General features: G+C 44.9%; 1 long non-coding RNA gene across 2 annotated transcripts; it reads right to left on the bottom strand.

Moving 5' to 3' along the window:
- Positions 1-358: 358 nt before the first annotated feature.
- On the bottom strand, positions 359-28,491 carry LOC139031040 (uncharacterized). Of its 2 annotated transcripts, none has more exons than XR_011483457.1 (2): positions 27,790-28,491; positions 359-7,896 (listed from the first exon to the last, which is right to left on the bottom strand). It is a non-coding gene; the product is annotated as an uncharacterized lncRNA (long non-coding RNA). The 2 variants fall into 2 exon arrangements; XR_011483456.1 differs by lacking the exon at positions 27,790-28,491 and adding an exon at positions 10,255-10,489.
- Positions 28,492-60,948: the final 32,457 nt, after the last annotated feature.

Here is a 60,948-nt window from a genome sequence, read left to right as displayed (position 1 = left end):
AAGTTTCTAGAAGGCAGAGAACAACTCAGCATTTCTTATGTATCTTTTATAGTAGACAGGGTGTGTTGTGCACATAGTAAGAATTAAATATTTATCTCTTTACAAGAGACACCATGTTTCTTACTAGCCATAAGGCGAGAAATGAGGGAAGAGTTGACTCATTGGAAAAGACCCTGATGCTGGGAGGGATTGGGGGCAGGAGGAGAAGGGAACGATGAAGGATGAGATGGCTGGATGGCATCCCCCACTCAATGGACATGAGTTTGGGTAAACTCCGGGAGTTGGTGATGGACAGGGAGGCCTGGCGTGCTGCGATCCATGGGGTTGCAAAAAGTCAGACACGACTGAGTGATGGAACTGAACTGAACTTATGTAGTTTTATTTCAGAAATTCCCCAACCTATGGCCCACATATTAAACCAAGCCAGGAGACATGTTTTATTTGGTCTACAGACTGTCATTGTTTGTTTTTTAATTGAGCCAACATTTTAAAACATTGAGAGCTCTTACACACACACGCACATTCACCCCTAGAATTCCAAGCTCCTTTGGATTTTCAGCTTCCTTTGAAAAACTGGAAGACCTGCAACTCTTGGCCTCATACCCAATGAGCAAAAGTGCTGGCACAAGGTATGCAGGACCACTTTGGAGAGCACCATTCCCGGGAGGCTGTGATCCCTGTCGCTCTGGATTTCATCACACTTCATCTGCCTCCCTTACATAACAGCCCAATCCTGAGGTCTGTGACCTCTGTTTAACATGAAGCTGGTATACTGGGAAAGGAGAGGGGAAATGGGCCCCTTGGCCCACAGAAAGAGAACCACTCTGAGCCAACCCTGAGTTTTCTTGTGCTCCAGAGATGAGGGCGGGCTGGGAGCTGGGCCTCCACCTCGGCTGTGTCTTCCTCACCGTTAGTCTTCTCTGGAATGTGGGTACTCCCCGCTGGGGAGCCTACTGGGGCTCCAAATGTCCCGTCTCACGGAATCCAAGCTCTCTGCCTCCCAGACCCTTCTCGAGCGCAGCCTGGACCCCGTCGCAGCAGTGTGTTTGGCTCACGGCTTGAGGATGTGACTGCACTGTAATCCTGCCAAGGCAGTCTGCTGGGCTCACAGTCCCCTCCCTGATGCCTGTCTTTATCATTCTTTCCTCAGGCCTCATGGAGGGGCGGAGTGATGACCAGGAGAAAAACAAGAAAGGAAGGGAGAGGAAGACAGAAAAGGTTTAGACTGGGAGTTTTATATACTTCATCCTATTTGATCTCAAGGCCCTGTTCACAGAGATTTCAGTCGTGTGTGTGAATGTGTCTGTGTTCATCTGTGTTGCGTGTATGGTTGTTGTTTAGTCACTAGGCTGCGTCCAACTCCGTGGCAGCCCCTTTTGAGTGTAGCCTATCAGGCCCCTCTGTCCATGGGATTTCCCAGGGAAGAATACTGGAGTTGTGAAATGTGAAACCCAGACGACTCCATTTCAGGGTAGCACCGCCATTTTGAGTAAAACCCCCTCCCGAGGAGAGAAAACGAAATGTAAGGAGAAAGAAACTCGACTAGCCAATCAGGGGAGGACAGGAAACTCCCTCCCCCCTTACTCTAACCCACCAATCAGAAGCTAACAAGACACCCTTAGTTGAAGAATTAACCAATCCCCTTAAGCTTCCCTTCCCGCTTCCTCTGCTCCACAGTATAAAAACGATTCGCCGCTTTCACTGGGGGCGCCTTCGCTCTTTGTGTGAAGAGAGCCCCTGCTCCAGCTTGTAATCAAGTTCCTCACTGTGGTGTTTGGTGGGATTCCGCGATCCGGGTGCAACAGAGTGGGCCGCCATTTCCTTCTGTAGGAGTGTCTTCCTGACCTGGGGATCTAACTCACGTCTCCTGCTTGGCAGGCGATCTTTTCCTCTGAGCCAGCTGGGAAGTCCCTGCTTATATGGTGTGTGTGTGTGTGTGTGTGTGTGTGTGTGTGTGTGTGTGTGTGTGTGTGTGCGCGCGCTAAGTCGCTTCTGCTGTGGCCGACTCTCGGGACTCCATACACTGTGGCCTGCCTGGCTCCTCTGTCCGCGGGGATTCTCCAGTCAGCGGTACTGGACTGGGTTGCCGTGCCCTCCTCCAGGGCATATATTGCATATGCGTGCAAATCTGCCACTATTAGTCAAGCTAGAAAAGGAAAAGCAATAAGAATATGCGTTTGTAACACATGTGGCAACCATTCTGCAAGAGGAAGCTGCTTCCCTGTCAAGGTACCACGTGGATGTGTGCCCACACATGAGCGCGTAGGCATGTACATACATTTGTGCTCACATACACATACTCACTTCTTTTCTTTAGATTATAAATTAATTATTTGCTTATATGGAAACTTGGAATGTAAAATCTAAATATTGGAAAGGAGAAGAAATAAAACTTAAATGTAATCTTATCACTCAGATAATTTTTCATCTATTTCCTGTTTCTATGCATAATGCATATTTTATATAGCTAGAGTTTATATTGCATATTAAAGTTTACTAGCTTGCTTTTTCCCTCTTAAAATTATGTCATAGACATAGCCAATTGACATAAAACACTTTATAGCCATCATTTAAGTATTTCCATTACATTCATAGTGCAGATCTTCATAATTTATTTAACCAATTTCTAATTTTTAAACACTTAGACGGAAAGTTTTTTGACTTCTGTAAGATAATAAACATCTTCACCCAAGGATATTTGCATTAATTAAATCTCTTTTGGATGTTTCCAAAAATGGAATAACTGGACAGAGTAGAAGTACCTTTAAAATTTATAAGTTGCATATTGTTAGACTGCTTTCCTAAAGGTGATGCTGCTTTATCTTCCCAACACCCTGATTTGAAAGCGGGCTCTAGAAAGCTCACAGAACATTTCAATTAGATACACCTAGCCAAGATATCTAACAATACATGAAGGACTCATTTTATTGTATAATTTGTGTCAATAGAATATATCATTTGAGAATGTCAAAGCCACTGGATGAAAATGTGTGTGCCCAGGTGACACAATTCAGTCTTTCTAAAGAGAATTAAAAGAGTAAGTCTCTTGCTTGTCCCCTGATACAGTTCCAGGATCGTCATCCTGCTCTAACCCCCCTTTCATTCCAGAGCAGATCTGCAGCACGTCCCACAAGTGACAAAAGTGACGTGCCCTCCACTACTCCAAACACACTGCTGGCCAGCGGAAGACGCCCCTCAGCTCTCTGTCTCCGAAGCCCTCGCAGAGCCTGGGGCGCACTGTTTTCCTCCTCCACCCGCATCCTTACAAATTCTCTCTGGGTCCCCAATGCATCACTATCGCCTTTGATCCTTCTCATTCCAGACACCTCTTTTGAAGTGAAAGCGGGGGAAATAATCCCTCTAAGAGATACGTCCAGGTTTCATAATTGTGCTGTCTTGAGCTCTTAGACTTCTCATTTGTGTGCTTCCTTCTTATTACTATTTTTAAAAAAAATTTATTGGAGTATATAGTTGCTTTACAATGTTGAGTTAGTTTTTACCGCACAGCAGTGAATCAGCTATATGTATACGCATATCCTCTCTTTTTAGGATTTCCTGCCTATTTACGTCACCATAGAGCTTTGGGTAGAGTTCTCTGTGCTATACGGTCGGTTCTCACTAGTTATCTATTTATACACAGTACCACTAGTGTGCATACACGTTAATCCCAGTCTCCCAGTTTCTGCCAGCCAGCCCCCATTTCTCTTTGTGTTCGTATGTTTGTTCTCTATGGCTGTGTCTCTATTTCTGTTTTTGCAAATGAGATCATCTATACTATTTTTCTAGATTTCACATATGTGTGTTAATATACGTGTTTTACTCTTTCTGATTTCACTCTGCATGACAGTCTCCAGGTCCATCCACATCTCTACAAATGACCCAATTTTGTCCTCTTTATGGCTGAATAATGTTCTGTTGTCTATATGAACTGCATCTTCTTTATTCAATCCTCTGGTGATGGACTTTTAGGATTTTTCATGTCCTGGATATTATAAAGTTTTGCAATAAGCATTGGGGTGCATGTATCTTTTTGGATTATGGTTTTTCTCTCAGTATATGCCCAGAAGTGTTTCCTTCTTATTACTGATGTTATCATTTGTTCTTTGTTCCCTGTAATTTACATAACCGGTCTAGCTGGGGCTGGCATATCACCAGCCACAGGAAGTTCTAACAGCCACTCTCCTGCTTCTGCTTGGAAAGAGCTTTGCCCCATTTTGAAAACTGCTGGGGCTAAATGAGAGGAGTGTTCAAAAGGTAACCTTTGTTTTCCTCTGGCTTGGTGGTTTTAAGATCCAGAGTTCATCCTCAAAATTTCCAGTCAGTTTTCCATGACATGAGAAAACTGCTGGGGCTAAATGAGAGGAGTGTTCAAAAGGTAACCTTTGTTTTCCTCTGGCTTGGTGGTTTTAAGATCCAGAGTTCATCCTCAAAATTTCCAGTCAGTTTTCCATGACATGAAGTTCCTTGGTCCCCCATATCAACAACTGCTTAAAGTTAACCCACAGGCCCAGGAGGTATCCTGGAAGTTTCAGCTTGTGTAGGACTTGAACCCATGCTGGGGACCTAGATAAGGACCATTTACAGTGAGGTAAATGGAAGGGAAAGGGAAGTTTATTGCTGACTCAAGTCAGGTCTCCTGCCGCATCCAACGCAGTGGTGCGGGGTCAGAGAGCCCCGAGCCCAAGCTGTTATACAAATTTATAGGGTGAGCCTAAGCAGTTGGTAGCTGGCTTAAGCGGATTGGTTACATGTTTGCAAAGCAATTTTATTGGTCCAAACTTTCGCGGGCTTTTTTCAAACTTAGGCGTTCACGGGCTTTTCAGCTTTCCCCTGATAGGTTCCCTTTTTCTTACTGGGCGCATGTTGATTGGCTGGCTCCAGGTGGCCTGATGGGGGTAGGGAATCTTACCATTTCAGGGGAAACCGAAACTTAGGTCCGGGCCGCCTGTCATGGTGTTAGCCCTGGCAATCTCACATTCCCCCTTGTCTTTGTTTCTATGGAAGGCCCAATCATGGGTCTTCTATATCATCTGTGGGGACAGCTGAATATTGAGATCTTAGTAACATTAGCTGGACAGACAGGCAGTGTGTTTTCCCTAACAACTCCCCCTTGAGAGACTTCATACTCAAGATGCTTTTTGGGAATTGGGGTGGAGGTCTCTTTCTTCTGTAACTTCTTCCTGCTGTGCCTGGGCGTAGGCCTGCCTAGCAGAGCAGAAGTCTTTCTATACCTGACCTAAGTTGGGGTGTTTTATATCTGAAACCAGCTTTTACTCTTGTAATAACAGCAACTTAGTTTGAAATTGTTGGCGCCTCTCAGAGATAAAATAGACAGGGGCCAAGCAGGAGACCTAACAGGATGGTCATCAGTGGTCCCCAGAAACAGGAGGCAACATTTGGGGTGATTGGCTGGTGGTCAAGCAATAGAGCTGTGTTCTAGGAATCTTGTGTTTAGTCTGAAGTTACCATCCTCCACCTGGGTGGGGGCTCCAGTTCTGTAGAAGAACTCAAAAGACATTGTTATGTATATTTCTTTGAGTAGGAACCAGGACCCGTCTCAAGGCTGTACCACCATTTGATTGTTTCCCTTCTGTTTCTGTATTTCTTCCCTTCTCTGATTAGCAATTGTTTGAATCCACCCTTTGGAACTCAGGGAAGGTCAAGCAGGCTGAATAAAGCCTATATCCTACAGTACAGCAGATCTGTACTCCAGAGTCGCCACCCCGCAGAGTCCTGTTCAGTTTTAATTTAGGGAACAGGGCAGCTATGACTGAGGTAACTTTCTGTCAAAATGGGGCATAGGACCGCCTCAGCTTGGAGAAGAGACACTGAACTGGAAGCGTTCCTGAGTTCCAAGTCCCAGATCTGAGCCTTGCATGATTAAAATCTCAATCCCGTGGTCTGCCATTTTGTTGTAACATACCCAGTTAGTAGTAGCTGGAGGAGGGATAACTGGAGTTTTAATAGACAAAGTAAATCTCTTTCTTTTAGAAGAATAGGTCTGAAACCCAGTCTGGACCTGGCACTTCAGGAGACTTGTAGCCAGGTGGCCAGTTGCCTAGTTTTATAAAAAGTAAGGTAGAAGTTACTAGCTTCCAGCAGACATTGTTTTGAGAATGGTGGCATCTAAGCCTGACACGACTCAGAAAACTCAAGTGTTTAGCAATACAATGTCTAATCTGAAATTATACCCATAGTAACACCTGGTTATTTCCCAGGATGTCTGAACCATAGCTAAGTACTCTATTTTGACTTTTAATTGTAAAATTTTTCCTTAATAGCCACAGCAAATGGCACCATTAATGATGTCAGTGTTTCTCTAGGTATGAGAACATGCAAGAATTGGGACTCATAAACTCTCCTGAAAAGATCTAACTATCTGAAGCCTGTTCTGCCAGTTTTTCTCAGAGCACGGAACGCCTCATTCCTGATTTTCACCCTGAACTCCTTTCAGGGCCGTTGAAAGTCCGCAGTTGCAGTGACCATGATATAATCTCCGTAGATGTAGATGGCAAGTGTCAATCTTCAGTTGGCAGAGCCCCTTTCTGCTCACAAACTTGACCACGACTTTGAGGGGGGCATTTCAGGACCATTTTATCCCATGGTGCTGAAAATGTCCTTTCTCAGGTTTGGCAAAGATTTTGTTGACCGGCCACTCAATGTGCTGTTACTGGACTAGGCCTTAAAACAGTATCCAAAATTCTCTGGACCACCTGGCTTACTAGCCTCTTGGTCCAGGAAAACATTCTCTCTTGTTGCTTCTTCTCATATCTAGAGTTACACTGTCATCATCATCGATCTCATAGGGAACTATATATTATTTTATCAGAGGCCTCAGTCACACATTTGGCACTGTAAGAAATAGCAATTTTGTAAAACAGGTGAAATACAAAGAACATAGCCAGCAGTATTAGTAAAGTCACAAGTAAGACATAAGAGCTCCCATTAGATGTAGCCAGTATATCCCAGGTCATCTGACTTAGTCTACTCTGTATGAATCTTTATCTTTCAGGGAAATTATAAATTGGCACCACCATCTACAAGGCACACAGCCCAGTTTTCTAGTGTTACTAGACTGATTATCTTTAATATGATTTAATTGTTTTTAACACAGAGGAGACTTTAAACCTAAATTACCATAGCCTGGTGTTATCTATATAAATCCATCTTATAATTGTGGGAGATTTTTTTTTTTTTTTGCTGAAACTTTTTTTGCTGCTCTGATTGAGCTTAAGGAATAGAAAAAGGCTCAAATTTATGGCCAGAGTCAGAGTAGGCATATTAATTGGCCCAGTGAGGGGATCTCATCTGGTAGTATCACAGTGACCTGAATATGACTATAATTTTTTTAAGTAAATTTCCTCAGGGCCAACCAGTTAGAGTCTTGTAGTAGAGAAATTTACCAAGGTAACCCAGAACTAGATACAGGTAATTGGCCACAAACCCAACAATTGGATTGATTTCCTAAACTGGCATAGAATCAGGCCTATGATAGAAAAGCATTTGATTTATATGCAAAGGTCTAAGAAGTTAAGAAAACATTATAAATGACCATACGAAGCAGATCCAGCATCTTGGGCAAGCTGTCTACCTCTGATGTTGTTGTCTTCTCATCTTGGTGTAGTGTAGTTTTTCCTGTTTGAGCATCATTTTAAGGTGAGACCAGGTCAGCTGTCTTCTCTATAGACCAATCCAGTGTAGGGGCTTTTGGAAGTGGGAATTAATCTAAGAGTTAATTTTTCTTCAGTTTCATTGTGCATGAGCTAGTTAAGAGTACCTGATAAAAAGTCCTTCCATCCAGGTTGGAGACAGTCTCTTAAATTAGGTCTTTTTCCAGTCCTGGCTGCAGGTCATGAGGCATCTGATCTTCATCCAAAGATAGATTACTGAGATAAGCTTCAGAAACAAATGTTCACATTAATATCACATAACAGCAAAAAACTATCTGAGAAATGAGACTTACTACATGCAGACCTCTATTAACAAACTGGGATTTAACTTTTTTCTTGAAATATCTTTTTCTCCCTAAAGTTACCCTCATTTTTATCAAATACAACCAAATTAAGGCTAGTTTGCTTGCAATATTTTGGTCTGTTTTCACTAATTTTGGTCTGATGATTTATATAACCATAATTGATCATAGACTTTTTATTTTGCTGAAACACTTATAGGATCTCAGACTGAACTTTTAATATAAAACAGGGCTGGGAAACTCACACCAAGGGCTTATCACGGATTTTGCCTAACAAATCTAGGTGAACTCTTTTTTTTTAAGGTCTCAAAATTTCCTTGAGATTTTTGTACCTGTTAGTGAGATAACCTTTTTAGCTCATTTGATAAACTTACTGGAAACTTAAGAGTTTCAAATTTCTGGAGGAGCCAGATAGAAAATATAATTGTTTTGTTTATAATGTGTAATTTTACCAAATGATAATCTTTTTCATGTAATTTAACCAACCAAATAAATAGTTTAATATCTCTCTTTGGGATGTTTCAGGGGCCCTCTGAAACACCCCAAAGTTAGCTAGATGTCAAAGGAACTTCAAAAGAATTGGATTTAGGAAGTTTTATTGAAAAGATCAATTAAAAGCTTTAGAACATTTGGTCAGATTTAGTCAATGTTGATGGGTATCATTTAGCTTGTAGGTATGTCACAATGGGCGCAAATACCAAGGCTCAAGGTCGAGTGAAGGTCAGCTCCGCCATCTTGGACCTAGTTGGCTCTAGCCAGTTTTCTTATGACTGTGTCAGTCTTAACAAAATCCATTTATCTAACTAATTGTAATCCAATTTTAGAAAATCCTGATCATGCATAACTCTTTTTAGTATCTTTTTTTTTTACACTTTTTACTGAAAGCACACTTTTTGCTTTTCTTTAGCAACCAAGAGCTTTTATATTAGCATTTTATAGATTGGTGAGCATAAATACCAGTGATAATTTTTAAAACCCTTGCTTTCTTAAAACATTTTAGGGTGGCATCAAACATTATTCATTTATAGTCACAAATCTGTTTAGATTTTTCTGTGAATGGAAATCAGTGTTTAGTATTAAATGTTTCAAAATCTTATTTCATTTGGAAATGACCTAATTATTTAATAGACTTCTAATACTTAGTTCAGCACAACCCTTAGAAATTCAAGTTACACCAATCTGGAGAGACTATTTTAAACAGATATTCTTAAAGAATAATTATTTTTAATAGAGTTTATATACAAACTCATACCTCATTTACATTTTTTAGAAGTTTTTTTACTCGAGGTAATTTCCTTGTTGACAAACTTGTAACAGGTATAATATTTAACTTATATTAAACCTAGGTACAATGAAAACATTTCACTTGATGTTAATTACTCTAAGACATGTCTATATTAGATAGGTCAACAAACAAACATTAATATCAGGTATTTAATACTGAATATTTCCCAGTTCACCTAAGCCTGGAATTTATTGTTTAATTTAGAATTATTTGATTTGTAAGCGCTTACCCTTTTTTTAAAGTCAATTAAATAGAGCTCACTTACAAATTAACCTAAAAAATATTTCCCAGAGACAAAGACATACCAAAACATATTTAGACAGACACAGTGCAAGATCTAGCTTTATTCTCTAAGTTTGGTCATGAATTAGATATTACAATATAAAATTTAAATAAATAACATTTTTAAAGGCTTCTTTTTTTTCCCTTTTTTTCTCAGTCTCAGGAGTTAGAGATGGTCTAGATGAGTGTTCCTGAGAGCCCTGGTCTCAAGGCACAGGGAAAGAAAATCAAGTTCTAACAAAACGGCGGCAGGTCTAAATGGTGGCCAGACAAAGCAAAATAGCCGTCACAAATCACAACACAGAACAGAGTTAAAACACACATATAAACCTGGCAGTCCTCATCAGACACTCCCTTAAATACAAGAATACAGTCTCTCAGAAAACCTTCTATAGAGACACAAAACTTCAGATGTCTTCGAAGATTTCAAAAGGCGGAAAGGAAGCCAGGTTGAAAGAAGAAGGAGGAGGAGGCGGGAAATGGGGGCAAAAGGGGAGGGCTTACAGACGTCTCCTGCCCCCTGCAGACACCCAGGCGCTACGGGACTTTTCCCTGGGCTTCCAGAGAAGGGAGACCAGAGACAATGCCGGCACACACACAAACGCGGAGAGCCGGAGACAAACACACGGACAGACAAACGTCAGCCGACAACACAGCGCTGGGTTTCCGGCCCCCTGAGTTTTCTTGCCCCCCGCCCCTCCCAGGTTCACCTTACCGAACGGCGTCCACTGCACACCAGACTCGGGCTCAGGAGAGGAACTCTCCTTCCCGTGGAGCCGGCTGCCTTCCAGCGCACCCACTGGCCTCAGCCTTACGCCGGCTGGAGCGTTTAATCCGTTCCCCCCTTTATAGAAAGCCTTCCCGCGGAGCCGGCTGCCTTCCAGCGCACCCACTGGCCTCGGCCTTACGCCGGCTGGAACGTTTAATCCGTTCCCCCCTTTATAGAAAGCCTTCCCGCGGAGTCGGCTGCCTTCCAGCGCACCCACTGGCCTCGGCCTTACGCTGGCTGGAACGTTTAATCCGTTCCCCCCTTTATAGAAAGCCTTCCCGCGGAGCCGGCTGCCTTCCAGCGCGCTCGCTGGCCTCGGTCTTGCGCCGGCTGGAACGTCCAGTCCGTTCCCAACCCTCTATAGAAAGCTTTCTCCTGCGCCAGATACCTTCCTGCCTCACAGCAGGGCCTCGGATTTACACTGGACTTTCCTGTCCTGTCTGAGCACCAGTGCTATTATCTATCCTTCCCCTCTGACCTGGAAGTGTTCTCTTCCCCTGGTCAAGGGATCCCGGACGAGCCCCCAAATGTTCTGCCCGATGTCCGAATCCCCGAGCGGGAAGAGAGAAGGCCTCCAAGACAATGCAACTCGCAAAAAGGGAAGTTTATTGCTGACTCGAGTCAGGGCTCCTGCCGCATCCAACGCAGTGGTGCAGGGTCAGAGAGCCCCGAGCCCAAGCTGTTACACGAATTTATAGGGTGGGCATAAGCAGTTGGTAGCTGGCTTAAGCGGATTGGTTACATGTTTGCAAAGCAATTTTATTGGTCCAAACTTTCGCCGGCTTTTTTCAAACTTAGGCATTCGGGGGCTTTTCAGCTTTCCCCTGATAGGTTCCCTTTTTCTTACTGGGCGCATGTTGATTGGCTGCCTCCAGGTGGCCTGATGGGGGTAGGGAACCTTACCATTTCAGGGGAAACCGAAACTTAGGTCCGGGCCGCCTGTCATGGTGTTAGCCCTGGCAGCCTCACAATTACCTCAGTCCGTGGATTTTCTATGTTAATTAAAAAAAAATTCTCAGTCTCTCTGTCTCTGAGCTTCAACTCTCTCCAAATTCCCAATATATGAAAGATTTTGAAACTTCCTCCTTCACTGGCCAGCAAAGAGCAATTGGCAAGCCTAAACACAACTTGAATTTCCTTACTGTTCAAAAATTATAGATCTATGATAAATTCTGAGTCATCACATCAATTATTTCCCTGGCCTGAAGCTCTCTGAGGATTTTGCTGTTTCACTGAACTAATTCTCAGGGAGACATGCTCTGTGTCCCAGTCTTTGAAATTCTGGATTCAGATGAGACAACTTGATGGGATGTCTTTTTATTCATGGGGGGAAAAAAGTACTCATCACTGAAGGTGACTGGTGTAAATCTCTTTCTTGCCGACTTAAAAAGCCTGCCTGATAGACTTTAGAATTAAATGTATCTATTATAAATTTTTCTCATTATAAATTCAGATTTATTATAGAAAATTTAGATTTATAAAAATTAATTAAAAAATGAAAGTAAAAACTACCTGTAATCCACCACAGATATCTAATTTTTTGCATGTATCCTTCCAGACATTTAAAAGATCTGTTTAAATGGAAATGGGATTTTACAATTTGGTAATCTTTTTTTCTTTTGTAGCACAAGTTATGTCTGACTTGGATTTGAACATCAGAATGGAAATTCTTTAATTTTCTCCACAATAAATAGATTTTTCCTGAAGTCAGGTGAGAAGAAACCAGGAATAAATGCAACAGCTTACAGCTCAAGTTGTGTGTCTGTCACACTATTTCTTTTTCTTGTTTTTCTAGTTTAGATATAAGTAAAGATGAGAGGACAGAGAAGAAAGGGACTTATGTCTGATCATGTGATCATGCTGTCTCCCTCTACACTGCATCCTGAGCCACTTATTTTTATCAAGGAAGGCGCCTCTTCTGAGTAACATGACAAGTCTTACATAGCTTGGGATTCCTGGGCAGGAAACAGTTAGTGGTGACATAGTTCTGCCCTGAGAAGTGGCCCATTAAGTTGCCTCCTGCTGGAGCGTCCTACTTTGATTTGCAAACACTTAAGTGGGTGTGGTCACGACATGGGAAAGGATGACCAGAAGCCCCATCCAGGCTTGGGGGAGTGTCCCACCCACTCGGCCCACTGGTGATGGCTACTTCTCTTCTGTATGTATGCTCATGCTGTCTTTTCTGTGTGTTGGAATCCAAGACTGATAGACATTTTAAGTATTTCAGTTCTCTTAGTTAATGTTCTTCTCTGTGATCATCTTCAAACTGAACAGGATCCTATGGGGCTCCTGGGTGTGGAAATCTTTCTGTGCCCCCCATTTTTTGTTTATAGGAAATAGCCTTCAACACTCCAATGCCTTCTCTGAGTTCCAAAGTGCAGGTTCAAGCAGTTGCTCATCAGGGAAGGGAGGGGACCCAGAGAAAATGGAGGAGCAGTCAAGAAACAGTAGTGCAGCCTTGGGCCAGGGTCCTGGTTCTGCCTCAAGGGCTAAACATAATACCTTTGAGTTCTTCTGCAGAACTAAAGCTCCCCAACATATCAGTTCAGTTCAGTTCAGTTCAGTCACTCAGTCATGTCCCACTCTTTGCCACCCAGTGAACCGCAGCACACTAGCCCTCCCTGTCCATCACCAACTCCCGGAGTTTACTCAAACTCATGTCCATTTAGTCGGTGATGCTATCCAACCATCTCATCCTCTGTCGTCCCCTTCTCCTCCTGCCCTAGATCTTTCCCAGTGATTCAGTTTTCCCAGTGAGTCAGTCTTTTCCAGTGAGTCAGTTCTTCGCATCAGGTGGCCAAAGTTTCAATTACAGCATCAGTCCTTCCAAAGAATATTCAAGACTGATTTCCTTTAGGATGGACTGGTTGGACCTGCTTGTAGTCCAAGGGACTCTCAAGTGTCTTCTCCAACACCACAGTTCAAAAGCATCAATTCTTCAGTGCTCAGTTTTCTTTATAGTCCAACTCTCACATCCATACATGACTACTGGAAAAACCATAGCTTTGACTATGCAGATCTTTGTCAATAAAGTAATGTCTCTGCTCTTTAATATGCTGTCTAGGTTGGTCATAACTTTCCTTCCAAGGAGTAAGCGTCTTTTAATTTCATGGCTCCAGTCACCATCTGCAGTGATTTTGGAGCCCCCAAAAATAAAGTCTGTCACTGTTTCTATTATTTCCCCATCTATTTGCCATGAAGTGATGGGACCATGAACCAATTAAGATGCCATGATCTTTGTTTTCTGAATGTTGAGTTTTAAGCCAACTTTCTCACTCCCCTCCTTCACTTTCATCAAGAGGCTCTTAGGTTCTTCTTCCCTTTCTGCCATAAAGGTGGTGTCATCTGCGTATCTGAGGTTATTGATATTTCTCCCGGCAATCTTGATTCCAGCTTGTGCTTCATCCAGCCCAGCATTTCTCATGATGTACTCTGCATCTAAGTTAAACAAGCCGGATGACAGTATCCAGCCTTGACATACTCCTATCCCAATTTGGAACCAGTCTGTTTTTCCATGTCCAGTTCTAACTGTTGCTTCCTGACCTGCCTACAGATTTCGCTGGAGGCAGGTAAGGTGGTCTGGTATTCCCATCTCTTGAAGAATTTTCCAGTTTATTCTGATCCACACAGTCAAAGGCTTTGGTGGAGTCAATAAAGCAGAAGTAGATGTTTTTCTGGCACTGTCTTGTTTTCTCAATGATCCAACAGATGTTGGCATTTGATCTCTGGTTCCTCTGCCTTTTCTAAATCCAGCTTGAACATCTGGAAGTTCATGGTTCACATACATTGAAGCCTGGCTTGGAGAATTTTTAACATTACTTTACTAGTATGTAACATTACTTTACTAGTGTGAGTTCATTTGTGCAGTAGTTTGAGCATTGTTTGGCATTGCCTTTCTTTGGGATTGGAATGAACACTGACATTTCCCAGTCCTGTGGCTATTGCTGAGTTGTCCAAATTTGCTGGCATATTCAGTGGATCACTTTCACAGTATCATCATTCAGGATTTGAAATAGCTCAACTGGAATTCTGTCACCCCCACTTGCTTTGTTCATAGTGATACTTCCTAAGGCCCACTTGACTTCGCATCCAAAGATGTCTGGTTCTAAATCACATCATTGTAGTTATCTGGGTCATGAAGATCTTTTTTTTAATAGTTCTTCTGTGTATTCTTGCCACCTCTTCTTAATATCTTCTGCTTCTGTTAAGTCCATACCATTCCTGTCCTTTATTTAGCCCATCTTTGCATGAAATGTTCCCTTGGTATCTCTAATTTTCTTGAAGAGATCGCTAGTCTTTCCTGTTCTATTGTTTCCCTCTATTTCTTTGCATTGATCACTGAGGAAGGCTTTCTTATCTCTCCTTGCTATTCTTTGGAACTCTGCATTCAAATGGGTATATTTTTCCTTTTCTTTTTTGCCTTTAGCTTCTCTTCATTTTTCAGCTATTTATAAGGCCTGCTCAGACAACCATTTTTGCCTTTTAGCATTTCTTTTTCTTGGGGATAGTCTTGATCACTGCCTCCTATACAATGTCGTGAACCTCTGATCATAGTTTTTCAGGCACTGTATCAGATCTAATCCCTTGAATCTATCTGTCACTTCCACTGTATAATCTTAAGGGATTTGATTTAGGTCATACCTGAATGGTCCAGTGGTTTTCCCTACTTTCTTCAATTTAAGTCTGAATTTGGCAATAAGGAGTTCATGATCTGAGCCATAGTCATCTCCTGCTCTTGTTTTTGCTGACTGTATAGAGCTTCTCCAACTTTGACTGCAAAGAATATAATCAATCTGACTTCGGTGTTGACCATCTGGTGATGTCCATATGTAGAGTCGTCTCTTGTGTTGTTGGAAGAGGGTGTTTTCTATGACCAGTGCATTCTCTTGACAAAACTCTGTTAGCCTTTGCCCTGCTTCATTCTGTACTCCATGGCCAAATTTGCCTGTTACTCCTGGTATCTCTTGACTTCCTACTTTTGTATCCTAGTCTCTTATGATAAAAAGGACATCTTTTTTGATTGTTAGTTCAAGAAAGTTTTGAAGGTCAGCACTCAAGATGGCATCCTCTTCTGCAAAAACTCCAAAATTACAACTTGCTTCTGAACAACCATTGACAGGAGAATGTTGGATCCCACCAAAAAAAGATACCCCATGTCCAAGGAAAAGCCCCAGCAAGATGTTAGGAGGGGTGAAATTGTGTTTAGAATCAAACCCCATACACGCCAGAGATGCTCAGAGGGCTCAAACAAAACCTTGTGTGCACCAGGACCCAGGAGAAAGGAGCAGTGACCCCACAAGAGACTGACCCAGACTTGCCTGTGAGTGTCCAGGAGTCTCCAGTGGAGGCGTGGGTAGGCGGTGGCCGGCTGCAGGGTTGGGGGCACTGAGTGCAGCAGTGCCTGCTGGGACCTTTTGAAGGAGGTGACATTATCTTCATTATCTCCCACTATAGTTTCCTCTCAAGTGAAACAACAGGGAGGGAACACAGCCCCACCCATCAACAGAAAATTGGATTAAAGATTTACTGAGCATGGCCCCGCCCATCAGAATAAGACCCAGTTTCCCCCACAGTCAGTCTCTCCCATCAGGAAGCTTCTGTAAGACTCTTATCCTTATCTGTCAGAGGGCAGACAGAATGAAAACCACAATCAGAGAAATCAAACTGATTACATGGACCACAGCCTTGTCTAACTCAATGAAACTATGAGCCATGCTATGTAGGGCCGCCCAAGACAGATGGGCCATGGTGGAGAGTTCTGACAAAACGTGGTCCACTGGAGAAGGGAATGGCAAACCACTTCAGTGTTGTTGCCTTGAGAGCGCACGAACAGTATGAAAAGGCAAAAAGATGTGACACTGAAAGATGAACCCCCAACAAATGGAAGATGTTAACTAACTGACGAAGCAGTCTTCATTCCAGAGAGAAGGTCACAGTGTTATAACCTCAAGAACCACAAAAGCTCATCAGGCCGTACTAAAGGGATTCAGGCCCTACACACTACCTGATCATTATCAGCAACCCTGCCTCTGAACCACGGCTATAAACTCCTTACCAAACCTCTCCCTTTCAGGACACTCAGGTTTTGAGGTCATGAGCCCCTGTGTCCCCATTTGCCTGGCGAAGCAATACAGTATGTCCCCTACATATGAACAGGTTATATTCTGAGTGTGTGTTCATAAGTCCAGTTTGTTTGTAATCCAACAAATTTAGCTAGGTACCCAAATAACACAATTGGGTAAATAATACTGTACTGTAATAAGTTAATAATACTTTTCACACAAACAGTACATTAAAAAAAAAACAAAAAATAAAGAAAACATTTTGAATTTTGCAGTACATTACCTTGGAAAGTACAGTAGTTAAGTGTAACAGCTGGCCTAATGGGCTGACATCGAGTGAGCAGCAGGAAGAGTTCTGACTTGCAGAGGGAGATGGTAGAGCATTAAGAGATGGAGGGCGAGCTGCAGTTTCACTCATGCCTGACACTGATGGCCCAGGCTCGGCTCCTGGCTGGGCTCAGCTCTATCTACCCTCTGGAAGAAATGACCCAGTGATGTCTGGGTTGTTGCTATTGCTCAGTTGCTAAGTTGTATCCTACTCTTGAGACCCCATGGGCTGCTGAGTTGTAACTCGTTTTCTATCATCATAGATAACATGGTAGCACTGGATTGCATTCTGAATGGCTGCTGCAAATTTTGTGTACCATTCTGTTTGGGTCCTTGAACATCTGGAAGTTCTCGGTTCATGTATTACTGAAGCCTGGCTTGGAGAATATTGAGCATTACTTTACTAGCGTGTGAGATGAGTGCAATTGTGTGTAGTTTGAGTATTCTTTGGCATTGCTTTTCTTAGGGATTGGAATGAAAACAGACCTTTTCCAGTCCTGTGGCCACTGCTGAGTTTTCCAAATTTGCTGGCATATTGAGTGCAGCACTTTCATAGCATCATTTTTTAGGATTTGAAATAGCTCAACTGGAATTCCATCACCTCCACTAGCTTTGTTCGTAGTGATGCTTTCTAAGGCCCACTTGACTTCACATTCCAGGATGTCTGGCCCTAGGTGAGTGATCACACCATAGTGATTATCTGGGTCATGAAGATCTTTTTTATACAATTCTTCTGTGTATTCTTGCCACCTCTTCTTAATATCTTCTGCTTCTGTTATGTCTGCACCATTTCTGTCCTTATTGAGCCCATTTTTGCATGAAATGTTCCCTTGGTATCTCTAATTTTCTTGAAGAGATCTCTAGTCTTTCCCATTCTGTTGTTTTCCTCTATTTCTTTGCATTGATCACTGAGGAAGGCTTTCTTATCTCTCCTGGCTATTCTTTGGAACTCTGCACTCAAATGGGTATATCTTTCCTTTTCTCCTTTGCTTTTTGCTTCTCTTCTTTTCACAGCTATTTGTAAGGCCTCCTGAGAAAACCATTTTGTCTTTTTGCATTTCTTTTCCATGGGGATGGTCTTGATCCCTGTCTCCTATACAATGTCACAAACCTCCGTCCAAAGTTCATCAGGCTGTCTGTCTATCAGATCTAGTCCCTTAAATCTATTTCTCACTTCCATTGTATATTCATAAGGGATTTGATTTAGGTCATACCTGAATGGTCTAGTGGTTTTCCCTACTCTCTTCAGTTTAAGTCTGAATTTGGCAATAAGGAGTTCATGATCTGAGCCACAGTCAGCTCCCAGGGAGTTTGTGATGGACAGGGAGGCCTGGCATGCTGCGATTCATGGGGTCGCAAAAAGTCGGATATGACTGGGCTACTGAACTGAACTGAACTGTTTGGGTCCTGTGCCCCAAAAACCTAACAGTGCTTCCTCAAATAAAGAAAATCTTGCCGTTTCCTACATCGTGAATCTCTCTGGTTCTTCAGTTATTTCTTCTGCGTCTTGTCTCTTCGTCCTTTTTCTGTCTCCAGTTCCATCAGATCTTCATTACCAAGTTCCTCGTGTTGTGCAGCAAGGAGTTCAGTGAAGCTGTCCTCTTACAGATCTAGCTCTAGCTTCTCACTGAGGATCCCTATGTGGTTGAAGACCTCTTTAGACTTCTCATCCATCTTCTCAAATCCATAGAAATCAGGAACGAACTGTAGGCAAACGTTCTTCCAAACCCCATTCATGGTGATGGGCTGTAACCTCCACCAAGCAAAGTCAATGTTTTTGGAAGGACTGTAACATCTACAAGGCCATTGTAGATGCTATAGTCCTTCCAATGGTCAAAAGGTTGTTCCTGACTTGTCACTTGCCTTTGCTGCCTGACAAAAAGTGTGACATAAATAATATTTCTTGAAAGTCGCTATAACTCCTGGTCCATAAGTTGGATGCGTGATGTAGTATTCAGTGGCAGACACACTACTGTGATGTTGGAATGAAAGTCAGCCATGAATGAGGGGTGACCTGAAGCACTGTTGAGCAGCAAAAGAACGCTGATGGGCCATCCTTCTTCAAGCAACATTTCCATATCTCTGGGATAAAGTGGTAGAAAAACCAGTTCTGGAAAATGGCCTGTGTAACCCAGGTTTGGGGGTTGCTCTTTGACACATTATGAAGAGATCCCTTTGCTATATTCTTTAGGGCTCTTGGGTTCTCCAAATGGTAAACTAAGAGAGGCTTCAGCTGCTGGAAGCATTGCCACCAAACAACAGAGCTAACTTGTCCTTTGTTGCTTTATAGCCTGGCATCACCTTTTCATCCTTTCTGACATAACTTTGGTCTGACATCTTCTTCCAGTACAGACCTGTCTCAGCCACATTAAAAATCTGCTTGGGTAAAGACACACCTTCATCAACAATTTCTTGAAGCATTTCAGAAAATTCCCGGGCAGTTACTGTATCTGTATTGGCTGTCTCCCCACTTTTACATTGTGAAGTTTGGGTTTAACCTCCAACCAATGAAACCAGTCATGGATGGCATTAAAAGATGCACCCTCTGGTTCTTCACAGTGCTTCTTCTTCACGTCTTCATAGCTTTCTCCTAAATCAGCACTAAGCTGAGTGGGACACAGCACTGATGCTGATCCTACATGTGCATCCTGAAAAGTTTCTCCATCTCCTCCATCCCTGTCTCCATGCTTCTTCAATGTTATCTTTGACATCACTGACACAGCAGACTTCACATGTTTCGTCATCTTGTCCTTGTTCTTTAGAATTGTGCTAATGGTTGAATGATGCATGTTATAAGAACAAGTGATGTCTACCATCTTTTTGCCTTGCTCCACTCTCTCAATTTACACTTTTGTTTCCATCATTATTGCTTCTCAAATCTGAGCTACATCACTGCTGTTTTTATGCTTACTTCTGGACATCTTGGTCTTGAAATAAAGATACGGTACTGCTGTACTCTCTCCAGTACTAGGAAGCACCTGAAGCGCCACCACTTGCAGAGGATGCATGCGTGTGATGCCAGATGTGAACTAACAGATGTGACTGGACATGTGGCCGCACATTCACATCTTTGAAAATGTGGAGCTTGAAGTTTCGTATGTAGGGGAACTATGGTAAAGTTATTCTTTTCTACTTTACCCAAAACTCTGTCTCCAAGATTCAGTTCAGCACCACTGCAAAGAGGCTGAGTTTTGGCGGCAATCTTAGGTAGTTTATGGAGGTGAACTTGTTATCCTTTCCTCCTTTGTAATCATCATGGTCAAAATTAAGAAATATTTCTACAACTAACTACATGAGACAGAGCTTACCTTTATTTTAAAGACTACTGTTTTTGGATAGATTAACTGTGATGCTCAAACAAATATAAAGTGAACATGTGCCAAAGATTTTCTTTAAGTTATTAATTAATGAGAAAGTCAATAAGATGATACAGTTAGTTCAAAGGAGAATTCAGAGCAGATATCTATATGTAGACATATAGATTTACAAACAGAAATACTGAAATGAATAGCTGAAAAACTGATGATGATCCATTAGCAATAATCAATTGCATTCAAGTAGACACAATTTGTCTGCATTTCTCTGGATAGAAATAATTTGCATTTTCATCAGTTTTCTGCAACTTACATAATTGTAAAATAGCTCAAAGATGATGAAAGATGGAGCTGAGCCCTTGCCTGGACACTCAGTAATCTTTATGGCCTATTCTAAAATCATTCACGTTTCTAATTGTAGTCTGTGTGCCCCAGCATTAGCTTCGTGATTCTTTTCACTCTAGCTGTGCCATTAAGCAAAGTCCATGCAGGAAAGGAGTATAAAATTCCCAACGGGAAAGCCATTCTCAAGCAAAAGTTTATTGCCACCAACTCGTTAGATCATGAACTGGTTCATCGACGACTGGAGAGAAGACAGAAGAGGTTGGCTCTTTGGTTGAGTTCCCTCAATGGCATCAAAGCATCTGAGTGGTCAGCTGGGTCCCAGAGAACACAGGAGAGAGAAATGTGAACCATCTTCCTTCAGATCCTTTTCTTTCAAAAGCCTGGGCTAAAATCTCCTTTGCTGGGGTGAAACTGTGACACCCAGGTCACCTATGAGACTGAACCAGAGGATGACTGCAGGGCAAGATGGACCAAATTCACACCATTTCACTACACAATCTTTACAGCCTAAACAATTTAAATACTTAAAATATTTAAATCATTCCTGCCAGCCTAAGTTTCCCTGGGATTGTAACATCATCTAATTTTAACCACTACATTAAAAGTGTTTTCAAACAGTCCTACCAGTGCTCAGCTTAAATCCTCTCTTGAAAATACTGCACTCACATAGCTACTCAGCCTAATGAGTGGTCTCTGGAGACCACCAAGGGAGCAGACTTGCACAATTTCTTATTAGCTGCAGCAAACCAGCCCACAGGGGGATTTCCCAGGCTGCCTGGAGACCCCAGGCCCCCTGGATGGGGCAGAGTCCTCACAAAGCAGATATTTGTTTCGGAGACACCCTGGATACTCACCCAGATCAGATCACCTTACCTGTCTCCTGAGAAATCTGTATGCAGGTCAAGAAACAACTGTTAGACTGGTTCCAAATCAGGAAAGGAGTAAGTCAAGGCTGTATATTGTCACCCTGCTTATTTAACTTATATGCAGTGTACATCATGCAAAATGCCAGGCTGTGGATGAACCAAAAGCTGGAATCAAGATTGCTGGGAGAAAAACCAATAATCTCAGATATGCAGATGACATTGCCGTTATAGCAGAATGTGAAGAAGAACTAAAGAGCCTCTTGATGAAAGTGAAAGAGGAGAGTGAAAAAGTTGGCTTAAAAATCAACATTCAGAAAACTAAGATCATGGCATCTAGTCCCATCACTTCATGGCAAAAAGATGGGCAAACAATGGAAACAAGAGACAGACTTTATTTTTTGGGGCTCCAAAACCACTGCAGATGGTGACTGCAGCCATGAAATTAAAAGACGCTTGCTCCTTAGAGGAAAAGCTATGATCAACCTAGACAGCATATTAAAAAGCAGAGACATTACTTTGCCAACAAAGGTCCGTCTAGTCAAGGCTATGGTTTTTCCATATGTATGTATGTATCATACATACATATGTATGGATGTGAGAATTGGACTACAAAGGAAGCTGAGCGCCAAAGAATTGATGCTTTTGAACTGTGGTGTTGGAGAAGACTCTTGAGAATCCCTTGGACTGCAAGGAGATCCAACCTGTCCATTCTAAAGTAAATCAGTCCTGAATCATCATTGGAAGGACCTGATGCTGAAGCTGAAACTCCAATACTTTGCTACCTGATGCAGATAACTGACGTATTGGAAAAGACCCTCACGCTGGGAAAGATTGAAGGTGGGAGGAGAAGGGGATGACAGAGGATGAGATGGATGGCATCACTGACTCTATGGACATGAGTTTGAGTAAGCTCCAGGAGTTGGTGATGGACAGGGAAGCCTGGCATGCTGCAGTCCATGGGGTCACAGAGTCAGACACCACTGAGTGACTGAATTGGATACTCCCTGGTAATATTTTTCTTTAAATCGGTTAGAATCTAGCCTGATTGAAACAAGACATTCTTTCCTGTTTACTTTGTCTGAGTGAGAGTTTTGTGTCTCCTAGAAAGAGGGGGCAAAGAGGAGATCTGCCATTGTGACACCAAGAAATCTGCTTTCCCAGAAAGGAGTTGAGCAAGGGTGTGGGTGGAGATATTGGCCAGCTTCCTGCAACTTGTGAGTCAGGTCATTATCATGCAGTTTCACCGTTTTTTTGGAGGGAACTCCCAGGACTTCAGCTGCACGTATATGCCAATGTTATATATAAACGATTTCTAAAATCGAAACCAGGGTCACTGTGATGTGGGACTTTCTACCCCCACAACTCCTTGTCATCTACTAAAGTAATTCTGAAGGCTATGCTGAGGTCCACACTCATATTCTTTCAAGTGTTGTTTGCTGCATATTCTCAAATACTAATTTGTGGCTCAAGAAGCCTTGTGACATGGGCAAATTTCCCTTTGACTATGTGTGTGAATCACTCATCTGTGCAGGAAGGGTGGGGTTACCAGACGGTTTTTCCAGTCTTTCTGACTCTACATGTTCTTTTGCAGTTCTCCAAACTAAGTCTGAATTCCTTAAAACGCTTGTCAAGAGCCCTATTCTCGGCCAAGCCCATAGAGGGTGACAGCCTTGCACTGAAGCTCATTTCTCAAATAAAAGGAACTACTAGAATTATTGTCCCTGCTGACTCAGACAGTAAAGCGTCTGCCTACAATGTGGGAGACCCAGGTTCGATCCCTGGGTCGGGAAGATCTCCTGGAGAAGGAAATGGCAACCCTCTCCGGTACTCTTGCCTGGAAAAACCCATGGATGGAGGAACCTGGTAGGCTACAGTCCAGGGTGTCACAAAGAGTCGGACACGACTGAGCGACTTCACTTTCACTTTCACTAGAATTATTTATTTTGCATCTGTCTCCTATGCTAGATATTAAACTCCAGAAGGACAAGGTAGACTTCTTCCTTACTCAGCACTGCCTCCCCAACACCTAACACAGTGCCTGGCATATTCTGTGCATTCACTAAGTATTTGCCCAACACGTGAAAATGGGCACCAGGGGCTTGGATTCTTAGCAGCTAGACAGAGGCAGCAAGGAAGCCCGCCAGGGTGCTGCTGGGCAAGCTTCCCGAGCTGCTCTTACCTCTAAGGCAGAAGAATACTTCAGGCACCTGTGATCATTGTCTGGAACCTCTTCTGACAGCTGAGGCTGCGGGATTTGCAATATTCCATCCCTAAAACCTTCTGAGCTACAACCGCATATTCTGAGATGGATAGAGCGACACGTCCGCTATGAGCTCTGTGCCTTCCTGGCTCTACCTGCAGAAACTCTGGGTGGGCCTAGGGTTTAGAAGTCTGCCTCTCGCTTCTCCACCCTGTGACTGACCAACTGTGACTCCGAGACTCACACTGCTCACCCTCATTGCACTGGATACTCTCAATCCAATCCCAGTGCAAATCAGCAAATCAGAGCCCCCACCTGGGCGCCAGGCCCAGGGGACGAGTAAGGTCTGAACCACACCCTAGTTGCCCTTACCAGCTGTGAACCTGCCTGGTGGGGGGTTTTTTCCACTGGGAGGAAAGGGCAATTTGGGGTGTGGGGGGTGTGGGGTGTAGTTGGGCTAAGCCATGACCCAGAGAAGTAAACTTTTAATACTTGGATGCTTTGCACAGAGGCAGTCTTACCAGAAGGGCTTCCCTGGGGGCCTCAGTGGTAAAGAATCCACCTGTCAATGCAGGAAATGAGGCTTTGATCCCTGGGTCGGAAAGATCTCTTGGAGAAGGAAATAGAAACCCGCTCCAGCATTCTTGTGTGGAGAATCCCATGGACAGAGGAGCCTGGTGGGCTACAGTCCATGGGGTTGCTAAGAGTCAGAGAGAGCGAAACAGCAATAACAAGAAGCCCTGCCAGAAATGTCTTTTCTGTTTACAGAGCTGACTGTCTTTTGCACGCTGCTCAATCACTGCGTGTTAGATAGAAATGCAGGACTCAGGTTCTGTGTAAAGTGCAGGACTTTCTCTGCTCATGTCTGCCCGTGCATGGGACCTCAACGGGGCTGCTGGAACTTTCTTCTTCCAGGCTTGTCTCAGAGGAGGGGGAGGAGCTCAGAGAAGATCTGAGAAACTTCCTCTCCCCTCTGCGTCTTGGGCAGCACTGTTCACCGAGTGGAGAAAGGAGAGCTGTGCCCGCTACAAATACTAACGTCCTCTCGCCAGAGCACGAAGCAAGAGATTGGCGTCCAACATTAAATGGAAACTTCAGTGACAGTCTTAAGCTTAAAAGCTTCCCTGATGGTCTCCACAAGCATTGTTTCACCCTTGAAATCTGTGATCTCTACTAGAGGTACAGATCAGAATTAATTAGAATATTCGGAATTTGGAATAATAGTGATTGGGGGACACACAGGGATTGAGTGGGGATGGATGACAGAGCTCAGCTGTTCTCTGACAGGCTCGCTCTTTGTCCATAGGGCTAAATGTTTCCCAGGATAAAAGTATCTGATTAACATCATTTTTCCATAAACACTGTCGGTGGATTATGATCAAAGGCAGTGTGCACTTAAACAAAGATATCTGGGAGTGAAAGCATTCTCTTTCTTTCCTTTGCCAAATCTCTTCTCAGACTCACCATCCTAGGCCTTAGGGAAATCTTCAATGAATGATGTCAGAAACCGTTTTCAAACGTCCAGCAGTTGACAGTTGATATACTGGATGGGATGAAAATGAACAAAGTGCCTCTGTTTTGTAAACTGCCGAGCTGAACTTGTGATTATAACATGTATTTGAAATTTGCATTTCAAATAGTCCTCAACTGTTTTTCTGAGTGTTTCCATCTCTACAGCATCGACACGCATCTGATTTGCCTGGGTTGTAGACTTCATTTTATGCATCTCTGCAGTCTTTTCTTCTTCTTCAACACTGTATTTTGCAAAATCTTTCTGAAAGTCCTTTCGAGGGTTGACAAAAGCACGTCCTCTCTCGGAACTTACAGGGAAAGGGACTGGATTTTAAAATGAACCTGTGTGTACATGTGAGTGTGGGCGTGCCTGGGTGCAAACTCTGGAAAGGATGGGGGAGGGCAAAAGGACAAGTGATAGCAAAAAGTGACTCTCTGTTAATAATAAGTCACAGAAATGGAGACGATTTGATCCAGGGAGGCTTACTGTACTTTCGCGAAGTCATTTACGTATTGCTAAGTGACCTGCATATCGCTGGGGCTACCAGGTCCCTGCACTGTGTTCCCTAGGCCTTTCTTCTCCCTTTTGCCCACTAGGAGGATGGTAATAATTAAGCTAGCAGGAAAACCCCGAGAGAGAACAAAAGAGGCCGCGGCAGGAGCTCAAAGTCACCTTGTACTTTTAACTCCATGAAGATCTGGGGACACACACGCCCTGTCACCTTCTCAGGACACGAGGCAGACTCTATTTTCTCGCCTCTAGAAAGGAAACCCATTTGAGGGATTATGAATGTTGGTCTGTGTCTCAGTCTGAAGTTTAAATCTTTTCAAGCATGCAGTTATTAAGATGCCAAGTTGCCTCACTTAATTACAACCTTTATTATAGTATTGAATACTTTAAACGCACTATTTATCACACCTGAAGAGAAGAGCAGTCGTTCCTTAATGGCCCACTCTGGATGGGCTGCTATTGACTATCTTCTGTACTGGATTAATTCCTAGTAATTGCCTAGTGAGTCTTCCCAGGTGGCGCTAAAGGTAAAGAACCTGCCTGCCAGTGCAGGGAACATAAGAGATACGTGTTTGATCCCTGGGTGGGGAAGATCCCATGGAGGTGGGCATGGCAACCCTCTCCAGTGTTTTCGTGTGGAAAATCCCATGGACAGAGGAGCCTGGCAGGCCACAGTCCACTGGGTCACAAAGAGTCAGACATGACCGAAACGACTTAGCATGCACGCAATGGCCTAAAGGAATCCTTTCCCATGATTTGCAAGCCTGGGGTCTCTCGGGTGGGACAGGTGGGATGGGCCTTTCAAAGAGCAGTAGCTTTTGACTCCCAAGATGAATTTTGAGCTCATGAAGTCAGGAAATGAAAGCCTTAGGACTTCCCTAGTGGTCCAGTGGTTAAGAATCTGCCTACCAACACAGGGGACATGGATTTGATCCCTGGTTTGGGAAGATTCCACAGTTTATTGTGATCCACACAGTTGAAGGCTTTGGCATAGTCAATAAAGTAGAAATAGATGTTCTTCTGGAACTCTCTTGTTTTTTTCGATGATCCAGCATGTGGATCATCTGTGTGGATCACAATAAACTGTGGAAAATTCTGAAAGAGATGGGAATACCAGACCACCTGACCTGCCTCTTGAGAAGCCTGTATGCAGGGCAGGAAGCAACAGTTAGAACTGGACATGGAACAACAGACTGGTTCCAAATAGGAAAAGGAGTACATCAAGGCTGTATATTGTCACCCAGCTTATTTAACTTATACGCAGAGTACATCATGAGAAACTCTGGATTGGAAGAAGCACAAGCTGGAATCAAGATTGCTGGGAGAAATACCAATAACCTCAGATATGCAGATGACACCCCCTTATGGCAGAGAGTGAAGAGGAACTAAAGACCCTCTTGATGAAAGTGAAAGAGGAGAGTGAAAAAGTTGGTTTAAAGCTTAACATTCAGAAAACTAAGATCATGGCATCTGATCCCATCATCTCATGGCAAATAGATGGGGAGACAGTGGAAACTGTCAGACGTTATTTTTTTGGGCTCCAAAATCACTGCAGATGGTGACTGCAGCCAAGAAATTAAAAGACGCTTGCTCCTTGGAAGGAAAGTTATGACCAACCTAGACAGCATATTAAAAAGCAGAGACATTACTTTGCCAACAAAGGTCCGTCTGGTCAAGGCTATGGCTTTTCCAGTGGTTGTGTATGGATGTGAGAGTTGGACTGTGAAGAAAGCTGAGGGCCGAAGAATTGATGCTTTTGAACTGTGGTGTTGGAGAAGACTCTTGAGAGTCCCTTGGACTGCAAGGAGATCCAACCAGTCCATCCTGAAGGAGATTAGTCCTGGGTGTTCATTGGAAGGACTGATGTTGAAGCTGAAACTCCAGTACTTTGGCCACCTCATGTGGAGAGTTGACTCGTTGGAAAAGACCGTGATGCTGGGAGGGATTGGGGGCAGGAGGAGAAGGGGACGACAGAGGATGAGATGGCTGGATGGCATCACCGACTCGAAGGGCATGAGTTTGAGTAAACTCCGGGAATTTGTGATGGACAGGGAGGCCTGGTGTGCTGTGATTCATGGGGTCGCAAAGAGTCGGACACGACTGAGCGACTGAACTGAACGGAACTGAACTCAGGAAGATCCCACGTGCCTCAGAGCAGTTAAGCCTGTGCATCGCAACTCCTCAGCCCACGCTCTAGAGCCTGTGCTCCGCGACAAAAGAAGCCACAACAATGAGAAGCCCCCACACCACAACTAGAGAGTAGCTTCTGTTTGCCACAACTAAAAAATAAAATTAAAAAAAAAAAAGCAAAGGGGAAAATTTAAAAAGATAAAGAAACGAACACCTTGAGTCCAAGCCGCTGTCTTCACCGTAGAAAGGCTGTATTTGTAGGGGAACACCAAAGAAAGCAGGACAAATCAATTTCTTCCTTAAGAGTTTCTTCTAATTAAAGCCAACTCTGATGTTGCTTTCCTCTGAAGACCCCCTTCTGTCCTGGAAACCACGAGGCTGGTCTGCTGAAGGCAGTCCACCCGACAGGGGCTGAGCTTTGGGAGTTCTTCCCATGTGCTGGGTGCTGTCTTGCCTCGTTTCATTGACTTTCATCCAACGTTCGATGGAGTCCCTCATTCATAAAGCCAACTTCAAAGTATCTTGGGCCTGCTCTTAGGATAAAGTACCTGAGGTTCAGAGAGGTTGTGTCTCTGTCCCAAGCAAACAATAGCTGGGAGGTGGTAGCTCTGTGCGATTTCAAGGAGACGTTTAGGGAAACATCACACCAATGAGAGGCACAGGAAGCAAAATCCGGAGTCAGCCCCAGGTCCTTCCCAGGTGCTGGAAGGAGGTCCCACTGACCGCTTGTCCTGTTACACATCGCACTCAGGACACACCTTCAGCAGCAGAGACAGCCTGCTCTCATAGCCTCCTCAGCCTTTCACAAGTGAGCTGTCTCCTCTGGCTCAGTCCCGCGGAGCACCCGGAAGCTAGCTGGATGCGTCTTTGCAAAGCCTGAGTAGTCAGTCTGACTGGTGCCTCTTTCCAAACTTCCCTTTCCTCTTCAGGACACAACCCAGGGCGCTGTTCCCTCCCCTGACCTCCTCCTCTGGAACCAGGCCAATGGAGTGCTGAATGGGGGTGATGGCTGTGGTCAGAGATCAAGGTTTCGCCCTGGAGACTGAGATGTTTCTGGACAGGCTGCCAAGTCAGAGTTCTGGGGCTTCACTGGGCTTTGGTAAGCCCAACACCAAGGTTGGTGGAGTGAGGTCTGTCCTCCCTAGAATGCCTCTGTGCAAGTGATACCCTTGGCGACCCCATGGGTTCAGCCCACCAGGCTCCTCTGTTCATGGAATTCTCCAGGCAAGAACACTGCAGTTTCCTTCTCCAGGCAAGAATACTGCAGTGGGTGGCTGTTTCCTTCTCCAGAGGATCTTCCCAACTCAGGGGTCGAACTCCAGTCTCTTACATTGCAGGCAGATTCTTTACCATCTGAACCACCAGGGAAGGCCTAGGTTTATGTTTATAATCTTCAATCTCTCTCCTTGTATCCCTTTGTCCTCTTGTGGATAATAACAACAACAACAATAATAATTTTATAAAAATCCTACCATTTATTAAGTGCTTATTAAGAACCAAGCACTATGTTTAGCACATTTCATGTATTACCTTGCTTAATCCAAGTCAATGACAGTCTAATGAGTTAAGCGCGATCACCTTCTCACTAACAACAGAGGCTGTCGTTGGTTGTCGGCCCTAACTGCATGTGATAAGCACACAGGAGTTTTTTCTAAAACGTGGCCTCCCACGGAGATTGTTTCAGTTGCCTGAAAGTGGAGCAGGACAACTAATGGCTCTTAATGGTGGCTGTGCATGGAAATCAGACGGAGAGCTTTAAACATATACTGATTTGGTTAATCTGGCATGATGTCTAGGGCACTGGAATTTTTTTTTTCCCGGAGGCTTTTTGTGTTTTTTTTTTTTTTTCTTTAACAGACATCATTTTTTAACACAGTCTTAAGAGAACTGCACAGAAAATATAGTGAATTCCCAAATTCCCCCTTTCCCTGCACACAGACTCCTCTATTAGTCAGAGCTTGCATTAGTGTGGTACACTTACTACAGTGATGAACCAGCAGGGAAGCTTGAGTATTAGCTAAAGTCATAGTTTATATTAGGGTTCACTCTTCATGTGCATATCTGAGGTTATTGATATTTCTCCCAGCAATCTTGATTCCATCTTTTGCTTCATCCAGCCCAGTGTTTCTCATGATGTACTCTGCATGTAAGTTACATAAGCAGGGTGACAAAGTACAGCTTTGACATACTCCTCTTCCTATTTGAAACCAGTCTGTTGTTCCGTGTCCAGTTCTAACTGTTGCTTCCTGACTTGCATACAGATTTCTCAAGAGGCAGGTCAGGGGGTCTCGTATTCCCATCTCTTTCAGAATTTTGCACAGTTTACTGTGATCCACACAGTCAAAGGCTTTGGCATAGTCAATAAAGCAGAAGTAGATGTTTTTCTAGAACTCTCTTGTTTTTTTCAATGATCCAGCAGATGTTGGGAATTTGATCTTTGGTTCCTCTGCCTTTTCTAAAACCAGTTTGAAGATCTGGAAGTCCACAGTTCATGTATTGTTGAAGCTTGGCTTGGAGAATTTTGAGCATTACTTTACTAATATGTGAGATGAGTGCAATTGTGTGATAGCTTGAGCATTCTTCGGCATTGCCTTTCTTTGGGATTGGAATGAAAACTGACCTTTTCCAGTCCTGTGGCCACTGCTGAGCTTTCCAGATGTGCTGGCATATTGAGTGCAGCACTTTCACAGCATTATCTTTCAGGATTTGAAATGACTCAACTGGAATTCCATCACGTCTACCAGCTTTGTTCATAGTGATGCTTCCTAAGGCCTACTTGACTTCGCATTCCAGGATGTCTGGCTCTAGTGATCACACCATCGTGATCATCTGGGTCATGAAGATCTTTTCTGTGCAGTTCTTCTGCGTATTCTTGCCACCTCTTCTTAATATCTTCTGCTTCTGTTAGGTCCATACCATTTCTGTCCTTTATTGAGCCCATCTTTGCATGAAATGTTCCCTTGATAGCGCTAATTTTCTTGAAGAGATCTCTAGTCTTTCCCATTCTGTTGTTTTCCTCTATTTCTTTGCACTGATCACTGAGGAAGACTTTCTTATCTCTCCTCACTGTTCTTTGGAACTCTGCATTCAAATGGGTGTATCTTTCCTTTTCTCCTTTGCTTTTCACTTCTCTTCTTTTCACAGCTATTGGTAAGACAGCTCAGACAGCCATTTTGCTTTTTTGCATTTCTTTTTCTTGGGGATGGTCTTGATCCCTGTCTCCTGTACAATGTCATGAACCTCCATCCATAGTTCATCAGGCACTCTGTCAGATCTAGAGAGATTAAATCTATTTCCCACTTTCACCATATAATCATAAGGGATTTGATTTAGGTCATACCTGAATGGTCTAGTGGTTTTCCCTGCTTTCTTCAATTTAAGTCTGAATTTGGCAATAAGGAGTTCATGATCTGAGCCACAGTCAGCTCCCAGGCTTGTTTTTGCTGACTGTATAGAGCTTCTCCATCTTTGGCTGCAAAGAGTATAATCAATCTGATTTCGGTGTTGACCATCTGGTGATGTCCATGTATAATCTTCTCCTGTGTTGTTGGAAGAAGGTGTTTGCTATGATCAGTGTATTCTTGGGAGAAATATCAATAACCTCAGATATGCAGATGACACCACCTTTATGGCAGAAAGTGAAGAGGAACTAAAAAGCCTCTTGATGAAAGTGAAAGAAGAGAGTGAAAAAGTTGGCTTAAAAGTCAACATTCAGAAAACTAAGATCATGGCATCCAGTCCCATCACTTCATGGCAAATAGATGGGGAAACAGGGGAAACAGTGGCTGACTTTATTTTTTTGGGCTCCAAAATCACTGCAGATGGTGACTGCAGCCAAGAAATTAAAAGACACTTGCTCCTTGGAAGGAAAGTTATGACCAACCTAGACAGCATATTAAAAAGCAGAGACATTACTTTGCCAACAAAGGTCCGTCTAGTCAAGGCTATGGTTTTTCCAGTGGTCGTGTATGGATGTGAGAGTTGGACTATAAAGAAAGCTGAGAGCTGAAGAATGGATGCTTTTGAACTGTGGTGTTGGAGAAGACTCTTGAGAGTCCCTTGGACTGCAAGGAGATCCAACCAGTCCATCCTAAAGGAGATCAGTCCTGGGTGTTCATTGGAAGGACTGATGCTGAAGCTGAAACTCCAATACTTTGACCACCTGATGCGAAGAGCTGACTCATTGGAGAAGACCCTGATGCTGGGAAAGATTGAAGGTGGGAGGAGAAGGGGCTGACAGAGGATGAGATGGCTGGATGGCATCACCGACTCAATGGACATGACTTTGAGTAAACTCTGGGAGTTGATGATGGACAGGGAGGCCTGGTGTGATGCAGTCCATGGGGTTACACATAGTCATACATGACTGAGCGACTGAACTGAACTGAGCTTCATGTGTGGGTGCATGGTTTTGATGAATGCATAAGGTTATGAATCCACCATTACAGTGTCACATAGCGTAGTTCCCACATAGAACAGTGCCCTCATAATCTGCTGTGCTTTGCCTAGTCAGCCCTTCCTTTTTTCTCCCCAAACCCTGGCATCCAGGGGCACTGAGATTTTTTAAAAGTTTCACCACGTGAATTTATTGTAGTCAAAGTTGAGATCCATGGCACTGGGTGGAATATTTTGACTAAGATCCATAGAAGTTGAGGAGTGAGGTTGGGATTTGAAAGAGTTGACCCCAATTTACTCCTAAGTGTTATACCTCCTCCTTTGGCTGACAATTCTCTGATCATTCCAGCACCCATTTGGAGCGATTCCGTCATAACCCCTCCAGATAATGAGTCTGGAAGCAAAGGAAGCAATGGAAGCTTCCTTTTACTTATTTGTAAAAGGACAATCAGCATACAAGAAGCATTTTAGGACCCTGGAGACAGGTAGAAGCATTTTGGGGGTTAGAGGGAGTGGGAGCCCTGCCTCACTCTCCTGCCTGCATTTGTGCAGAAGGCCAAGGTCACAGATCCCAAGGGCTGGTGTCCTGGCAGCTGGGCCAGAGCAGAGACTAGGTGTGCCCCAAGCCCATGGCAGTGTTGCTGCTGAGCTGTGATCCTCTCATCACCCTTCCACATCCTAGCTGCTATCACTTTGCAACTTAATCCTCACTAAAGAGGTAAAAAATTCTTTCATTTCAATTTCATAAAAAAGGTAGAAACGCTTTGATCTCCGTGTTTTAGCGCTTTGAAGGCTCCTGTCTTTGGCGCTAGTGGGAAAGAATCCGCCTGCCAATGCAGCAGATGTGGGTTCAGTCCCTGGGTCGGGAAGATCCCCTGGAGAAGGAAAAGGCAACCCGCTCCAGTATCCTTGCCTGGGAAATCCCATGGACAGAGGAGCCTGGTGGGCCACAGACCACGGGTCACAAACAATCAGACACGAGTGGGCACACAGACACACACACACACACATCTTTGGTGTGCATGTCCACGCTCCCCGTGGTCCTAACATTTCTCCCCCGGGCTATCCCAGCTGAAGGTGGGCTGCCAAGCCCCTGCCAAGGTCTGGGTGGGAGGGCAGGCTCTCCAGCAAGCTTTGTATATGGCGTGCGGGCCTTTTGCCGCCTGCGAAATCACCACTTCATTGAAGACTCGCATAGTCTGTGCTTCACTGGTATAATCCTTATCCCCAAATGAGTCACGCTGGCTCCACTGGTTCCCACCACGAGCGTGCCCAGGAGCGCCCTGCGTTCACTTACACTGATCCCCTGCTGATTTAGTTTTCTTCTTCTGGGTGACTGCGGGCCAACCCCTGGGGGTGGTGAGGAAGAGGAGGCCCTCTGCTCCAGGCCCCCAAGTGGGGACGGCTCAGCCCAGCGGTCCTTCAGAGACTTCAGTGAGCGCTGCTGTCTTGCAGGCATTATTCTCATCTCTCTCTTTTTCTCTCTTGCGCTCGTTCTTGCTCTCACTCTCTCTGGGATCCGGACGGAAGTCAGTGGAGGCCTGGGCTGGGGCAGAACCTGGCGTCAGCGGTATGCAGAGATTCTGGGAATTCCCCTCCACTTCTGTCGCTTCTGTTTTCTACTCCGCTTCGGAAATTCTACTCCACCTGTTTGTCGCTGGTCTGAGGACTCTCACTTTCTCCTTCCTTGGGAGAGCTCCCTTCTGGGAAACGCCTCGCTCCCTCAGATAAACAGACTCCTGGGCTGGCCCCCTCCAGGCCGCCTCCCTGCAGCACAAGTCTGGGCTTGGCCTGGCTGCCGCTTGGGTGTGCCCAGCCGGGTCCCCAGACGCACCCCAGGAACCGCCTGTGTCTGAGAAGCACTGTCAGCCCCCCTGCTCACTGAGGCTGTATCTTCATCACTCCAGCAAAAGGGAGCGCTGAAAAGTTTCTGAAGGATGAAATTAGATGGAGAAGACTTAGTAACGCCAGCTTCCTTCTTCCAGCTGCTCTGACTGAAACTCTGGCATGGTCTCTGCCTCCTCTCCCATCCCTTAGTCTACCAGCCTGCAAAATCCTGAGGGTTCTCCCTTTAAAACACAGGCAGACATTGATCGGAGGATCTCCATTACCTTCTAGACAAACTCCATAACCTAGGACACAAGGCGCTTGTGTCTGACTTCTTCCTTCCCCACATGGCACACGGTCTTCCCTGGTGTATCAATTCTACCCGAAAGGTAACGAACAGCTCAGTCGGTGAAGACTCCGCCTGCAGTGTAGGAGACCCAGGTTCAATCCCTGAGTGAGGAAGATCCCCTGGAGAAGGAAATAGCAACTCACTCCAGTATTCCTGCCTGGGAAACCCCATGCACGGAGGAGCCTGCTGGACCACAGTCCATGGGATCACAAGAGTTAGATGTGACTTAGTGACTAAACTACCATCACCGCACAGCATATGCTCTGCGCTTCAGAAATACTGAGCAGCTTTCCTGACTTTTCTGTCTTCATTCTGCTTTTCTCTTTCTCTTTTAGGCCGTGCCTCCCCATCTTCGGTTTGTTAAGGAAACTTGTGCTCACTGTCCACTTGCTTCCCATCCCCTCTGAGTCAGGCATTCCCCCTCGGGCTCCCGCGGGACCCATGGGATCTATCACTTTTGTCTTTATCACTGCTTATGTGCCTGTTGTTGTGTGCTTCAAGAGGTGAAGGACTATTTTACGTTCAGTTATGTACCTCCACGTACAAGAGTTGACTGGAGCATCTTAGGTGTCTGATAAATGTTTATTAAAGTATCTCATTAATCAAAAAAATAAATAAAAAATTAAAAATAAAATAAAATAAACCACAGGCAGAGTCTGACCATTTCTTGCCACCTTTCCTGCTTCCACTCTACTCCGCCACCACCGTCTCTTTCGAAGCTCCTGACACCTCCCTTCTTCCACCTTTGCCACCCTGTGGTCTAGTGTGTGCGGCAAAGTGAGGCTGCCGAAGTCAGATCAGATGTGCGATTCCTCTGCTTAGAACTTTCCCTCCAATGTCTTGCCGCTGCTACCAAGCAAAGGGCTCCCTGCCCCCACGTGATGTGCACAGAAGCCAATGCTATGGCGCCGGCTTCTGGGAAAAGAGAACGCTTTATTGCAAGGTCAGTGAGCTAGGAGACAGGACGCAGGACTCAAACCGGTCCCCCTGACCTGGGGTTCGCTCACAGCTCTGAGTTAGGGGGCGAGGACTGCGGTGCCGAAGCACTGGCGGAGCAGGTGTTGTAGGAGGCTTTTGGAACCTGGCCATTCACAGTGAGGACGGTAAAGGGGTCTTCCTGGACAACAGACTCTTCGCTTCCGAAAGGGTTCCCATGTTCAGGTTCCAGCTCTGCGGAGGGGAAGAAACTTTGGTTCTGCCTGTGGAGATTAATATTGTCTCCTCTGTGCATGCCTCACCTGCGTGACTTGTGCTTTTGATCACTTGTCTCTGAAAAGAAACTCACTCTCTTGTCAGAAACAGAATAAGGCCAGTTTGCGTCTGGTTGGCTTCCCAGGTGGTGCTGGTGGTAAAGAACCCACCTGACAGTGCAGGAGAGGTAAGAGACTCCGTTCGATCCCTAGGGCAAGAAGATCCCCTGGAGCAGGCAAGGGCAGCCCACTCCAGTATTCTTGCCTGGAGGATCCCAAGGACAGAGGAGCCTGGCGGGCTACAGTCCACAGGGTTGCAAAGAGTCAGACATGACTGAACAAGTTAGTATGCAGGCACTGTGGTTATGCAGCTCTGCTGAGAGCAAAATCAGTCTTTACGATGGCTGCAAGGCCCTGTGAGACAGGTGACCTGGGATTTCTCTGAACGACTGTCTGCGTCTTTCCTGTGACCCATTCCACTCCAGCCACGGGGCCTTTTGCTTGTTCCTTCCTTTGCCTGGAACTCTCTCCTCCCAAATACACTCAGAGCTCACAGCCTTTGGGTTTTGCTCAGACAGTGAATTGCTCAGTTGCTGTGCATGGCATTGAATTCTAAATCCAGGTATTTGACTTTAAAACTCTGTTTCTCATTCATGAGTTAAATCTATATGTAAAAGGGGGAAATTGGCCCAAATCCGCACAGACAGCCCCCCCTTTTTTTATATTCATATAATTTATTTATTTTAATTGGAGGCTAATTACTTTACAATATTGTAGTGTTTTTTGCCATACATTGACGTGAGTCAGCCGTGGGTATACATGTGTCCCCCATCCTGACCCTCCCTCCCACCTTCCTCCCCATCCCATCAATCAGGGTTGTCCCAGGTGCTTTGAATGTCCTGTCTCATGCATCGAACTTGGACTACTGATCTATTTCACATGTGGTAATGTACATGTTTCAATGGTATTCTCTCAGATCATCCCACCCTCGCCTTCTCCCACAGAGTCCTAAAGTCTGTTCTTTACATCTGTGTCTCTTTTGCTGTCTCTCATATAGGGTCATTGTTACCATCTTTCTAAATTCCATATATATGTGATAATATACTGTATTGGTGTTTTTCTTTCTCACTTACTTCACTCTGTATAATAGGCTCCAGTTTCATCCACCTCATTAGAACTGATTCAAATGCATTCTTTTTAATGGCTGAGTAATATTCCATGGTGTATATGTACCACAGCTTCCTCATCCATTCGTCTGCTGATGGGCATCTAGGTTGCTTCCATGTCCTGGCTATTATAAACAGTGCTGCAATGAACATTGGGGTGCACGTGTCTCTTTCAGATCTGGTTTCCTCGGTGTGTATGCCCAGCAGTGGATTTGCTGGGTCGTATGGCAGTTCTATTTCCAGTTTTTAAAGGAATCTCCATACTGTTCTCCATAGTGGCTGTACTAGTTTGCATCCCACCAATAGTATAAGAGGGTTCCCTTTTCTCCTCATCCTCTCCAGCATTTATTTATTGTTTGTAGACTTTTTGATAGCAGCCATTTTGACTGGCATGACAAGGTACCTCATTGTGGTTTTTATTTGCATTTCTATGATAATGAGTGATGTTGAGAATCTTTTCATTGTTTGTTAGCCATCTGTATGTCTTCTTTGGAGAATTTTTCATTAAGATATGACACAATAATACACACACACACACACACACACAAATGATATTTTGTATTTGGCTACATGTTGGCTATATCTTATGGCATGTGGAAGAAATCTATCCACTCACTAATAAGTCTATCTCAAAGGAATATCTAGATGAACCCAGGGCAAGTTCTGACAACCATTTATGACTACTGAGAGCCAACTGAAGTGTGAATTTACTTTGAAAAATAGCCGTTAGTAATGAAAATGTCAAGCAAACTCCGACTTTCTATAACCAGAGTAGATGGATTCACCTTTTCACAAAGCTTCAACATGTAAAACAGGTTCTGATCTTTCACTAGGATAAAAACCTATTCATGTCTCTCTGGCTGGAAGCCCTTGGTAGCAGTAGCTCAGAGAAGAATTTAATGGATATTAAAGAATGGTTTGGATGCTTCTAAATTATTCTCTGAACCTGCGTAGGGCTAGCCTAACTATTTGAATATGCTAATTTTCAAGTAGGAATATTTTGCCATTTGGCTGCAACATGGAAATTTAAAAAATTCATACACATTTGTCAGGTATGTATTTCTGCGCCATCTCAACATGTGACTGTCTATATCACACATGATCCATCTATGATTAAGCAAGAAGACATGTAGAAAACACTGACTCGGTGCCAGCTTGAATTACAGACGCTAAGCTAAGGCAGAGTTAAAAACTCAAACTGTTTCGGAGCAAACCTATTTTTTACCTAGTAGTTGGGGGTTTGTATATGTTTCTTCAATTACTTACATCGCCTCAAAATCTGTGCTCTGACAGGTCTTCAGAATTTGGTGCCAGAATTTGACTTTATGATGGCTTATTTTTATGTACCAGGTAAAATGAAAAAAAAAAAAAGCACCCAACTGTTCTGTGTTTGTCCAGCCTAAAGCAGTGAACAAACACTTGCTTTAGCTTATCTTCACAGTGCTGCCCTGTAGTTACTCGGGTATTTAGTCAGTCTTACAAAGCTGCGCCTTAAAAAGGAAGAAAATTTTAAAGCTTTTTGCATTTGTTTTATACCCTTCCTACTATACATCCGACGTCCTTTGATATAGCAGTCACGCTGCCAACAGAGATTTCTTTGAGAAAGAACACATACCGTCCTCTTTAGGATAAACTATGTTAAATGAAAGGGCCAACTGCTTGCCTCTGGCTAAGCTGAGAAGAGAGGAAGTTTAAACTGTAGTTATTTTCCTAACCTCATCTAATTCTATCTCACCTCTTTTTTGTTGTTGTTCTACATTTTTGGCTTTTCCCTATCTTCTTCTGAAGAGGGATGAACATGGGAGAGGCTTGAAGTAAGCTGGGAAGTCAAAGGTACTAAAAATCTGAAGCCTGAAAGAAAAGGAGATCTGGCATGTAAATATTACCTCTCAGTTTATTTTGAAATCATCTCTATGCCGCTTTGCTAGTTTTCTTTCAAATTCAGTCAGCATCATCATTTCTGTCACCCAGTATGTCCCAGGACTGTGTTAATCACCGTAGATGTTGAAAAATAAGACAGGACCCCCCCCCACCACCATGGGACTCATCATAATGTGGGGGTGTACAGGTAAGCAATCATTGCAACATAGTACGTCACTGAAGACTCATGAAATTACAATTTTATTTTATTCCCATAGTTTAAAAATATTCTATAGTGAGAGGTAAAATGACAATTTCAACACACACTAAGAATTAAAAATTCTCAGTTATTCTGCACTTTTCACCTGTTCCATCCCTGGGCTGGGAAGATCCCCTACAGAAGGAAATGGAAACCCACTCCAGTATAGTTGCCTGAGAAATCCCATGGACAGAGAAGCCTGGTGGGCTATATATAGTCCATGGGGTCACAAAAGAGTGACACATAACTTAGTGACTAATCAACAACAATATAAGTAAAGCTACGTATTCACAGGACCCCAAGACCATCCCCAATTTCTACGGTTTGATAGGAGAACTCCCAGGACTCAGCAGATCATTGTACTCATGGCTAATATTTAGTGCAGTGGAAAGGTATAGAACAAGATCAACAAAGGGAGATGGTTCATGGTACAAAGTCTGGGAGCAACCAGGCACCTCTAGGGTCCTCTCCTGGTGCAATCACACAGGCCCTGCCTAATTCCCCCGCAAGGAGTTGTGAAATGTTGTCCACTAGTGGAGCTCTCCAGACATTCATCATCCAGGGTTTCTACTCGGGGCTGGTTACATAGGCAGCCTCTAGAAGGTATATCCTAAAATTTCAGACTCCCAGAAAGAAAACAAGTGCTTGGCACAAGCCATTTTGTTTTAACAAAGTGTGTAGGCATGGTGACCTGTCTTATGTACTGGGAATGGTGTGAACTCTCCTGAAGTCCAAGTTCCTAGATACCCACCAAGAGCCAAACTTGTAAGTTGGATTTTCAAAGGATTACACCTGGGCCTGCTAAATTAGCTTTCCCCCGCGGTTCATGTGATGTATGCATTTTCTACAACATGCTCTGTTTATATATATTCTGCTTTTAGACAACAGCAGTATGTATGCAGTTTTTGAAGATGACACTATCATGGATATCTTTCCATGCCAGTTCATGTAGGTTTACTTCTTTATCATAGTTACATGGTCTTCCATTTGTAGACAAACAATTTCTTTAATCATTCCTGTACAAAGTGATGCTTGGTTTGTTTGCAACTTTTTGGTATTACAAATTATGATGCAAAGAATATCATTATACATGTATTCTCCATGTATTCATGCCTATTGTTTTGTGATATAGGCTTCCAGTTTCTGCTATGTAAGCATCTAGAAACAGTCCTCCTAATGTCATTCAGTTTGGAAAGGAAGATCGTTGTGTTGGAATTCTACTGGAAGTATTAGAACATAGAGGGTTTATTGGAAAAGAGAATAGTTAGAAGACTATTAAAATATCCAGGTGATAACTGGTCAGGGGCCCAACTAACCTGTGTCAGGGAGCTTGGAAAGGAGCAGAAATGGTGCAGATTTAGTTTTCTGTACAATACAACAGTCTCTGGCTGAGGATGACTGGTGGAGAGTGAGAAAGGGGGGGTCCAGGGTGACTCCCAGTTACATGATCTGGTGGACAGCAACAATATGGGATGCAAGAAGAGAGAGCAGTTAGAAAGCAGTGATAACGGTTCACGGAAGAAATGATGGGGACTCAGGTTTCCAAGTGTTCATTCCTTCACATATACTGAGCATCTTGCTATGCATCAACCACTCCATTCACTGTTGGTGTTGGTGCAGTTTTTTTGTTTTTTGTTTTTGTTTTGTTTTGTTTTGCTAAAAACATTGAGAGAGAAATCTTATGAAATAAAGATTTCAGCTAATTTGGCCAGTAACTAACATCATTGCTATTCTTTTGTAAATGGTACAAAACTTAAAAAAAAAAAAAAGCTATAGAGAGATTGATGGTGAATCAGGTCCCAGATGTTTGAAGACATGTGCACACACTTTTGAGTAAAAATCTGAGGAGGGAGGGGAAAAAGAATTGCGAAAGCAAATAAGATCTCTTTTGTGTCTAGGTTTGAAGGCAGACCCTCTCCCACACACTCATTTTAGACAAATGCCCTTAACAAATGTGAGCAGGAAATCCTCCTCCCCCCGCCTGCAGAGAAACATCCCCCCTCTACAGTTTTGAGTATCACTTGTGTGGGCCTCAAGTGGGGTGTGAAGAGAGAAGCCAGGAAGCAGTTCTTTTTATTCTTCTCACTGAATTGCTATTCTAAATTTGCCCTCCCTGCTTACTCCATGGCCCTAAAGCGCAGCTTCCCACCTCCTGAGCCCAGATACATACCAATTATAATTTGAATGACAAGGGGAGTTTCACTTTTTTTAATGCATCCTTCAGTAGAAATTGATGTGTTTTAATACATTTTATTTCATAACTTTTTTGAATTATATTGAATCTGCCTTCTGAATAAATTTATTTGACTAGGCAGAAAAATAGCATTCTGCATCCATTTGAACCCAATATACACAGCAAACGTGACCCAATACATTCAAAAATTTTTTTTTCATACTCTCTGAAGCTTGTATGAGGAGGGATAGGGAGTCATGTTTTTTTCTTCCTACCGACTTAAGTCTCTTTGTTTTAAAAATTCCTGTAAAAAGTCGTTACATTCCCCAAAGACGATACACAAATGGCTAATAAGCACATGAACAGATGTTCATCACTAATCATTAGGGAAACACAAATCAAAATGAGATGCCACCTCATACCCAAAGGATGGCTATTACTGAAAAAAAGAAAATAACAGGTATTAGAGAGGATGTAGAGTAACTGGGGCCTTTGTGCACTGTTGGTGGGAATGTAAAATGATACAGGCAGTGTGAAAAACAATATGGAGTTCCTTCAAAAAATTAAACCTAAAATCACTATGTCATTCAACGATTCTACTTCTAGGTAGAATTTTTCTACCCCAAAGAACTGAAAGCCGGGATTGAACAAACATTTGTACACTAATGTTCATAGTAGCATTATTTGCCATAGCCAGAATGCATAAGCAACACAAGTTGAATTTTTAAATTCAACGCAGATGAATTTTTTAAAAAGTGGCATGTATGTATATTCAGTGGAATATTAGTCAGCCTTGAAAAAGAACAGCCTTCTACACACATGCTACAACATGGATGAACCTTGAAGGAATTAAGCTGAGGGGCATAAGCAGGACACAGAAGAACAAATACTGTGTGATTCCACCTACCTAAGGTACCTAGAGTAGCCAAATTCACAGACACAAAGTAAAAAGGTGATACCCACAGCCTGGGGGAGGGGGAAGTGGAGAGTTATTATACAATGAAATGGACTTTCAGTTTGGAAAGATGTAAAAGTTCTGGAGATGGATGGTGGTGATGGTTGTATAACTATGTGAATGTACTTCATGCCACTGAACTGTACATTTAAAAACAATTAAAATGGTAAATTCTTTGCTGGGGATATTTTACCACAATATTAAAAATAAAGAAGTCAAGCAATATGCTGCTGCCTGGGCAAATCTGTATTTCTCTCCGTAATATCTCTCTGATATTTTCCCTCCCTTTGAGGGATTTTCTTGTCCCCTTCTTTCATCCCAGCTTCCTCTCTGCCCTCCTGTATTTAGCACTCTTCCCCATTTACAAAACTTTCACTAAAGACAATGATATGGCCAATGACTCCCTATAGGTAGCATTTGAGCCAGTGTTATAGCTTTCCCTGGCCTGGTGGCTCAGCAGTAAAAAACCTGCACGAAAATGCAGGAGACTTAAGAGACGTGGGTGTGATCCCTGAGTCAGGAAGATCCCCTGGAGGAGGGCATGGTGACCCACTCCTGTGTTCTTGCCTGGACAATCCCATGGACAGAGAGGCTTGGCAGACTATAGTTCAGGGGGTCACAGAGTCAGACACAACTAAAGTGACTTAGCAGGCATGGTGTATTTTCATTATAAGGGTTATCTCTAGTGGGAAATATAAGGTCATACTTCCTGGTAAAGATGGCCCTCTGAGCCCCCTAACGATCTGTACACCTTGGCCCCTGCACCTCAGAGGACTGATGGACTGGTCAGGGATTCAGTTGGGAAAATCGAAAGTCACTATAGGTATTTCAAACACAGTGAAATTTAATATAGGGAGTGAAGTTTCCTAGCTGTTGGAAGGGAAGGAGCAAAGCTACGGATGGGAACGGGGCTGCTACCCAGAGATCCCGCTCTGCAGTCGGCCGCCGTGCCCCGTGGGATCCTACTTGTCTCTGAGCCACCCTGCAGGCTTCCACTGCTGCTAGCTCGGCCTCCGCGGGAGGGTCGGACCGACGGCAGCCTCCCAGTCTGGAGCCAGAGAAACAGTTTCCCTCTCTGCCTCCTGCTCTCATGCAAAAGAGCCTTCCAAAGCAGAATCTAAACTGGACCGCTGCTGGCGGTTTTCAGGCTTCTAGCCCTTGTGGTTTGGGGAGCGCTGAGAGGTTGGCGCTGAGCACAGGGGTTGGCAGAGCAGAGCAGTGTTGTGGTGGGTTGAAATGAGCACCTCCACGGCGACAGGCTGATCCCTGCAGGGGGAGTCCTTCCCAGGCTCCCACATCACGCAGGCCTGTCCGGCTGCTCTGGGATCCTGGGCCGTCACAGCAAGAACCATTCACCAGGTCGTTCAGGAAGCGGAGAGCTCTGTGAAGGGCTTTAAACCTCAGAGCAACAAGCCTGTAGGCAGGCGTCATAATTTCAGCTTCACAGATAAAAGGTGAGAGTTGGGGGTGGGGTGGCAGGGTGGGTGTCAGGTCGCATGGTCATTGAACGGGGGAGCTGGAATTCAACCCCACATCTGAGCGACTCTTCTCTTGCGCTGAACGCTGAGCTTCCATTTCCAGCCCACGGGACCGCTGGAGATTTGATGAGACCCTGGGCGTACACCTCTGGTGTTCTGCTTCAGCCCTCACCCCCTGCGGCAAGCACGCCTGTGTGGTCTGCCTCCCTCTCAAACTCTGCAGGATGGATGCGCACAGAGGGAGTGCTGGTCCAGTTCCACCTCTGTCCTGTTCTGGCAAATGAACCCTGTCCTGAACCTTCCCCGAAGAGGGAAGTCAGAAGACTAGGAGGTGTTTCTGCCTCTGGGTAACTTTCCCATTGCAGCCTGCGTTAGTTTCCAGTGATGGCAGAAGACAGTGGAAATGTATGGGAATTCCCTGGCGGTCCAGTGGTTAGGACTCTGTGCTCTGACTGCCATGGGCTTGGGTCTATTGATCCAGGAACTAAGATCCTGTGTGGCGCACCAAAAAAAACCAAAGATCAATGGAAATGCATTCTCCCTCAGGTTGGAAGGGCAGAACTCTGAAACCAAGGTGCTGTGAGGGCCGAGCTCCCCACGGAGGCTCTGGCGTGAATCCATCCTCACCTCTTACAGGTTCTGGCAGCTCCAGACCTTCTTTCTCCTAAGGCTACGTGACTCTAAGCTCTGCCTGACTTCACACTGACTGCTCTTCTGAGTGTCCTTTCACTCTCCCTCCGTCTCACTCTTTCCAGGTGACCTGTGACAGCATTTAGGTCCCACTCGGATGATCCAGGATGATCCCCTCATCTCAAGGCCCTTCACTTAACCCTCTTCACAAGGACCCATTTCCTGCATCAGGTACTAAGTCACAGGTCCCATGGATTAGGACGTGGTCATATCTTTGGGGCCACCACTCAGCCCACCTCGCCTCCCTCCCAGGGGAGGCAGGATGAAGCACAGAGGAGCTTTCTGCCTCCTCCTCTTGGGAAAACATCCTGGGATCTGGGCCTTGCTCCCTCATTCTACAGCATCTTCCTCCACCTTCTGGGCCAAGCTACAGAAGAATCAGAAATCTAGAGGCACATACCAAACAGGAGGGTATCACAGACACAGCCTTGCGGTCTTGTTAGTTGAGCACCATGAACAGACTCATCCAGGCCTTTGTATTTCCGTCTCAGGCCAGGTAGCGCTCTCTGGAGCCCCCAGCCTCGGGAGCCCAAAATTCCTATATGGTTCTCACCTCAAAGAAACTGCTCACATGACCTTTCTCCTTTCTGGCCTTCTGCTCTGCACAGAAAAGGAAGAGAAAGTTCTCCAACTAACTTCCTGCCCTCTGGTTTCTTCTTCCTAGATTCATTTCACTAAAAAGCCTCTTTAGTACCCCCTCCTTGATTTCTGAACCGAGTCACATGAACCCTACATGTGGGATTGGCCAAACTCCCAGCTTCCTTCCTCACACATCTTCACCCATGCCCTCTCCACCCAATATTCACCGCATTTTCACTTCTGACCGTCTTCCCCAGCCGTTATTAGTGATGACGACTCAACGACATGCTCCTGGTCCAGAAAGAAAGGGAGCGATCCCTCTTGATTCCCACACAGGTTTGGGAGAAGGGGTTTCCTTTTTTCTGAAACCTCAGTGAGCTGCTGTCTCTACCTGGGGTGAGGGCCTGGGTCAATAGACTCACCTCCACCGCTGGGGTCGATTCTGGGTAAAGCAGACCCGCAGATGGTTAGCCCAGCTGGCTCCACATCCCGGGCAGGGGCTGCCCACAACTCTATTCACCATTTGCGGGACGTTCTCATTCCCTACATCCTGGGGGCCTGGCCTTCCGAGTCTCATCCGTCCTCTAAACACCGCCTGAAGAGCCTCCATGTGGCCAGCATGCCCAGTGATGTAGAACTTCCCACACAGAGTCTTTTGATCCTGAAAACAAACCAGTGTCACAGCTGGCTGGCTGACCCTGACCGCGTTGCACAGATGAAGAGGCTGTAGTGACAGGATTTGTCCGGAGTCGCCAGGCTGCATGTGGCCAAGCTGGGGGTCCAGCCCAGGCACTTGGCTGTGAAGGCAGTGTGCTTTCTGCCCCTGCACTTTTCCTGTTCTTTTTTCTCCTTCTTCTTTCTCTTTTCATCTTCTCTATGCCCCTGACTCAGCTCCTTACTATTTATCTTCCTCTCTATTCTAACTATTTCTGCCACTCTCCTAGACCTGAATTTCTAGCTTTGCTGCTATAAGATCTGTGATCTTGTGCACATTTCTCAACCCGTCTGAGCTTTGGTTTCTTCATCTGCGCATAGTGGTAATACTAACTCCCACACATGGTGGAGGTTTAGGGAGGTTATAAATAGAAAGAGAGTGAGAGACGAAGGAAGGAAAAAGGAAAGAAAGAAGGAAGAAAGTCAGCCTCTGGCTCTTGGCAGTCAGCAGTCATTTCCTTCCTGCACTTTTTGAATTTTGTGGATACATGGCTAAGACTGTACACTTTTGTCCCCCCCTCACCTGTGTCATCCTTATCATAGAACTGTTGGGTTTGATTTATCAGGAGGCCCTGGCTGCGCTTCTGTGACTATGAGCCGTGGCCAAATGAGAAGAGTCTGATGGATGTGGCCGGCGTGATTAATAGCAGCCTGTCTGAGAGTGGCGAGTGACGGATCACCCCAACTCCACTTTGAATTCCGTGTTGTTACAGGCAGCTGTTTGGCCAAGCAGAGGCACCGTGTTCACAGTGCGGAGTCTGGCTGCAAGCCCTGGCTTTCCTGGGTAACCAAACCCGATGCTCTGAGTGGGAAAGGAAGGAAAGCCAGGGCAATGGCACATACCCGGAGCAGGGCGTGAGCCCAGGGACAGGTGTGGCTGGGCTCCTCTCTCTGACGGGACGTGGGAGAGCGCAGACAAGCCTACCTGTGCAGGTCTCACCCCACCCCCACTTCCTGAGATGCCACGTCTGGTGCTTTCCCAGCGAGAAATCCATCATCAGGACAGCACGCCTAGAAGCACCCAGAAGAGGGATGCGTGTCACTTGGAGACGTTCTGCTGACCTTCACCTGTCTTCTGCAAATGAGAAAGCATTGTGTTAGGAGCCATGCACTTCTCTCCGATTCTGCAGCTCTCCAACCACCTCAGCATGAGAAGCTTTAAACAGAAAGAAACTTGCACTGTATCCCTGTTCCCTACTTAGAATTAGAATTTGCTCACCCCATCTGCATGTCTTGAGCATTGCTGTCAGGGGTTGGAAATTAATTTTGAGGCAGAGCATTCACTGACTCCATTCAAGGGGAATGCAACAGTGAATACGTCTTATTTTTGCCGAGCTGGTTATCCACTTCTTAAACAATTCTTCGAGGACTGTAATCAGTGAGGAACAGGGAAGCTGGGGTCCTGGTCTGCTCCTGATCTCTGCCTAGCACTGGCGTTGGAGGAAACCTTGCGGCTCCCATTCGAATTTTACACTTGGATGATGTTTCTCTTGGCTTCGACTATAAAGGCTGGTGCCCAGAGTCGATCTCTGGCAAAGCAGAGAAGTAGGAAGCTTTCTTCCCCCCCAGGATATTTCCAGCATTCCTCTTAAGCACTTTGTCTTTAGTCCTCGCTGAGTTCTCAGACACTTCTTTCCTCCGGTATTGCAGCCACGTGTGAGCTCTGCCAGGGTCTGAGTCACGTATTCTGTGCACGTAAGCGGTTGATAACGTGTAGAAGAGTACTTTGGAGAAGGGCACGGCAACCCACTCCAGTGTTCTGGCCCGGAGAACCCCAAGGTCAGAGGAGTCTGGTGGGCTACAGTCCCCCGGGGGGAAAGAGTGGGACGCGACTTGGCGATGTGAAGCGCGGCACCGCATGTAAGGGTGCTTCACGGAGTCCGAGTGTGTTCGCATCGCCCACAGCGCCAAGCTGCAGAGTCTGGACCAGCAGCCCTGGAGAGGGGCTGAGATCATACATCTCTAATCCGCTCCCTGGTCCTGCTGGTGTGTGGCTGGTGTGTGGATGGAATTTTGAACTGTACGTTGAAAAAAACCTCCAATCCTCCTCCTATGTTTCTCTTTTACCCTTACACTCCTAGCACACTCAAAACATTTCTGACATCAGATGTGTGGGTTTACCCCACACCAAGCAATTCTCTGACACCGGCTAGGTGTCCTATGATTCAGCAGAATTCTGACACTACCAACCTGGACATAGCATCAGGCCCCCACCAGGTTAAGAGCCCAGTTCCATGAGACAGTCCTCCCGCCCCAGCTTTAGATCTGGATCACAAGTGGCAGGTCTCCAGGTTACCCACAACTTCTGTCCAACTGGTCTTCAGATTGAAGGTTCCCATGAGCTCCTTCCCCTTGGGTTCAATATTTTTGCAAATAGCTCGTAGAACTGAGAGAAACACTTCTGCTTGTGTGTGAATGTGTTCGGTCACTCAGTCGTGTCTGACTCTTTGCGACCCCATAGACCATAGCCCACTGGGATCCTCTGTCCATTAGATTTCCCAGGTAAGAATATTAGAGTTGGGTTGCCATTTGCTTCTCCAAGGACCTTCCCCAGGGGTTGAACCTGAGTCTCCTGCATTGGCAGGTGGATTCTTTACCACTGAGTCACCTGGGAAGCCTTTCCTTATGTTTACCAGTTTATTAAAGGATATGATAAAGAATGCAGATGAACAGTCAGATGAGATAGGGCGAATGTGCAGAGGGTCCTGAGTAAAGGCACTTCTATCCAAAGGAGTTGAGGTGTATCGCCCACCCAGCCCCTGCATATGTGGATATGTTCCCCAACCTGGAAGCTCCCCGAATCCTATATTTTGGGGCTTCTTATGGAAACTTTATCACATTGGCATAATCAGTTATTAACTCCATTTCCAGCCCCTGCCCCTCTCTGGAGATGGGAAGGTGGGGCTGAAGATTTCAAGCTTCTCATCATGACTGGGTCTTTCTGGTGACCAGTGTCCTTTGGGGAGCCCACTCAGTCTCCTCATTAGAACAAAGATGCTCCCAATGCTCGTATCACTTAAGCATTTATGAGTTTCAGGAGCTCCGTATCAGGAACTGCGATGGGGATGGAGTTGGGAGGGTAGGGGGTGGGGGTGGGGCAGAGACCAATGTATAAATTTCTTGCTATTTCACAAGTTGCAAAGCCTTAAGCCAATTCAAAAGGGAGAAAATGGGAATGGGAAAGATCTCTCGTTTTCTCTCTGGTTTAGGGAAGTATGTGTGTATGTGCACGAGTGTGTGTGTGTGTGTGTATGTGGTTCCCACATTTCTTAGTGACTAGCTTTATCCTTGTGCTCTTTTCAGATCCTGCATGATTATTGGTTTGCTTTATCAAAATTTTAAGTTAATTGCTCAAGTATCAGTTCTCACTGATGCACAGTTATGATCAATACAATTTTCATTATTTTTGCCGATAGAAGCTTGTATTTTCTCAAAATACCCTGCTTTCTCCTTTTGGTAAAAATCAATCAGTTTAAATTGAGTTACTTACAACCTTTTTCTCTACTGTGTGTTTAAAGGCAGAAGTGATTTTGGGTGAGTCTGGGATCGGGCCAAGGAGATGGCCCTGCTCATGTCTGAACCGCCGCTGGAGGCTACCACCTAGCAGACTGCCAGAAGAAACAATTCGTCCGAGACTCTGAAGAGCCGGAAGATGGGAACTCCTCACAGAGGGCGAAGCACAGCTGACTCACCAGACCCAAGTCTAAAACTTCAGCTCTCAGTAAAGAGGGGTCTTTATCCCAATCTTCTATTGACTCAATTTTCAGGTCCTGGGAGAAAGAAGTCTGTAAGCAAATGTAAGAGGGCTATTTTCATGAATGATTCTCTCAGAAAAGAGCTTGCATTGGTATCCTTTGAGCAGAAGGAATGCATGAAGGAGACTGGTCAACAGCAGGGTCCCCCCGTGTCTACCGCACCAGCTGCGCTGCCCGGCCAAGGCTGGCGGCCGTGCCCAGTAAAGGCGGCAGCAGAGTCTGTGGGATCTAGGAGCATCCTGCATGGAGCCAGGAGGACGGCAAGGGCAGACAGACAGGGGGAACGAGCGGAGGCCGCACAGAGGACCCGTGTGGGGAGCTGAGCGATTTCATCCATGAGCTACTCGGGGAAACTCTCTGGAGCCTTCCAAGGGCATTAGGGGCAGGGGTGCCTGTGGAGGGGGATTTGCTGGGTGCTGAGGCTCCATGTCACAGATAAGAATTAAAGCCTAGGCTACAAGCACAATTTAATCAAAATGCCATGTATTCAGATATACGTTCTGTAATAAAGGCTTCCCGGGTGGCTCAGAGGTTAAAATGTCTGCCTGGAATGCGGGAGACCCGGGTTCGATCCCTGAGTTGGAAAAATCCCCTGGAGAAGGAAATGGCAACCCACTCCAGTACTCTTGCCTGGAGAATTCCACAGAGGGAGGAGCCTGGTGGGCTACAGTCCACGGGATTGCAAAGAGTTGGACACGACTGAGCGACTTCACTTCACTTCACTTCTCCTGTAATAAAACCACAGCACAAGACAGAATGAGTGGTTGGGGTCTACACTGCCATTTCAGCCTGAGTAGCTCTGTTTCTTCTTTCTTACGGGGTGTCCACGTGTGATTTCATTTGAGGGAAAGGGTCCTGAGCTAAAATCCCTGAGCGGGCTACTCCCCGAGGGCCACGGCCACCGCTAGGACCCACGGCCCTTACTCAGTGAGTTACGAAGCAGTGGTGGATGCTGTGATAAGGGTTAAGAACACAGCTTCTTGGAGCTTCAAGGCTGTGGTCCGGGAGGAGGTACCTGGAGTCTGAGCGCTTCATATTGAGTAGTTCTGAGTGCTGACCGAGTCCAGTCCCTGCAGAGTGCTGACCGAGTCCAGTCCCTGCAGATAGCAAGGCCATCAGGACAGCTGCGGCAGGGTTTAGGGCAGGGAGAGGAGCCTTGCAAGGAGGGCTGAAATTCCTGGAGGAGATGGAGGTGGGCACGGCCCCAGACCTCCAAGGCTGTTCTGAGCCAGGAATTAAGGAGCTGTTGCTCAAATTCCCAGCGTTGCAGGGTTCACATTCAGTCTGTATCCCCAGCTGGCCTTAGCATCTCTCAATGTCCCCAGGGAAGGAGGCCATTTCTAAACTCACCAGAACCCAAATCAGAGACCTCATTCTACCATGATTGAAGTGTTCCGAGTAATGGGATTTTGAATAAATTAGTTATTCATCACGGAAGAGGTATTATAGATAAATACCATTCCTCATTGCTATTCTGAGCTGTCCACCAGTCATCTCCTTTAAGGAGAAAAATTGAAGAATTAACGTGGTTCTGAACAGTGATCTGCTTAACGATTTCAAGGCTTTTATCTGGAGAGGATTTCAATAAACTACTTTAAAAGAAGTGGAATGCAAAAAAGAAAAAATGTGTGAAGGGCCTATATAATTGCTGAAAGGTAAGTTCTGTAAGGCTAGAAATCAACGAAAAGGGTGAATGTTACGGAAAGATTTTTAAGTACTTATTCAGGAGAAACTAAATAGAAAATCAATCAGGAAAATAAAAAATTCATAAACCCAATTGCTTCTAATTGGCTCAGAACATAGTACAGAATTCAAAATGTTTGCCTCTGAACAGCTCTGTCTCTCGAAATTATGACTCTTATCACAGGAAAGAGTATTCAGGTTACTTTTTTTTTTCTATCAAAGAAAATTCATCAAGGCCAAAGCAATCCAGCAAATGTCTCAAACTGAAACACTCTTCATTATGGATATTTGTGGAGAAATTCCTACTAAAGTTTTACTCTAGCCAGAAAGAACATATTTTTCTTTTAAGTCTTTAAAGATGTATTAAGCCCCTACTATGTACACAGTATTAAGCAGGACATTATGGGAAATGCACAGATTAATGCACTGTGATTCCTGAGTATTCCCAACTTAGAAGGGGAGTCAGGTGAATGCCTGATTAACTTTAGGACAAATACTAATGCAATAAGGGCTTAATAGTAGAGACATCACTACATAGTATGAGAAAAATAAAGGGCATAGGTGATTTCTGACTCAGGAGATCTGCACAGTTTCCCTCAGGGAGGTAAAATCTATATCAAAGGGTTAGAAGATGTTCCACCCACGGAGAAGACTTGGAGCTAATGTCAAGCAGAAATGTGAGCTAGGCTTGGGGAGAGAAGAGTATAATAACTTAGAAGAGTTGGCACAACGTGAAATTCTGAAGACCATGACAATTATATTTAGCACTATAAGCTCTGCCTCTGTATCTCAAACTTTGGTGGAAGCCCATCATTTATGTGCTGCCCTCATTTCTCTTGTTCGAATGAAAATTTCCTGATAAATATATACACTCCTAAGTATTATTGATTTCATAGGTGACCTCTCCCAAGGAGTAATTTGCTTTTTAAAAAATTTTAAATATTTTTTGCTTTAGTTGCAGCATGCAGGATCTTCGATTTTCACTGCAGCACGCGGGATCTTTAGTTGCAGCATATGAGCTCTGAGTTGGAGCACTTGGGATCTCGTTCTATGACTGGAGGTCTAACCTGCATTGAGAGTGTGGACTCTTAGCCACTGGACCACCAGGGAAGCCCCAGAGGAATTTTAAAGTTTTTCTTATGTATTTGTATAAGTTATAAAAGAACTCAAGATATGGAGGTTTTCATGATTTAAGTGGTGAGGACAAAACTTTAAGAGGTGTCTGGTCCCCTTTTCTTTGTCACGAGCGTCTGTCAACATTCCAGAGCTTGCTCAGTGTTTGTAAAAGAGGGCCAGGAGGAAGGAAGCAGCCTTTCGTTTCTAAGGTGTTAACTTCTTTCTGGTGGAGGACTCGCAGAGGTTAGTGTGCAGACGCTATTTATTTTGGGGGGTGGTGGGGACTGACCCGGGAAGGTCTGGGAGTTGTCTTACTCCTGCGGAACGGGCACATATTTTATTTATTTTATTTCTTAATCGGATGATAATTGCTTTACGGCGTTCTGTTGGTTTCTGCTGTACAACAACGTGGATCAGTCATAATTATATATGTATGTGTATGTATCCCGGCCTCTTGAGCCTTCCTCTGGGCACATATTTTAAAGACACCGCGCAGTCCTGAGCTTGAACTCCAGCTTCTGATTTTGCTTTTTAATTATTTATTTATTAGTTATTTTGGCCACACTGGGTTTTCCATGTGGTTCAAGGGCTTCTCACTGCAGTGGTTTCTGTCGTCGCGGAGCCCAGGCTCTGGGGCCAGTGGGCTTCAGTAATTGCGACAGGATCACTGAGCCTGGAGCAGGTGTCTCCACTTCCTGGAGATGCTGGCAAGCTGGAGGTGGTCACCGACCCCACCGAGATGGAGAGGAGTGTCGTGGCCCCTCGCATCCTGCCAGGAGGGCTGATCTCACCCCAGCAGAGGAGGGAGGGGCCGTGAGCGTCCCAGGGCAGCTGCGTTTTAGGCGGGGGCCCTCACGCCCTCTAGCTCAGGGGGGCCCTGGCGCTCTCCCGCTGCCCTACTGACCCCACACCCCACCCTCCCCAGCTGTTTCTCCTGGTTGCTCAACTTTCGAATTTCAGAGGAAAATTATTTTTTCCAGGAGGCATTCTCTCACCAGGTTGGGTCCAATATCTTCTCACCGTCAAGGCCATTTCTAGTTCACTAGCACTCAACATTCCTTGCTAGACTGTAAGTGCCAGGAGGGTAAGTATCAGATGCATTTGTTTTACTGCCTGGTTCTTGATTGACGTGCTTGCATGAAAGTGAAAGGTGCTTAGTTGTGTCCGACTCTTTGTGACCTCATGGACTGTACAGTCCATGGAATTCTCCAGGCCAGAATAGTGGAGTGGGTAGCCTTTCCCTTCTCCAGCAGATCTTCCCGACCCAGGAATTGAACCAGGGTCTCCTGCATTGCAGGGGGATTCTTTACCAACTGGGCTACAGGGAAGCAAGGGTTTGCATATTCTTGAGTAAATTAATAAAGGAAAGGGGGAAGGGGAGAAAGGAAGGAAGGAAAGTGAAAGTAGAAGTCATTCAGTCGTGTCCGACTCTTTGCAACCTCATGGACTATACACTCTGGAATTCTCCAGGCCAGAACACTGGAGTGGGTAGCCGTTCCCTTCTCCAGGGCATCTTCCCAGCCCAGGGATGGAACCCAGGTCTCCCACACTGCAGGTGGATTCTTTACCAGCTGAGCCACCAGGGGAGCCCAGGAAGGAAAGTGGGACCTTATTAAAACTCACTCCATTATCACCATATAAGCCATCCAGAGGACGGAAAGCTGCTGTGTTCAGAAGGTTGAGGCAGCCGCTGAGGAAGGATTAGGAGAAACTCTGATTAATAAGCTGTGATCTTCCCAGGCAAACAAAGAAGCAGCATCGGGCCCACTCATTCTTACAGATGTCAACTTTGCTCTCAGTGCTATTCCTGCAGACGTTTAAATGGCAACATCGAGGCCCTGGGGCCTCCTGAACTGCACATGATAAATTCCCACAAACTGATGCTCTTCTGCTTAACAGAGAACTTCATAGTATCTTTTACCTGCTTTGCAAACTGGACCTCTTTTACTAAGTATGGTGGTGGATGAATATTTTCAGACCTGTTGCTGGCCAAAACTTTGGCTTTCTCTGCTCACTGAAGCCAAATAAAAAGTACAGAGACAGAGTTTGGAGGTAATAGAAAGGTGGCCTTAATTGTCAGCTGGTAGAAAGGGGAATACCTTTCCACGCCCTCCCTTTATGAGGAGTATTGGGGTTTATATAACATGAAGGCTCGCAGTCAGGAGTCACTAATGATGAACAAAGGTGTTAAGATCTTGATTTCTTCCTCTAACTTTGTTTCCAAGACAGTCATAGACTGACATCGGTAACCTAGTAGTTGACTCTGGCAGTTCAGTGGCTCTGTGGCCTTCTTTTTGATTTGTAAAAAGAAGAACCATAAGGGGAAGAGTCTTGTAAGGGTAAACACCAGATACAGGATATATTTAACATCCTATTTAATGGAAAACAGGTGCAAAGTGCAGCTCCTGCAAAGTCAAGGGGGCAGAAGAGCAAACTTAGTTACAGACCTGTAGAGTCAGGAACAAAGTCAACAAGCTGGGAATGATCAGGCCTGTTCACTCTTCTCTTTATCGTCCCTGTCCTCAGGAAAAGGAAAGGAAAAGAAAAACTCATTTCCCTCTCTCTATCTCTCTCTTTTTTTTCCTTTTTACTGCTACAGAACCTTTCAGAATAATATAATAGACTATTCCATCAGAAAACATTCCGCTTCTGTTTGTAATTCAAAATATCTTATGGGATCTAAGAATGGAGAAGTTGGTAATTCCTTTCCTTCTTTTCTTGACTTCAGGTAGTTCTGGCAAGGGAGGGGATGAAATTAGAGATGTGAGGACACAGTGAAAGGAGGCTTTTGGGACTCAGCATTCAATCCAATTCAATGCAAGGGACGTCTACGAGGTACTTATTGAGCTGAGTGATTCAAAGGAATACCAGGTGTTAGACACTGTATTAATACTTAAAATGTTTATGCAAGTACGGTACTGGATTGTCTCATTTAATATGATCAGCTCTAATGTTGGTATTGTACTCCTGTTATCCTAAGTTTATGGATGAGAAACCAGGCACAAGGACGAATTTTACAAAGGAACAGAAAGAGAACAGTGCCCAGGGACACATACACAGTGAGTGGCGGGGCCGGGAATCCAACAGGGAGACCCGGTGCTTCTGTCTGTGCAGCTGGCCACTGCTGGGGATGGAGGGCGGAGAGAGAACCGAGAGATACCGCCTCCATCCCTGAGAAGCACACGGTCCGTGTAGATGTCTCAGAGTAAGAACCCAAACTCCATCATGCTTTTTATCCTTCTCTGCGGTTCTGGGGGCTTCCTTTTGGAATTGGAGAGAAATGTATCCTGCCTGGTTCCTGCCATCCCTGCAACTCTTTCTGTCCTCCTGAACCTGCTGTTGTGTCCACAGCTGATTGGACCACAAACGCTGAAGGAATGAACTTTCTAGGCAGAAGAAAAGAGCCTCTAAGAAGTCCCTACGGTAACTTTCTCCAGGGACTCGGAAAAGGAAGGTGTGCAGAGAGAGAGAGAGAGCCAGCCAGCAGAGAGGGAGGAACAAGGGGTGCGCACGGCTGGCCTGAGACATGCCCGGGCTTGTAGGCCAATATCCTGGCACCCTTTAGAGCTTTGTTCTTTAAACATTTACTCAACATTTATTTACATGAGAGGCCGAGTGCTGCCTGGGAAAAAGTCAGAAGAGGAAGCTGTGCTCATTTATCTCACAACCCTAATTTAGCTCTGACCTCAGGCATCACAAACAACTCAGCCAGGCAGAGGTTCTGTGGTAACCAGGCTCTTCCGTCTTCACACTGTGCCTCTCAACCGACCTCAGACCTCATTCTTGCCACCAGCTCTTTTTCCTACAATGTCCCCTCTGGGCAGTCTCATCCTCTCCTTACCGCTCTTGAGAGTCATGATTTCCCTGCTCCCACTCTCAAAGGTCTTAAGCTCTATGGTGGTGGTTTAGTCGCTAAGTTGTGTTCAACCCTTGCGACCCCGTGGGCTGTAGCCTGCCAGGCTCCTCTGTCCATGGGATTCTCCAGGCAAGAATACTGGAGTGGAGTAATCCCTGAGAAGATACTTCTCCATGTGTGAGTTGTCTGTTTTTTCAGTTGGAGCACAGTTGCTTTGGACATGAACTTGGGCAAACTTCGGGACATGGTGAGGGGCAGGGAGGCCTGGTGTGCTGTAGTCCAAGGGGTCAGCAAAAACTTGGACATGACCGGCCACTGAACGACAGTGACAATAACAGTTGCTTTATAATATTGCCTCAGTTTTGGTTGCACAGCAAAGTGAATCAACTATGAAGTGCAGTCGCTCAGTCGTGTCTGACTCTTTGCAACCCCATGGACTGTAGCCTACCAGGCTCCTCCATCCATGGGGTTTTCCAGGCAAGAGTACTGGAGTGTGTTGCCATTGCCTTCTCCAGGGGATCTTCCCAACCCAGGGACCGAACCCAGGTCTCCTGTATTGCAGGCATCTGAGCCACCTAATAAGTCAGCTATGTGTATACATAAATGCCCTCCCTCTTAGGTGACAGCTTGGTTTCAGGTTGTATTTTGGCATCTCTCACAGAGGTTTCTCCAGTGGAATTGCTTCAAGCTGGTCTTTAACTTGTCTGTGAGATAAGGATGGGTGAATTGGAGAGTGTCAAGTTCATGATCACTTGTGGCATTTACGTAAAGGCATTGGGAGCCACTGGGGGGTTTTAAATGAGGTGGTGTGGCCTGTGTTCTAAGCAGACTATGCTGGAGGTAATGGACAAGAGTCCTACCTGGGCCCCGATTGGTGGGTCTGGAGAACCGAGGATGGAGGGAATGGAGGAGAAGACAGTGTTAACATCCCTCAGTTTTAAAGTCTGCCCAAGTCCTCAGCTCTGTTTTTTTCTTTTTTTAAATAGTAATCACTGTTGTCATTGTAATCACTTTTGTTATTATAATTTTCAGGGCCCTGTGCAAAATGAGTGTGGAGCCCTTCTTTTAAAAGTTATCAAAAAGTTTAAGGTGATGATAGCCTGTGGTTCTGAGCTCAGGACTCAGAGACTGCAGGGGTCACACATCCACAAAACCCATCGTGCAAGAAGCCACACCATCTCTATCCTAGTGGATTCCACCAGCTGACAGTTATCCCTGCTTCGTCGTCTCCTTATTTGACTTTCGGGTGACTCTATTCTCTTTTTCTGATTTACAGTTTCCGCTTACTGCCTTCTTTCTGAATGTCATTTGGCCTCTGTCTTGCGGCTGACTGATGATTTTTTCTGAATATCTCATTTTCAGACCCTACACAAGACAGAGTCTGATACTGTTGACACAGATACTGTCTAACAGAGATCAGTTTTGTTAGGAAGAACCTCATCAATAATTAGTCTCAAGGTCACAGGCTGACCCTGACTCAGATGTCCACTTCCCGCCAGGCTGGCAGGGGCGCAGGAACAGAAGCAGGTCTTGATGCAGTCTCTGTGCACTGGTGCCTAAACGCCTTTCAGAAACATAGTTTCCGGGGAAGTTGAAAAAGAATAGCTTTATTGCTTTGCTAGGCAAAGGGGGATACATTGAGATGTAACTGCCAAAACTGTTTATCCCAACCCACAAGGGATCTGATAAGGAGTTATCTAGAAATAGTTCAAAGGTGGGGCTGCTGATAAACACCAGGGTGTGTGCAGGGCCTGCATTCCTTTAATCACTCAGTGAAATCACTCAGTCGTGTCCGGCTCTTTGCACCCCCAAGGACTGTAGCCTACAAGGCTCCTCTATCCATGGAATTTTCCAGGCAAGAGTACTGGAGTGGGTTGCCATTTCCTTCTCCAGGGGATCTTCCTGACCCAGGGATCAAACCTGCGTCTCCCGCATTGCAGGCAGATGCTTTACCGTCTGAGCAACCTGGGAAGTCCCACATAGAAATAGTTCAAAGGTGGGGCTGCTGATAAACACCAGGGTGTGTGCAGGGCCTGCATTCCTTTAATCTGGACTCACTCCTGAAGAGTTCCCCTGGTTTTCAAGGTTATCAAACTGTGACCTGCTCTTTGGGTTGAAGAAAGCTTCCTCAAATAGTTAACATCATGCACTCATTGGGAGTTTTAATTCTGCAGAAGTGATCGACGATATTGTTCTGTTTCCCTTGAGAGGGAACCAGGATCCTGTCCCAAGGCTGCACTATTGTTTCTTGACTGTTTCCCCTTGGTCGCTGCTTCTCCTCCCTTTCCTGAAAAGCTACTGTCTGAACCTGGCCTTTGGAACATCCTTTTCAGTATTCTGGCCTGGAAAACTCCATGGACTGTATAGTCCAGTTCACTTCAGTCGTTCAGTGGTGCCCGACTCTTTGTGACCCCATGGACTGCAGCATGCCAGGGTTCCCTGTTCATCACCGACTTCCAGAGCCTACTCAAACTCATGTCCATCGAGTCGGTGATACCATCCAATCTCATCCTCTGTCATCCCATTTTCCTCCCCTTCTGTCATCCCCTTCAATCTTTCCCAGCATCAGGGTCTTTTCCAATGAGTCAGTTTTTTGCATCAGCTGGCCAAAGTATTGAAATTTCAGATTCCTTCCAATGAATATTCAGGACTGATTTCCTTTAGGATTGACTGGTTGGATCTCCTTGCAGTCCAAGGGATTCTCAAGAGTCTTCTCTAACACCACAGTTTAAAAGCATCAGTTCTTTGGTGCTCAGTTTTCTTTATAGTTCAACTCTCACATCCATACATGACCACTGGAAAAACCATAGCTTTGACTAGACGGACCTTTGTTGGTAAAGTAATGTCTCTGCTTTTTAATATACTGTCTAGGTTGGTCATAACTTTCCTTCCAAGGAGCAAGCGTCTTTTAATTTCTTGGCTGCAGTCACTATTTGCTGTGATTCTGGAGCCCCAAAAATAAAGTCTCTCACTGTTTCCATTGTTTGCCCGTCTGTTTGCATGAAATGATGGGACTGGGTGGCATGATCTTAGTTTTCTGAATGTTGAGCTTTAAGCCAACTTTTTCACTCTCCTCTTTCACTTTCATCAAGAGGCTCTTTAGTTCTTCTTCACTTTCTGCCATAAGGGTGGTGTCATCTGCGTATCTGAGGTTATTGATATTTCTCCTGGCAATCCTGATTTCAGCTTGTGCTTCTTCCAGCCCAGCGTTTCTCATGATGTACTCTGCATATAAGTTAAATAAGCAGGGTGACAATACACAGCCTTGAAATACTCCTTTTCCTATTTGGAACCAGTCTGTTGTTCCCTGTCCAGTTCTACCTGTTGCTTCTTGACTTGCATACAGACTTCTCAGGGCACACAGAAAGGCTTCTGTGTCCAGGAGCCCCAGACAGTCCTGCTTAGTTTCACTTCATAGGGAAGGGACAGATTTCTAGACTTCTCTCCAATAAAAAAATTTAGGGTTGTGTCCTTGTCCAGGCTCTACAACTATAATAAATTATAAGAGACTTGATAGGATCTTTCTTCTTGTGCTCAGAGGACTTATAAGCTTACTGGGGAGAAAGGAGATTAAAGGCCTGGTCATGCTGGGAAGCACCTGTTTAGGACTGTGATAAGAAATGCACCACACAGGTTTTCAGGGCCCTCTGCCTCTGTCCTTCAGGGCTTTCTCGGGAGTGGGATCACCCACGTGGCATTCCCGGCCCCATCACTTGATTGTCATATGTCTTTGGACAAGTTCTTCCATTTCTTTGTGCTTCAATATTTTCAGTTGTAAAATTAGGACTGTAAGGGCACAGTCCTGGTCTCAGAGAGTTTTGTGATATTATATGAGATCGCCTATTCCAGGTTCAGTAAATGATTTGGCCTAATATGTTCTACCATATATCTTTGTATTCCTTTATTCCTAAGTTTCTCCTCCCCTTGCTGAACAGGCAAATCATATCCCTCTCTCTCCAGAAGGCCCATGCTCCTTCCTGCTCCTGTAACTTTGCTCAGAGTGTCTCCACCCAAGTAAGTCTTCCCTCCTCTCATCCCCTCTTTCCTTTGAAGCCTGATCTATTATTTTCACAACCCAGACTCAGTCCAAGGCCTTCATGCAGCTTCTCTTGATTATTTCAACCCCACATAGTCAAAGAGCTTAGACCTCAGAGTGCAGCTCCTCTTTACAGCTCATAAAATTGAGGCTGACAGAGTCAAGCCTCTTTCTCTTTCCTAATCTCCCATTTACATCACACATCTGTACCATCTGTCATAGCCCCTACCTACCACTGCCTCTGTTCCTCCTGCTTCCTGTCTTAACAGCTATTCATTTTAGCCTTTAAATTTAAGTTCAAATGATCCTTCCTGAGCCTTACTCTCCCCAGAAAAGATCAGTGCTATAGGCTGTCCCTTCTCATAGCAACCTGTTCTTCCCCTTGGAAGACTTCATCAAAAAGCAATTAAGGATTTATTGTTGAAGTTAGTTGTTTAACACCCATCTCTCTCACTTACTGGAATGAAATGTTTTCTAGAAAACATTTTCTTATTGGGTTAGGTCCAGTTCAGTTGCTCAGTCGAGTCCAACTCTTTGTGACCCCATGAACCACAGCACACCAGGCTTCCCTGTCCATCACCAACTCCCGGAGCTTACTCAAACTCATGCCCATCGAGTTGGTGAGGCCATTCAGCCATCTCCTCCCCTGTCATCCCCTTCTCCTCCTGCCCCCAATCCCTCCCAGCATCAGGGACTTTTCAAGTGAGTCAGCTCTTCACATCAGGTGGCCAAAGTATTGGAGTTTCAGGTTCAACATCAGTCCTTCCAATGAACACCCAGGACTGATCTGCTTTAGGATGGACTGGTTGGATCTCCTTGCAGTCCAAGGGGCTCTCAAGAGTCTTCTCCAACACCACAGTTCAAAAGCATCAATTCTTCGGCGCTCAGCTTTCTTTATAGTCCAACTCTCACATCCATACATGACCACTGGAAAAACCACAGCCTTGACTAGAGAGACCTTTGTCGGCAAAGTAATGTCTCTGCTTTTTAGATATGCTATCTAGGTTGGTCATAGCTTTCCTTCCAAGGAGTAAGCATCTTTTAATTTCACGGCTGCAATCACCATCTGCAGTTATTTTGGATCCCCCCAAAATAAAGTCTGACACTGCTTCCACTGTTTCTGCATCTATTTGCCATGAGGTGATGGGACCAGATGCCATGATCTTAGTTTTCTGAATGTTGAGCTTTAAGCCAACTTTTTCACTCTCCTCTTTCACTTTCATCAAGAGGCTCTTTAGTTCCTCTTCACTTTCTGCCATAAGTGTGGTGTCATCTGCATATCTGAGGTTATT

Source organism: Odocoileus virginianus, chromosome 25 (genome assembly GCF_023699985.2).
Source record: "Odocoileus virginianus isolate 20LAN1187 ecotype Illinois chromosome 25, Ovbor_1.2, whole genome shotgun sequence".
NCBI lineage: Eukaryota > Metazoa > Chordata > Mammalia > Artiodactyla > Cervidae > Odocoileus > Odocoileus virginianus.
This window is presented reverse-complemented; position numbering and strand designations above follow the sequence as displayed.